Source organism: Helianthus annuus, chromosome 11, assembly GCF_002127325.2.
Source record: "Helianthus annuus cultivar XRQ/B chromosome 11, HanXRQr2.0-SUNRISE, whole genome shotgun sequence".
Lineage (NCBI taxonomy): Eukaryota > Viridiplantae > Streptophyta > Magnoliopsida > Asterales > Asteraceae > Helianthus > Helianthus annuus.
The window spans coordinates 43,084,986-43,157,074 of NC_035443.2; the positions used below are offsets into that span (position 1 = coordinate 43,084,986).

General features: G+C 39.2%; 1 protein-coding gene and 1 non-coding gene across 3 annotated transcripts; both read left to right on the top strand.

The window, feature by feature from the left end:
• The first annotated feature begins 2,091 nt into the window (after positions 1-2,091).
• Positions 2,092-9,614, top strand: LOC110889870 (protein PAT1 homolog). Of its 2 annotated transcripts, XR_002564014.2 has the most exons (6): positions 2,092-2,457; positions 2,885-3,027; positions 5,553-5,597; positions 6,278-6,338; positions 6,462-8,744; positions 9,330-9,614. XR_002564014.2 is itself a non-coding variant. In XM_022137445.2 (5 exons), exons 1-5 carry the CDS (start codon positions 2,400-2,402, stop codon positions 8,585-8,587), a joined length of 2,433 nt encoding a protein of 810 aa, XP_021993137.1. In that variant the 5' UTR covers positions 2,092-2,399; the 3' UTR covers positions 8,588-9,087. The 2 variants fall into 2 exon arrangements, 1 of the variants encoding a protein (XP_021993137.1); XM_022137445.2 differs by lacking the exon at positions 9,330-9,614 and having other exon boundaries at positions 6,462-9,087.
• A 20,531-nt stretch (positions 9,615-30,145) lies between these two features.
• On the top strand, positions 30,146-30,252 carry LOC118484555. Its single transcript, XR_004873664.1, has one exon. It is a non-coding gene; the product is annotated as a small nucleolar RNA R71 (small nucleolar RNA).
• Positions 30,253-72,089: the final 41,837 nt, after the last annotated feature.

Consider the following 72,089-nt stretch of genomic DNA (forward strand, 5'->3'; position numbering starts at 1 on the left):
TCAAATACCATACCTATGGTATAAAGGTGCAAAATGCAAATACAACCCCTTGGAGTACCAACTAGTTATGTTAAACTACAGATCAACCATTTATTAAAAGTATATAAATAATACCTTTTTTTCCTAAACAAGTTTTAAGGTTGACATATATTATTTTTTTTTCAAAACCTAAGGTGACATTAAAATCACCTTTAAAATGACTTATATACCATATCAAACTAGTGAGATTCCTTCGCGCTCCGCGGCGAGAATTTAATCGGTATTAGTTTGGTTTGTTGCGATACTAACAATCACTATTGTAATCAAAATTCAAAACCTTACATTGATCGAAAACAATAAGAATAAATCTCGATATCGGTACCGATGTTTTTAGTTGATATTGCATTCTAGCTAGGTACCGATGTTATTTCCTTGAATGAGTTCGGTTCGTTTGTGTTTTATGTTTATGTTTTTCATCATTGCGATATAAATTTTAATGCAAATAGATACTCTTCCTCTATCGTACCAAATTGAATCCAAACTTATTGAACAACATATGTGTCGATTTTTTTTTTGTTTTGGCTTCCAATAAACTAACACCCATCTCGCTACCATACTAAACGGAACAACATCGGTACTGGTATGTGGTCATTTTTATGATTTCCTATTTGTTAAAAATAGGATATCATACTGTACCATACCAAACAACATCGATACTTGTATTACTAAAAAAGCAAGTTAAGTAAGAAATAATTACCACTAAAAAAAGAAAGAATTAAAATTTTCCGGTTACTGTTCATGAAGAGTCTAAATTAATATATATAATTGAAAATCCTATATCTACACCGAAAAATTTAAGCATCCATCTTGACAAACATACAAATACTAAAAATTACAGCCCGATAAATAGGGTTGAGCAAGTCTCGGTTTCGAACCGTCAAAATCAGTGAACTAACACTGAACCGCTAGACTCGAACCGAAGTGGTGTTACAGGTTTGGTTTTCCGGTTCTCATTTTTTGGCAAAAACGGTTCTTGGTTCGGTTCCGGTTAAAACCGACATGCCAGATTGAAGAACCGTTGGAACCGGTTGGGATTAAAATATTTAAAACCCTATTTATAGCTGGATACTAATTGATAATTTTTAGGGTGCTACTTTTGAAAGTAAAGGCGTTACAATTGGTACCATAATTGGGACCAATAGGATATGTTTTCAAATAAAAAAATTAAAATACGATTAGGACTTTTGTGTAATTTGAGACTATATATTTTACAAATTACAATAAAACCAAGTAGAATGCGGTGGTTCTGCTTGTGTTGTATGCCATGATAAATTCTCATCTAATGCTGGATTTGTTCTAAACAGTTCATTCACTTCGTATTTATGTATGAATCCAACTTATATGTATACATGTATGCGTGAGCGTGAATGTTAAATAAAATTACCTTGAACCTCATATAATTAGACATCTGGTCTCTAGCTCGGAAACATCTAATATTTAATTGCTAATTCTAGGATTTAATGGATACTTGGTTCCGACCCAAAATCATTTTCGAACTATACTGACATGTTATTAGGGTGAAGGGGGTGCACACCTAATAGGTGAGTGCCCTCTCTTACGCCAAACCAATCCCCGTGTGCCACGTCAACTCCCCTCTTAAACTCCCCTAACACCCCCATTTGATGGCGCCACTCCCCTATTAGGTGAATTGGTTTAAAAAAAAAAAAAAAAAAAAATAAAGAAAAACTGTGATTGGTCCCCTCTCTCCTCTCTCCTCTCTCTCTCCTCCCCTCTCATCGGTGAGCCGCCACCTACCCTCCCTCCTCTCTCTTCCCCGATTTCACCCACCGCATGGTTGGCGGCACCTTCACCGGGTCGGCAAGGGGGTTACCGAAATGAATTCGGTGGGCACCCCGCCCACCCTTATAGGTTCCAGTTATCATATTTTGGTAAAAAGGGTCCCAATTTGGTTCTAAACTCGTGTACAACCCTACTAATAATTAAAATTTGTAGATCCATAACCTCCAACATTGACGAATTATAGTTATAGTTATAGAAAACATTAAAATATTATAACAAAATAATAATAATTGTTTAGGAGGCGATCGATCTACAATCGTTGAAAATCAAGGGTTTTCTTTCCCGTTGGACCTTTTTATTATGTCGTTCGCCGTCGTTTATCTACGAACCACTTATTATTATTTTCTTACTCTAATAATCCAACATATCTCCATTTCTTTTCCCCTAATTCTTCTTCTCAAACCCTAAATCGATCTAGGGTTTCCTACCTTAATCAATCATCTTCTTCCCTTTAGGGTTTATCGATTATTTATAGTTCAGAATCCTATTCTTCTTATCAATTTTCGTGTTTCGTTTCGTTTCGTTTCTTCTGGATTCACAGTGGAAGAAGAACTTGCAACATGGAGAGATTCGGAGGAGGTGGTGGTGATACTCTACAACTTGATTCGAATTCATCAGGTTTTATGCTATCTTGCTTGATTTTATCATAGCGTCTTTCGGATTTGTTGTTTAGGTTTTAGACTTCCTTCATGCTGTGCAGATCTTGTTTTCATGTGTTTGATTTCATAATTTCGTTGTTATTTTGATTCACATGTTCAAATTATGGAATAGTGACGTTGAATTGATTATGCTATGATGTTACGTACACTTAGATTCATTCTGAACTTGTTTAACTTGTATAGTTGTCGTAAAAAGGATTCTAGGTTGTAGTTTGTAAGGTTTGTTAAGAGTTGTATCTATTTGCAAAATTGCACAGTTTACCGGTTTTTATACGGTCCTAGTGTTCGTTTTTTTGTAGGTTCTAGCTCCAATTTGAATTCTTTAGGTATTTGATACTACGTATGCAGCCCGATTTGACCGTGGATGTATTAATTTTGTTATGCAGGTGGTGCTGTATTTGATGCGTCACAGTATGCGTTCTTTGGTAATGAAGTGCTTGAAGAAATTGAGTTGGGAGGGCTGGAGGATGACGGAGATCTTTTGGAAGCTAAGTTTGAGGATGATGAGCATCTGTTGGAACAGGAAGAGGTATACATTTTTGTGTATATATGTTTTTTTTTGTTAAAAGCTTTATGCCCGTGTCTTGAAGTCATTTTCATTTCTCATTTAACATGATTCAGTTAATACTTTTGTATATATATGTTAGGCTTCTCATTGTAACTCTATACCAGACAGTGGACATGAACTTAGACAAGCAGTGTACTCTTTTTAAGCCTTTTATATTCTTTGAATGTACCAAGTCATGCTACCTTTTTCAAAGCAGTGACATTATTGTAGAGCTGCATCAGCTGATAACACTGAGAAATAGCTTTTGCAGTCTCACTTTGGTCAAAACATCTGATAATCATATTTTTTGGGAGAATCAAGCTATGGTTCAGTATTCCCAATTGCCAAATATCAATGGCAGGCATATTAGGTTTTGTTCTTGTGCATTTTTACAAACCAAGTTTCTTTATTGTATAGTTGTATGTATACAAGTATCGCTCAGAAAATATGTATACAAGTTTCTTTTGCTAGCCTATATCCTCCAGACCTGTACCAGTAAAAACCCCATGAGACGCGCCTCAGACTCGTTTTTTGGCTGTTTCGCCTTGAGGCGCACGCCTCAAGCGTTTTTTAAAACCATGGTAACCGGAGAATTAGGGTTTTGTCCATTGGAGAAGACGGCTGTAACAACAAATGATGCTTACCAGGTGCGGCACTGAAGAAGAACCACAGCAGTTGGACATGTAGCGTGGACGATCCAGAAGAAACAAAGCATATGGAATGACGGCTGTATCAACTATTAGGGTTTTAAGATATTGACATGATAACTTAAAGCAACTCTACAAACCCCTCTTACCTCAGCGCTTTTACTTGTACATGCAACCTCAAGAACATCAATGTTTTGGAATTTTTGTTTGTGATCAGTTGCATGCAAGCAACTTGAGATTACTTCAAGAGAAACTGCAGCTGACCACTGTTGATATTCATGTTCATGCTGAAATAACCAACTAACCAGAAACTCGAAGGCACATGCTTTTGCCGCATGAGCTGACGAGGAACTTGGTTTCAAAAGCGCACCTAGGCGCAAGCTTCTGCGCCTGGTGCTGGTTATACATAAAGCGAGCGCCTATGGCGCTTTTCTGGTAAAATGTTGAAGCGAGAAGCGAGTGCTTCATGTACAGAGAGATAAAATCTAGCCGTTTTTGCTTTCTGTTCATATATGTTAGAACAAGAAAAAAATAAAGCTTACCTGTGATGAAGATGTGCAATAGAGATGACCAGATGTAGTGACAATGGGGAAAAGATGAGCAGATGGAAAGGATTTTGGATGGCGGCTGGATTTTAGGTTAGAAAGAAAGAATGCGATCGAGATAGAAGTAGGGTTACAACTTACGTATCTTCTTATTTTGTATTTTTATCTTTTTACTAAGTTACATTTTTCACCCTAAATGTTTAAGTCTTTATCAAATTTGATCTTAAACTTCTCCTAATATGTTTATTTGTTTCTTAAGTGTATCATGAAGATTTTTGCTACTTCAGGTTGTAAGTTTAGCTTTTTATGTTGTACAAAGAAGTCATTAATATATTAAACTGTATATATCTTTTAATTATCTAAATTTTAGGTTTAAAAAATGTAACATTATAGTAAATATTTTATGTAATTTATTAAAAATACTATATTAATACCTTGCATTGCGCTTCACGAACGAAAAGCCCTGTGCTTTTGCGCTCTGCGCCTCGGTTTTAGATCTTGTCGCTTTATTGCGCTTCTCACTTTTTAAAACCAAGATGAGGAATGACCAGACCAAGTGCCCAATATTCCCAGACTTAGGGATATATTTCTAGGCCCTTTGTTTCATACAAGTTTCTGTTTGGCTGTGACACCCAATATTATACAAGAATGTCAAAGTCGACCCCCACCTAAATATGGTTTTAATGGTTCTGACAAGGATTTCAAAAGTTTGTGGTATACATGCTGTTTTTGGTAGTAGTTAGTATAATTAAGAGGGTTATGTGGGGACAAATTTGGGTGATGGAAGTAACATAGATGTGTGATGTACTAATAGTTTGCGGGTTTAGCCGTTTAGGTCGTGTATGGCTCATTTTTTTTTTTGTTTTCTCATCTTGAAATTAATCGTTGATTGTAACAGTGTACTCAGCTCTGGTTGCACCTTTTTTCTCTGACTTCCTGGCAATGGAACCAATTTTATAAGAACACTAATTTAAAGAATTTTTGAAGAACAAATTGATATGGAAGAGAAAGGACATAATATATCGAATGATTAATAAGCAATCGGTTGATCACAATTATACATTTTTAGCATGTTCTTTATTGTTCACATACGTGCAATCTTTTCAAGTTATAGAGAGTCAGTAATTGTCTTTTAAGGCAGATTTGTTAACTAAAAGATCTGCATGATGCACTGGATCCTTGAATATTTCTGGTTTTATGCACAACATTTGTTTGTAACATGCCCTCCTTCCCCCATAAACACACATCTTTTTGCTTATTTCCGCAAATTTCTGTAGTATGTGAACATGTGACATGATATGGTTTTCTGTTGCAGGGTGTGTTTCCAGGAATTGACGATCTTTCGACAACATTTTTGAAGGTTAGCTTTACTGTTATAAGTAATTATTGATATAATTCTGTCATTTTAACTTCACCTCTAGCAGGGTTGGGTAACATATTTTCCGTGTTCCCAGACAATGACAGATTTTGTTTTAGGAACTCAAGTTTAGTTTTTTAATCAAAATTTTACTGAACAAAGTGTTTGGAAAATATTTACTAGTGATGAAATACAGATGCCCCTCAATATCCAAGGTGCAAAACTTGTTATTGTGTGTGCACTTTAGGAAGATATGAAAATAGGCAACTGAACCTTAAAAGCTTTCCAAACAGATACAGTTGCACCATGGCATGAAGGGAGCAAGCTCTGTTAATTTCTATACCCATCATGTTTATGTAGTTTTATGTACATGCTACTAAATACTGATTAAGTATCAAACCATTTATTCTTAGTTATAGAGTGATTGTATTAATGGAGTAATAAACTGGTCACCTTGAGAAGTAATTATACCAAAATAATGTAGCATAGAATTCTTCATTCCTATTTGTAAAGTAAATAGTTCCTTTTACTCGATTCTCTAAAAAGTCCACTTAATCTCTGCTTAGACAATTAATCTTTAGAAGATTCTTTTACCACCTAGCTAAGCTTAACATTATCTGAGACGGTAGGTGCTTAACATGATAAGTTATTCACGTACACTTACTTTCATATCTTCTCTGCAGCTCAACAAAGATGGCATGGGGCCAAGTGTTGGAGGTTTTGGTGACCGAGGATCCAGAGAAAGTGAGTGCACCACTGCAACTACTCTTAGTTATGGTCATTTATAATCAATTTGGGCTGTATTTTCTTTTCTCACGTGTTAACATGAACAGTTTATTTATTTGTTTACTTTTGTGATATTGCTAGCTTCATCTGCAGCTGACTGGGCACAGGGAGGAGACTACACTAACTGGGTGCTTGATCAAGATAATTTCGAAGCAGAAAGGGGTCAACAACAAACCAATAAATGGTCAAACGCTTCGTTTCCTCTTCAAGATCCATCAACGCTTCTTCACAGAACATCATCCTATGAATCAAACCAATATCTTCACAGAACATCATCGTACCCTGAGCAACATCAACAACACAACCTTAACCAGCACCTGATAGATGAATCAAAGAATCTTCATAGAACATCATCTTACCCTGAACAGCAGCAACACCACCACCTTGGTCAGCAGCATTTGCCTTTCTCTAGTGAACCGGTTCCTGTTCCTAAATCATCCTTCATTTCATACCCTCCTCCAGGTGGCGGTGGGTCCCCCCAATTTTCACCAAATCATCAAGCACGCTATCTTAACCCTCTCTATCACCCCACTGGACCCCAGACTGGACCCCAGACTGGACCATCGTTTTCCAGTATATCTCCGCAGCTTCAGATGGGTGGGGTGCCACATGGATCACCATTTGGCGGGAATTTTAATCTGCCTCAGTTTCGTCCTCCTGCTCCACCTGTCAATAACAGGCTACAAAACCAATTTGGCGGGAATTTGCCTGATCTTTCAAATGGTATGATGCAACAACATTTCACTCACAATAACAGTATACCGCCTCAACAACACAGGATGCACCAACAATTTCAGCCGCCTTTTGGTGGTCATTTATCCGGGATGCAGCCACTAATGAACCAGCATCCACCTTTAATGAATCATTTTGAACCCCTTGGGATTGGTTCAAGAGATTTGAGACCTAAGTCAATGGTCAAAGGTAGACCGGGTCAGGGCCCGAGGGGCTTTGACACCAGCGGATGGCCACAGTTCAAATCAAAATACATGACATCTGATGAGATTGAAAATATTCTCAGAATGCAACTTGCTGCTACACACAGTAATGATCCTTATGTAGACGATTACTATCACCAAGCATGTTTAGCAAACAAATCTAGCGGTGCAAAATTAAGACACCATTTTTGTCCCACCCAATTAAGGGACTGCCCATCCAGAGCCCGTGCTGCTAACGAACCACATGCATTTCTTCAAGTTGATGCTTTGGGCCGGATCTCTTTTTCCTCCATACGCCGTCCCCGCCCACTTCTTGAAGTTGACCCACCAAAGTCAACTACTAGTGGGATCACTGATCAGAAATTGTTGGACAAACCTTTGGAACAAGAACCTATGCTTGCAGCTAGAGTCACAATTGAAGACGGTATTTGTCTTCTTCTAGACGTTGATGATATTGACCGTTTTCTACAGTTCAATCAGCTCCAGGATGGTGGGGCCCAGTTACGGCAGAGGCGGCAAGTCCTTCTGGAAGGTTTAGCAACGTCGCTTCAACTTGTTGACCCGTTTAGCAAGAACGGTCAAACGGATGAGTCGGCTCAAAAGGACGATTTCATCTTTTTACGGCTGGTTTCTCTTTCAAAGGGACGGAAGCTGATTTCAAGTTATCTCAAACATCTTGACCCGGAAAGCGAGTTGACTCGTGTGGTTTGCATGACAATTTTCCGCCATTTAAGGTTTTTATTTGGAGTTGTTCCTGTTGATCCACAAGCAGCAGAAACTATTAATAATCTTGTAATTACCGTTTCGTCTTCGGTTCGTGGGATGGAGCTTAGATCACTCGGTACCTGTCTTGCATCTGTTGTTTGTTCTCCAGAGCAGCCCCCACTTCGTCCTCTTGGAAGTCCTGCGGGGGATGGGGCTTCTGTTGTGTTAAAATCTGTACTCGAAAGAGCAACCGAGCTTTTAACCGACCCAAATGCTGCCACTAGCTGCAGCCCAACAAATCGGGCTTTTTGGCAGGCATCTTTTGACGCTTTTTTTGGGCTTCTCACCAAATATTGTGTTAGTAAATATGAAAGTGTTGTCCAGTCGTTGCTGAGTCAGGGGTGTGGTCCATCTGAGATGGCGGTTATGGGGTCAGATGCTGCAAAAGCTATTAGTCGGGAAATGCCCATTGAACTCTTACGGGCCAGCCTTCCTCATACAAACGAAAACCAGAGGAAGGTGTTACTTGATTTTGCTCAACGGTCCATGCCTGTTCATAGCGCTTGATATAATCAGGTACTGCGAAACAAATGAAGATATGAAAAAATTACATGATGAACTGATTGATGAATAAGACAGAACAATGAAGCATGCTGTTGGTGATATAAGGTTGGCTTTGACTTTGGTCAAAGAACCGATGAGCATGCACAGTTGATAATAGAAAGTAAGTTTGGTTCTTTTATTACAATGTTTACATGTGTTTTATGATGAAACTTAGTTGTGTACTTGTTTAAATTTTGTTATTGGGGGGTGGTGGAAAAAGGAGCTTGTTTTGTTGCGCTCTTATGACATGTTGATCCATGCCTTGTAGTAGTAATGAGGATTTAGAAGGTTAGAAATGTGTATAGGGTTTGGAGCCATTGATATTCAAGGAGACGGGAAGCCTGTTAAGTTTTTCAAATGAATCCTCTTTTGACAATTTTTGAATTTTTGTTTTGTTTTGCATATGTTGTGATGTTCATTATGGAATTGAACTTCTAACCACAATCAGATGATTGGTTTTGGTTTCTTTGATTTTTGTACTGTTTTATTTTCTGAGTGTGTGTAAATATGGAACCTGAATAGGAACAGATATTGTATCGATCTTTAACGGTTTGGTCTTGTTTTAGTTGATTGTATCGATCTTGAACGGTTTGGTCTTGTTTTAGTTGATATTATTAGATCTACAAAAATCTGAATACTACGGTTTTGGTTATTGGTTTTCAGAAATTACACATGCTAGTTCTCATTGGTCACTCTGTCTTTACAGTTTATGAACAATGGGCTATTTTGAGTTTAACAAAATAATGGAAAGGGACGGCGTTTTTGATTTTCTCCTTGGTGGTCTTAGAAGTTTCAGCCATAAAAGCTTGGCTAATGGTGGTCTTAGAAGTTTCAGCCATAAAAGCTTGGCTAATAAAAGCTGCTTCACGATTATTGTTTGTATTCTTTTAGACTTAAAAGATAAATTGAACCTCACATATAAGTTATGATGTCAGTTAATGCAGAATGTTAATTCATGTTATAGAAAGCGATCATATCAGTTGGTGAAAAAGATAAGTACCATACTTGGGAGTAAATAATGGGAGGACTATCAAGTATACTTTCTATAAAGCGTATACTTTCTAAACGCTTAAAGCCAACACAAGTCACATATAGGGGTGAGCAAGCTAAGGTTCTAGACTCTTGGAACCATGAACCAGAATTGGAACAGCCAGGACCGTAACCTCAGGGTCGGCCCAACGTTTTTGGAGGCGCTAAGCAAACTACAAAGGCGCGGCCCCTTTGAATTGGTATAAAGAATACATCAATTTTGCTTCAAAGTATACATTAGGGATATATATAAAACAATGATTTAGTGAATCGGAATATGTAGACATTACTATAAAAAATAGCCGTTAACCAACCAGCATTATCCTTGCGGCACCACTAATTTATCCCCAATCTGTGACTCCAATGAGCGAGATGAGCATGTGCGACGTTACAGTTAGTGAGAATGATGATGTTGGCCTAAATTAAATATGAATTACATATTGCTTGGAATTGAAATTGGACTACTTTTATTTTAAAATCGGTTCTGCAGTTGGGTCTTGCAATAAACAATATTTTTGTTTTGTTCACTTGGGCCTAATACAGATTACACATATGCTATATAAAGATTTTTAAAAATTTTGAGGCCCTAGGCCATTGCCTAGATTTGAAAGCCTCAAGGTCCGCCATGCGGAACCTTCTATACATTAAGGCCGGTTTTGAAGACTAGTTACATATATGGGTGAGTAAGCTAAGGTTCTAGACCTTTAGAATCGTAAACCAGATCTGGAACAAGAAGGACCGAGCCTTGTATGTTTTAATGGTCAGTTTCCAGTTCTAGGTTAACAACTAAATTCGTTTCCGGGCCAGTTACGGGTTTGGAACCGCGGTTCCTAAAATAGAATCACAAGAAGCGATAATTCAAAAACCATCGCACTTCCGTTGGATTTTCACAGAGAAGCCATCGGACTTCACGAATTCAAAAACATACGCTGTTTCTTTTCCTGAGTAAACTACAATTTGAGTTCTTGAGGTTGACACCGGATTGCACATTAAGGCCTTTCTTTTCTAATTTGAACAATCAAGTCTCCAACGATGCTTAATTTGAACAATTGAGTACGAGCCGTTTATTCCCGTTTCAATTGATAACGAATTCAAGGGCATTTGGTAATTTCACCCCAAAGCAACGCTTCACTCCCTCCCAACCACTGTCGTCGTCCCTCTGAATCTCTGATAACCTTGGAATCTCTAATCATGTTGTAGCTTCAAGAGATTGTTGATAATGAGCATGTTGAAGGTAAGTCGATCACAATGGCGGTAGCACAAGTTGCTCTTGTAGGAGCTGGACAAGAATCAGCTGCACATAATTTGTGTTTTTCGTATGTCCCATGTGCAATGCGCTCCCGCTCCCCATCTATGTTTTTAATGTTGATGGCAGGTATGGAATCCCGATCATCGAGCAGGTATCTAAGCGGTCTGTAACACCCGTCTTATTTATTTATTATTTTATTGTAAAATAAGCACATTTCAAAACCAAAATGCATAATTATCAAAAACTTAGTTGGTAACTAAGTTCTACATCGTTATAATGTTTTTAACATAACCAACTAACTAGTTTAGAACATTCAAAAAGTAGTGTTTACATAACATTGTCTAAAACATGATTATATTAGCGCAGAAGCTTCAAAACTTGTGTTCGGTTCTTGATTCCTTGCTTGATCGAAATCCGAAATAGAATGAGCATTACCTAAGGTCAAAACCACAACATTGGCCAGTTTTGACAACATAACACTATGTAAATGTAAGTTCTATTGTCAAACAACGAAAACAAAACAAAAATGCAGCAATTAGGGTCTGTCGCGCCTCGCGACAGATCACGCCTCATCTTTCGCGGCCCGCGACAGACGTCGCATTGCGCGACGGTGTGCCATGTTTGGTGTCGCGACACCCTATTTTTCACAGACTGTTGCTCGTTTTGAGCTGCAGATTCCCAGCTCTTAAGTTTAGCACAATTCTAACTTCAAACATTCATAACTTTTGACCCGAAAGTCCGTTTTAGTTGATTCTTTTTCTTATGCGTATGTAATTAAATTACCGACGCGTCTATTATGATCATTGTGTCAAAAAAATGAATGTACGGGCTGAAAGTCTATAAATGTCATATGTATTTATTTGACTCGTATAACTTTTGCACTAATTTAACCACTAACAAATTTTACGACCGCAAGACGTAATTACCCAACATCCGGGGCTTATGATCACCGGCGTTTCATTACCAAATCTTTGGTTTCACGCTCTTGTAATCCGTCATCTTCAAATGCTATTCTAAACACATTTTTACTACTTACTAAACAATTATTTGACCCGCTTGGCTCATTTATGGAATTCTGCAGTTCTAATGACTACCAAACATTTGTTATTCAAGTTCACGAATCGACTAACTAATAGTGATCTACGTCACTTTTACTAATGCTACCTTTTTCTAATAAACACAATTCCAAATATTTCTAGGATTTAGGACTTTTCACCATATTTTTAATATTTTATGTTTTTGACTCAAGATTTTTAGTAGTTATGGGTTTTTCATATCATTTTGTGGTTTTAGTTGAATGTTTATTTGAATTTATGAAATGTATCATATCACTTTATTTGGATATTCGATAATAATTGGTATTAATATTATAGATTATATGTATTTTTAAATACTATGTAATATACTAATATATACAAATATGCAATTACTATTTATTCCATGTTAAAAAAAAATTAAGCTATTTTTAGCTAAGCTAAATACACGGTTAACCACCCATAACCGACCCGCTATAACCATTAAAACCGAATAACCATAACCACCATAACCGATCGGTTATGGTTATGGTTATCCAAAAACCGACATTGCGGTTATGGTTATGGTTTTTGGTCAAAACCGACCCAAACCGACCCATGCACACCCCTATATAACATAATGTAACGGGATCACGGTTACATACCTTCAAAGCACACCCTTTAAACGCGCGTCACCACCGGCTTGTCCTCTTGACGCTCCGGTTTCCTTTCCTATAGAGTTCAACCGCAAACCATTTAGAACTCTTTTCTTACTTATAACGCATAGTTCCCCATAATTTTACAAACATGCGTTTTAACTCAAATTTCCAGTTTTTAAGCCTTCTTTTAGGCATTTTTACAAACACCTTAAAAGCATAATTTCTAACCATTTATAATCAAGTTCAATTCTTGTTATTTGGCCAAGATTAACATCATTTAAGCAAATTCACATCAAATTTAACATCAATAAATCAGAAATTTCTTCATAGAATTCAGATTACACTAGAACAACAATCATAACCCTAGTGTTTATCATGTTTCTACAAAACCCATTAATCACCTACAATGGTGATTATGAATCTCACAAGCATTAAGCAAAATTTCAACAAGAAATCGGCTAGGGTTTATCCCTAGACACTATTTCATTCTTATTTCATCCAAGCAACTGTCATGCATCATAAATTTTGAGTTTCAAGTATTGATTCAGAATTTTAATTGAAATCATTCAACGAAATTTCACATACCTTATGATCCCTTTACTAAGGAGATCACCAATCTATGCTCGGATTTTGTTTTGGAACCGATTTGTGCCTTCAATTTGTGAATTTTGTGTGAGTTAGGGTTTGATGGGGGGTTTCCTTCGTCGCCCTGTGTTCTGATCGAACCAGACACACACTTAGGTGTGTGTTTGGTGTGTTATTTTGTTTTTTGTTTTTAACTAGTTTCTGCCCTGCCCGCGTTGCGGGGCAATAAGCCAAATATTTCTCTCACAACATGTATATCTATACAGAGGGCAAAATCGTTATTATATTATAAACTGGAGATGAAATCATAATTTTAAACTGAGAGCAAAATCACAATTTTGAGCTAGGGGGAAAACATAATTTTATTCTGAACTGTGGGCAAAAACGTAATTTTGAGCTAAGGGCATAATCGTAATTTTGAGCTAGAGGGAAAAACAACATTTTATTTTTAACTGGGGACAAAAACATAATTTTAAACGAAGGGCGAAACCGTAATTTTAAACTGGGAACAAAATTAAAAATGAGTTTTTGAACCGAGGGCAAAAGCGTAATTTTAAGCTAAGGCAAATTTATAATTTTATTTTGAGCTGTGGGCAAAAACGTAATTTTAAACAAAGGACGAAAGCGTAATTTTAAACTGGGAATAAAATTAAATTAAAAATGAGTTAGTCCAATAGGGAAGTGACAGGCAGCTCATAATTTTGAGCTGGGGGGAAAACATAATTTTATTTTGAACTGTGGACAAAAATGTAATTTTAAGCTGAGGGCAAAAGCGTAATTTTGAGCTAGAGGGAAAAACAACATTTTATTTTGAACTGGGGGTAAAAACGTAATTTTAAGCGGAAGGCGAAAACGTAATTTTAAACTGGGAACAAAATTAAATATGAGTTTTTGAACCGATGGCAAAAGCGTAATTTTGAGCTAAGGGAAAAATTATAATTTTGTTTTGAGCTGGGGGCAAAAACGTAATTTTATACGAAGGACGAAACCGTAATTTTAAGCTGGGAATAAAATTAAATTAAAAATGAGTTGGTCCAATGGGGAAGTGCCAGGCAGCTGCTGCCTGGCACTATTCCGCTTGGCATTATTCCCCTTAGCTTGTAATTGTATATGTAGGGAATAATTCAAGTTTCATTCTTAACAACTTTGGTCCCCCATCTATTATCAGGTTTTTATTTTAAGTGTTTTAACCCACTAGTATGTCACTACATGACTTTTTCTCTAACTAGCTTATTTTCATTCTTAGTTAGTTCGTTTTGGGTTTATTTACCAACATCTTATTTATAATAAAGGTTTATATTTGAGGGGTGTTACACGGTCCGAGATCCAAATACCTTCTACGGAGACCCTTGATTCTAAGATGGCTGATTCTGCGTCCCTCGATGAGTTTTATGTCAAACTAAAGCATTTCAAACAAGAGGTTATTTGAAAAGTCCATATGTTCCTCCGGTTTCGGATGCGGAAGTTATAGTTGATATGTTGGGTGTTGCATCAGAAGGCGAAGTTTCATGAATAAACCCTAATGGCATTAGGAACAAGGGCTGTGGAACCAATCGGCGTTTAGTCTGCCCATGTAAAAAGGCGGTGGTCAGGCAGAAGAAGAACCCTAGGCTGTGCAAGACCTATCTCCAGTACATTACAGAGCGTAATTCACTTAATTTCCCCATGAAGAATCAAGACCCGGAGGCGTAAAAAAAGTCCTCGTTATCTTTTTTTTGATGGCCAATTCCCCTTTTGGTTTTTGGGTAACTATGTGGGAGTGTGTAATAACACTTTAAAGTGTTTTTTTGTTGGTTTGGTCTTTTTTTATGGGTGGGAGGGGTTGTCCTGTTGGCTTGTTTTTAGTGCCGTTTGTGGTTGTGTGTTCTTTAATCCTAATACTATGCATTATGTGTTGGAAGACACCCCCTGGAACCTATATGTTTGGATTAGAAGCATGTTCGGCTAATCTTTTATTTTATATTGTATTGTATTCTCGTTCGCTATTTCCTTGGTTGTGTGGGCAACATTTAGTGCCTACACTTTTATATGGTCGCGAACGCTTATTTTTGGAAAAATGTCCATCCAAACCACCTCGTCCGTTGCAAGCCGTATATCAGTACCTTTTGTTGTAACATATTTATAGTAATGTTTCATATAGTAGCGTTTTGACGTTATGCTATGTTGTACATTCAAACCCATTCGGGAGTTATAAACATAACAATCGTGTTCTATTTATTAAAAAACACACCGTTTATTTTTTCTTACAACACCTTAAAAAGGTGATACAGAGTCGCACTTACATAGTACGACACAAACAACAAAACGTTGACTTAGATGGGCCATTTAGGAAAAACAAAACAACAAACTAAGGACTTGCATTGACACTTTAAAAACCCTTTTACCAACGCCCCTTAGGGCTCCACCTTGCATTAATGTCGGTTTCATCGTCGGACGGCCAACTAAAACCATTGGGCTGTCAGAGGGGTCCGTGTCAAGTGTTGGCCAGTCCTCATAGTCTGGCACATCTTCCTATTCACAATCTGGTGGTGGCGACGGGGCTTCCCACGGTTCCTTGTGCCTACTTATCTTCCGCATAGCAATGGAACCTTCTTGCTCATGGCTCAGACTAGGGCTTGCATAACGTGTCAACCCGATCTGTTAAGACACGAACACGATAAGACACAAACCCGAAACATGTAAACACGATCACGACACGAAATCATATCGTGTCAGATTTTCGAAACACGAACACGAACCTGTTAATAAACAGGTTACACGAAATGATCTATTAAGACACGAAAAAATTACCAACGTATCATACGACCTGTTTAAGACACAAACACGACCTGTTAAAACACGAACATGACCTGTTTAAGACACGAACATGACCTGTTAAAACACGAACACGACCTGTTTAAGACACGAACACGACCGAATTGGGAAGCTGTGAACCGAATGGGAATGGTGGTGTTTGTGAGAGAGATATAAAAATTAGGGTTTGGATTGTGGAAAAAGAACCACGTGTGTTTGTGTATAATTCATCCCAGGCCCCACAACTAATGATCCCATGTCCACACCCACATATAATATTTTTAGTTTTAATTATTAACATGTACTTAACGGGTCTTAACAGGTTAACGGGTTTTGACTTGTTTAGACACGAAACCTGATAAGGTCTTATCGCGTCAACCTGTTTTAGACACGAAACCTGTTAAGGTCAAACACGAAACATGATAACTTCGTGTAAGTTCGTGTCATGTTATTGTGTTCGTGTCAGAATTGCCAGCCCTAGCTCGGACCTGGCTTTTGCCCAGATGCAGGTTGGGTCTCCTTACTTATGTTGGTAACCCTGAAAGGTTGGTTGTTGTTGCCCCTGACCGAGTAAACGTATATTCCCCCGTCCTATATAGGCAAGTTGGGTCCTCTAGGATCCTGATGTGCGTAAGTGTGTATATATTTTAGATGTATATTTTAAGCCCTTTTTACACTTTTAGCCAGGTTTTAAATTTATAAAACACGATATTTACTAACACTAAACACACATATGGGCAAGTGCACCCATCGTGGACGTAGTATAGTGTTGGTAAGATAGACGCAAGAGCTTTTAGTACCGGTTTATCCTCAACGTCTAATCAAATCAAAATGTTAGAAAAGGTTTTTAAACTAAGAAAATAAACCTAACTAAAATGCTGAAAAATAAAATAAAAATAAAAACAGATAGACAAGATGAATCACTTGGATCCGACTCGTGTGTTAGTGTAACCTTTGATTATTTTCGCACTTTTGCACTTAGTTAAGAGATTATCTTAGTTATTGTAGCAGGCCCCTCTTTTGAAGGCGACGTTACCCTCAACCCAGTAGTTTGAGTCAGCAAGGATACAATCCTAAAGGGTCGGATTATAGAAAGATAATTAATTAAGTTATTAATGCATAATGTGGTAGGCCCCTCTTTTGAAGGTGACGTTACCCTTAGCTAAGTAGTCTGAGTCAGCAGGGATACAGTCCTAAGTAGCTGGGTTAAAGTTTTAATAGTAGTTTAACTTATGAGGGGATCAAAGAGTTTGGACCCCCGCCTTCCAATACCTTTGGGTATTGAAGGAGGTCCTACTAAATTTGACCCAGGTCCTTTGCAGGATCTATATACTGAACAATGGCAAGACTCTTACCAAACCGTTCCCTTAACCCCTGACTAGGTAGCCAACATACCTTCATATAGACCGTGGAGATATGAATGGTGAAAATCTTTTATTTTATATAGACAGTAAAATAATGCCAAGACACCACGGACAAACGATAAGGAAGAATCACCTTCAACATAAGAAACTAGTAATTAAAGTCATTAATACAAAACCAATTAAAAAGTGCAAAAGATTAAAAATAAAAAGCATTACACTAAACACTTGTCTTCACCAAGTGATGTAAGAGACTTAGGCAAACATGGCCTTTGATTGTCAAGAACTCTTACGATCAATCTTGGATCCCGAGACGACTCACACACTCTATGATGGACAATGGATGATGGTGGTGGATGATGGTGTTATGGTGGTGGTGGGTGGTGGGTGAAGTGTGAGAGAGGTGGTGTGCCAAGGGATGAGTTGAAATGGTTCCAAACACTCCTATTTATAGACTGAACAGAAGCTCGGGCACGGCCCCGTGTCCGCTGGGCACGACCCCGTGTCCATCCTCGTCTCTCTCTTCATTAATTGTAATTCGCAATTACAATAAATGCGCCTGCAGGAAGTTGACCACGCCCCCGTGTCCGCTGGGCACGGCCCCGTGGTGGGCAGTAGAAGCTTCTAAAGGTTTGTCTTTTCTGCTGCTACTTGGGCACGGCCCCGTGCTCGCTGAGCACGGGGCGTGTTCAGTCTTCTGCTTTCTTAGTTTTGCTTGGGAAGATGCTGTCGAGGGGTCGGGCATTCCACTTTTGTTCCTTTTCTTGTATTTATGTTAGATTTAGCTGTCTTTTTGCTTCTTTTATTAATTTGAGCTCATTTAATCCTGAAAATACAAAAGGAAGACAAAAGCACACTTTTTCCAACATTAGTACTAAAAAGGGTTAGTTTTATGCCACAATTGATATAATTTATATGTTGCATTTTGCGCATATCAAATACCCCCACACTTGAATCTTTGCTTGTCCTCAAGCAAAACTCTTCATAATGTGGCTTTATTCACTCCCAAATGGAATGGGTAGAAGAGAAGGTTTTTGGGCTTGTCATAGAGTGTCGGGATTTCCAAGATTCTTTATTGAGGTTTTATTTTTATTTATTTACAATCCTATTCGGCATGATTTATTAAGAACGTTTCTTAAGATAAATTACTTATTAGGGCATAACATACCTTTTTAAAATCTTATTTATATACAAGTTCACATACCTCACGGGGGATCACTCAACACTCGGCCGAAGGTGTAATTTTTAGTGAATCACTCGAGAGCGGCATGGAACTTACTCTTACCATAAGCTTGCCAAGCAATCAATTCTCCTCCTTTTTAACTATATACCTTTGTAAATATCAAGAGGACTTTATGGGTGAAGGGTTAGGCTTGGCCTAAAGGTGGGTGGTTGGGTTAGTGGTTAGTAAAAAGGGTGGAAGGCGTAACAAACGTGGGTTTGAAAGACTTTTATTTTTTTCATATTTTTATTTTATTTTGATGAATTGTTCAAACAAAGTCATTTTTGATAAACTTTGTTTGTTTGTTTGGTTTCATCAAGATAAAATAATAATTATATATATATATATATATATCTTGAAGTCATAAGAGAACCGAACGTTGTTACTAAAAAAAGGGTTAAAAATAAAAAAGGGTTTAGGTGGGTAAAAAGAGTTGTTTTGGGTTAAGAAATGAAAAAGTTTAGGCTCAAAGGGGTTAACTAGGGGGATTTTGGTAGGTGGTAAAAAAAAGTGAAAAACAATGGTGTGGAATGAAAAAGAGTTAGTCCTAATGCCTCCATCATTTACTTACTCGGGTTTAAGTTGGTAAGGACCGGGAATGTATTGTTGTGGCAAGTTCTAGAGCCGTACGAACCAAGCGGCTATTCACACAAGAAATGAAATGAGCATTTAGTGTAAAGATATATATATTTGTATGCTCGTTAAAGGCTAAAAACTCACTTTTGTGGGAAAAGGGTTTTTTTATGTGATCAAGTATATATAATCAAATTTTAACTAAGTTTGTCATGCCTTTTCATAATTTTCTTATGTTGGTTCTTTTTATCACGACGCCATCGGTTGTAAACTTGTAAAAATATAACCTTGTTAAGACTTGAATTCCCAACTTAAACTTAGACAAGTAAAAAAATGAATTTTTTTTGGAAAAAATTTGGGGTGATTAGCGGTTCCAATAGAGTTTTGTGTAAGGCTTGTTATTAGGACTTGCAAAATTCAAGGTTTTAGCATCCCCCCCCCACACACACACTTAAATTACACATTGTCCTCAATGTGTCCCAAAAATAAGTTTTTAGGTTGATTGAATGTGTAAAATGGTGTTGAAAGCAAAATTTTATGTTACTGGCAGTCTGGACACGGCCCCGTGGGGACCGGGCACGGGCCCGTGTTCAGGTGCCAGTAACAAAAATTAAAGAAAAGAAACAGAAGCCCGGGCACGGGGGCGTGTTCAGTGAAAACGACCCCGTGTCCAGTTACCTGAACTGGGCGAATTACTGCAGACTGTGCAGCACGGGGCCGTGTTGGGTGAACACGGCCCGTGCTGAGCTTACTGTAATGAAGAAATTGTTGTCGGATGGCCCTGTTTTCGTGCATGGAGCTATGTTTCTCATTTCCCTTGTTATCCTTGACCATCCCGAGTGTGTTTTATTTCTGCAAATTAAAACTAAAAGATTAAACTAAACTAAGGATAGTTCCGTGGAATGCCTCCGTGGTGCGCCACGTTTATAAGGGTCCTTGGCTAGACCCAAGGTGAGGTTATATGTTTTCCGAGCGGGATGTTTTGCATTTCATGTAGCACCGTCGAAGAGCATCATCCAAACTTGAATCAATAACCTTCATGTAATTGACCGGGTCATCGTCCTCTATTCTCTTCCCAACCCCGAACTTCACTTCCTTATCCCCATATTTTAAAGTGAGTGTTCCGTCATTCATGTCTACCACTGCTTGTGCGGTGGCTAGAAATGGCCTCCCTAGTATGAGGGGGACTTCGGTGTCTTCTTCCATATCAAGTATGACAAAGTCGGCCGGGTAGACGAAATTGTCGACTTTGACTAGTAGATTTTCAGCGACACCTTGCGGGAATTTGACGGATCGATCAGCAAGTTGTATACTCATCTTTGTAGGACTCGTTTTTCCTAAGCCGAGTCTTTTGAACATTGATGCGGGCATGAGGTTAATGCTAGCCCCAAGGTCGGCTAGTGCATTACGAATGGGGGAGTCCCTAATCGAGCAAGGAATTGTGAAGCTTCCGGGATCAATCTTCTTTTGGGGGAGTCTGTTGAGTACGAAGGCGGAGCATTCTTCGCCTAAGTTAACTAATTGCAATGATTCAATTTTCCTTTTATGAGTGAGGAAGTCCCTCATGAATTTTGAGTATTTAGGCATTTGAGTTAGGATGTCAATGAAAGGAATGTTGACATGCAATTGTTTTAGTAGACTTTCGAATTTTGCGAATTGCTCATTGGTCTTTTGACGGATTAACCTACCGGGGTACGGAACCCGAGGAGCTTTGGTGGGCTCTGGTGATAGAGGAGAAACCTTCTCTTGTTGGGGCGGTGTTGCAATCTCCTCAGTAGGCGGTGGGCCTTCCGCGGGACCCACGGTACGGTTCCGTAACGTTATGAGATGAACTTGTGCTTTTGGGTTTGTTTCGGTATTACTTTGTAACGCACATTGCGGTCTCTCGGAGAAATTTTGGGCTAGTTGATTTATTTGTTTTTCGCTGTTTTGTATACTAGCTTGTTGATTTCTAAAATTTGATTCTAATTGTAGAAACCTATCCGAGTTTTTCTTTTCAGTGTCGGAGATGAGGCGAGATATAGTATCTTCAAGCCTTTCTCGTCCACCTTGTTGTGGAGGGAAATTTTGTGACTCATTTCTTGGTTGTTGAAAGTTTGTTCGTTGGTTTAGGCTTTGTTGGTTACTACTATTGCCGGGCTCTCTCCAACCAAGGTTAGGGTGGTTACGCCATCCTTAGTTGTAGGTGCCCGTTGGAGGACCCGACGGCCTAGGTCTATTATCAATGTAGTTTACCGATTCTGGTTGATCATCTGTTTCTTTCATACAACTCCAATTTTCATGTGGCCCACCACACCCTTCACAAGCCATAACCGAGACTGTTTTTGTCATTTCCAACTTTTTAATTTTAGAAGAAAGGGCCTTGATTTGGGCTTGTAAAGAAGTGCTTTCATCAACCTTATGGGCGCTCGGGGCAATAGATTTATTGCCTCGGGGAGTGTGCCACTGGAAATTGGTTTGAGCAATTTCCTCAATTTGATTATATATTTCATGCGGGCGGCGATTACCTAAAAGTCCCCCGGAGCTAGAGTCAAGTGTTTGTCTAGTATGTGGCAACAATCCATTATAGAAAGTGGATACTTGTTGCCACACCGCAAGACCGTGATAGGGACACTTTCGTAATAGCTCCTTGAACCTTTCCCAAGTTTCATATAAGGATTCCCCCTCCTCTTGCGAGTATTTATTAATTTCAGTCATTAATTTAGCCGTTTTAGCGGGAGGGAAATACTTATATAGAAATTTTTGGGCTAGTTCATCCCAGGTGTTTACCGAACCAACTGGGAGGGCGTTAAGCCAAGCTTTTGCTCGGTCTTTTAGTGAAAATGGAAAAATTTGAAGGCGGATGGCGTCATTTGATGCTCCATTGATCCGAAAGGTATCACATATTTCTAAGAAATTAGTAATATGTAGATGGGGATCCTCATCTGCAAGCCCATGAAAGGTTGCAGAGTTTTGAAGCATCTGTATCAAATGTGGCCGAAGTTCGAAGTTGTTGGCTTCGACATTCGGTGCATTGATAGCGGCGCCGAGATTACCTACGGTGGGTCGTAGGTAATCCATGAGGGTACGTTGGTCCGCCATTGGAAGTGGGTCCCCCGAAACCTTCTCTTGGTTTTAGCTTTTAGTCTTTTTCTGAGAAAGCGTTCGGGTTCTTCTAGAGGTTCTTTTATGTCTTTATTAGAACTGGAGCTCATACACTACGTAGAGGTGGCGTCTAGTTCCAAGTCCTGCAACAAAAACAAAAAAGAATGTTGGTCAGAAAGTTCACCACGGCCCCGTGCTCAGTGTACACGGCCCGTGGTCGGAGTTACAGTGATTGTTTTCCGGATCCCTGTTACTGGAAAGTTGGACACGGCCCCGTGTTGCACCGACACGGCCCCGTTGTCAGCCTTCTGTAACTCGGAAAATTAAAAACTGCCAGTAACACTGCTGGGCACGGCCCGTGTCCGACCTGGCACGACCCGTGCTGAGCTCTGCAGAAGCTGAAAAATTAAGAAAATCCTAAAAAAAAATAAAAAGAAAATAAAAAAAATGATTAGGCCGTTGATTCCTAACTTTCTTAAAATCCTTGTGTCCCCGGCAGCGGCGCCAAAAACTTGATGTGCGTAAGTGTGTATATATTTTAAATGTATATTTTAAGCCCCTTTTACACTTTTAGCCAGGTTTTAAATTTATAAAACACGATATTTACTAACACTAAACACACATATGGGCAAGTGCACCCATCGTGGATGTAGTATAGTGTTGGTAAGATACCGAGGTCGTCCAAGGACACAAGAGCTTTTAGTACCGGTTTATCCTCAACGTCTAATCAAATCAAAATGTTAGAAAAGGTTTTTAAACTAAGAAAATAAAACTAACTAAAATGCTGAAAAATAAAATAAAAATAAAAAACAGATAGACAAGATGAATCACTTGGATCCGACTCGTGTGTTAGTGTAACCTTTGATTATTTTCGCACTTTTGCACTTAGTTAAGAGAGTATCTTAGTTATTGTAGTGGGCCCCTCTTTTGAAGGCGACGTTACCCTCAACCCAGTAGTTTGAGTCAGCAAGGATACAATCCTAAAGGGTCGGATTATTGAAAGATAATTAATTAAGTTATTAATGCATAATGTGGTAGCCCCTCTTTTGAAGGTGACGTTACCCTCAGCTAAGTAGTCTGAGTCAGCAGGGATACAGTCCTAAGTAGTTGGGTTAAAGTTTTAATAGTAGTTTAACTTATGAGGGGATCAAAGAGTTTGGACCCCCGCCATCCAATACCTTTGGGTATTGAAGGAGGTCCTACTAAATTTGACACAGGTCCTTTGCAGGATCTATACACTGAACAATGGAAAGACTCTTACCAAACCGTTCTCTTAACCCCCGACCAGGTAGCCAACATACCTCCATATAGACCGTGGAGATATGAATGGTGAAAATCTTTTATTTTATATAGACAGTAAAATAATGCCAAGACACCACGGACAAATGATAAGGAAGAATCACCTTCAACATAAGAAACTAGTAATTAAAGTCATTAATGCAAAACAAATTAAAAAGTGCAAAAGATTAAAAATAAAAAGTATTACACTAAACACTTGTCTTCACCAAGCGATGTAAGAGACTTAGGCAAACATGGCCTTTGATTGTCAAGAACTCTTACGATCAATCTTGGATCCTGAGACGACTCACACACTCTATGATGGACAATGGATGATGGTGGTGGATGATGGTGTTATGGTGGTGGTGGGTGGTGGGTGAAGTGTGAGAGAGGTGGTGTGCCAAGGGATGAGTTGAAATGGTTCCAAACACTCCTATTTGTAGGCTGAACAGAAGCTCGGGCATGGCCCCGTGTCCGCTGGGCACGGCCCCGTGTCCATCCTCGTCTCTCTCTTCATTAATTGTAATTCGCAATTACAATAAATTCGCCTGCAGGAAGTTGACCACGCCCCCGTGTCCGCTGGGCATGGCCCCGTGGTGGGCAGTAGAAGCTTCTAAAGGTTTGTCTTTTCTGCTGCTACTTGGGCACGGCCCCGTGCTCGCTGAGCACGGGGCGTGTTCAGTCTTCTGCTTTCTTAGTTTTGCTTGGGAAGATGCTGTCGAGGGGTCGGGCATTCCACTTTTGTTCCTTTTCTTGTATTTATGTTAGATTTAGCTGTCTTTTTGCTTCTTTTGTTAATTTGAGCTCATTTAATCCTGAAAATACAAAAGGAAGACAAAAGCACACTTTTTCCAACATTAGTACTAAAAAAGGGTTAGTTTTATGCCACAATTGATATAATTTATATGTTGCATTTTGCGCATATCAATCCCCAGCCCAAGTGCCCCCAACCATTCGGAATCCTCCACTGCCATGACCACTGTCACACCCCAACCGATGGCGGAAACATCGGGGTAAGGCACTGACGAAATAGATTGTCCAGTAGAATCCATAACAACTATCATTACCAAATATTTAACGTCATGTCCCATACCATAACATATAAAGTAAAACAGTTATTACAGACATAGTGTTCTCATAGACAAATCATTGTTCCGACAACTCAAATATTACTTAGTTTGTTTCTAGACTCCCCTAGCTCGATTCCACAGAGTTCAGCGAAACACAGCATCCTAAACAACTGTTACATACGTTAAAATAAGGTCAATACACATAGTGTAAAGGTGAGCATACAAGTTTAATAGCATATAGTAGCGAATAGCGATTTACGCATAACCAGCATGTAACACGTAGAAATGTGAAGCATGTAAGCTATCGACAATGAAGTATGCACAGACATGACTGTGAGACGTAGAATGTGCAACACATATCACCACTGTGACACGTGAAGTAATACCCTTAACAACCCCTGTTCACGACAGGTGCTGAGTCCAAACTATAGTACTATTGTTGCTAAGGTGTCCGGCAACAATCACTATGTAAACATAACGTACAAGCATTCATCGAATAACACGTATAACATGCAGAGCGGTTAGCATAAAAAAAGTGTTTGCGTTGTTGATGCGTGCGAAGTGTAGTATATTTTTTGATGTATATTTTAAGCCCTTTTTACACTTTTAGCCAAGTTTTAAATTTATAAAACACGATATTTACTAACACTAAACACACATATGGGCAAGTGCACCCATCGTGGACGTAGTATAGTGTTGGTAAGATACCGAGGTCGTCCAAGGACAGAAGAGCTTTTAGTACCGGTTTATCCTCAACGTCTAATCAAATCAAAATGTTAGAAAAGGTTTTTAAACTAAGAAAATAAAAACTAACTAAATGCTGAAAAATAAAAATAAAATAAAAACAGATAGACAAGATGAATCACTTGGATCCGACTCGTGTATTAGTATAACCTTTGATTATTTTCGCACTTTTGCACTTGTTTAAGAGATTATCTTAGTTATTGTAGTAGGCCCCTCTTTTGAAGGTGACGTTACCCTCAACCCAGTAGTTTGTGTCAGCAAGGATACAATCCTAAAGGGTTGGATTATTGGAAGATAATGAATTAAGTTATTAATGCAAATTATGGTAGGCCCCGCTTTTGGCGGTGACGTTACCCTCGACTAAGTAGTCTGAGTCAGCAGGGATACAGTCCTAAATAGCCGGGTTATAGTATTAATAGTAGTTAACTTATGAGGGGGTTAAAGAGTTTGGATCCCCGCCATTCAATACCTATGGGCATTGAAGGAGATCCTACTAAATTTAACCCAGGTCCCTTGCAGGACCTCTAAACGCTGAACAAGGGCAAGACCCTTACCAAACCGTTCCGTTAACCCCCGATCAGGTAGCCAACATACCTCCATATAGACCGTGGAGATATGAATGGTGAAAATCTTTTATTTTATATAGACAGTAAAATAATGCCAAGACACCATGGACAAACGATAAGGAAAGATTAAAAAGTCATTAATACAAAACCAAATAAAAAGTGCAAAAGATTAAAAATAAAAAGTATTATACTAAACACTTGTCTTCACCAAGTGATGTAAGAGACTTAGGCAAACATGGCCTTGATTGTCAAGAACTCTTACGATCAATCTTGGATCCCGAGACGACTCACACACTCTATGATGGATAATGGATGATGGTAGTGGATGATGGTGTTGTGATGGTGGTGGGTGGTGGATGAAGTGTGAGAGAGGTGGTGTGACAAGGGATGAGTTGCAATGAAGCCAAGCACTCCTATTTATAGGCTGAACAGAAGGCTGGGCACGGCCCCGTGTCCGCTGGACACGCCCCCGTGCCTGTCTGACACTCTCTCTCTTCATTAATTGTAATTCGCAATTACAATTAATGCGCCTGCTGTACTTTCGCCACGCCCCCGTGTCCGCTGGGCACGGCCCCGTGGTGGGCAATAGAAGCTTCTATAGGTTTGTCTTTTCTGCTACTTCTTGGGCACGGCCCCGTGCTGGCTGAGCACGGGGCGTGTTCAGTCTTCTGCCTTCTCTATTTTGCTTGGGAGGATGCTGTTGAGGGGTCGGGCAATCCACTTATGTTCCTTTTCTTGTATTTATGTTAGATTTAGCTGTCTTTTTGCTTCTTTTGTGAATTTGAGCTCATTTAATCCTGAAAATACAAAAGGAAGACAAAAACACTCTTTTTCCAACATTAGTACTAAAAAAGGGTTAGTTTTATGCCTCATTTGATGTAATTTATATGCTGCATTTTACACACATCAAATACCCCCACACTTGAACTTTTGCTTGTCCTCAAGCAAAACTCTTTAATACGTGGCTTACACTCCCAAAGAGAAGGTTTTTGCTTGTCATAGAGTGTCGGGAATCCAAGATCTTTTTGGTTTTATTTTCATTTATTTAAAATCCTATTCGTTATGATTTATTTAGAACGTTTCATAGGATAAATTACTTATTTGGCATAGCATGCCTTTTTAAAATTCCATTTATATACAAGTTCACATACCTCACGGGGGAAATCACTCACACTCGGCCGAAGATGTATTTTTAGTGAATCACTCGAGAGCGGCGTGGAACTTATTCCTACCATAGGCTTGCCAAGCAATCAATCCTCCTCCTTTTTAACTTGTTACCTTTGTACAATATCAAGAGGACTTTTTTGGGTAAAGGCTTGGGCTAAAGGTGGGTAGTTGGGTTAGTGGTTAGAAAAGGGCGAAAAGCGTAAAAAGCGTCGGTTTTCGTAAAACATTTTGTTTTAGTGACTTTTTATTATTTTTTTATGAATTATTTCTTCAAAAAAGCTTTTGTTTTAAGAGCTTTGTTTGTTTATTTCTAACTTCATCTTCATCATATTTTTTTTGTAGTCACACGAAAACCGAGCTTGTTACTAAAATAAAGGGTAAAAATAAAAAGGGTTTTGGTGGGTAAAAGGGTTTTTAGGGTAAAGAAATGAAAGGTTTAGGCTCAAATGGGTTAACTAGGGGGAGTTTTTAGGTGGGTGAAAAGAAAAATGAAAATAATGGTTTTGAAAGAAAAAGGGTTAGTCCTAATGCCTCCATCATTTACTTACTTGGGTTTAAGTTGGTAAGGACGGGGAATGAATCGTCGTGGCAAGTTCTAGAGTCGTAAGAACCAAGCGGCTATTCACACAAGAAACGAAAAATGAGCATTTAGTCTAAAGGTGTGTATTTGTATGCTCAATAAAAGCTCAAAACTCACTTTTTGTGGGAATGGGTTTTTCTATGTGATCAAGTATATATAATCGAATTTTAACCAAGCTTGTTATGCCGTTTCGTAATTTTCGTATGTTAGTTCTTTTTATCACGACGCTATTGGTTGTAAACTTGTAAAAATATCACCTTATTAATCTTAGAATTCCCAACTTAAACTTTAGACAAGTGAAGAAAAATTGAAAATTTTTGAAAAAAATTTGGGGTGAATAGTGGTTCCAATAGACTTTTGTGTAAGGCTTGTTTTTAGGACTTGCAAAATTTCAAGGTTTTAGCATCTTCCCACACTTAAATTACACATTGTCCTCAATGTGTCCCAAAAATAAATTTTTAGGTTGATTAGATGTGTAATATGGTGTTAAAAGCAAAGATTTTATGTTACTGGCAGTCTGGACACAGCCCCGTGGGGACCGGACACGGCCCCGTGTTCAGGTGCCAGTAACGAAAATTAAAGAAAAGAAACAGAAGCCTGGACACGGGGGCGTGTGTGGTGAACACGTCCCGTGTCCAGTTACCTGAACTGGGCATTTTTCTGCAGGGGGTGCAGCACGGGGCCGTGTTGGTTGGACACGACCCGTGTTGAACCTTCTGTATCGGAGAAATCAATGTCGGGTTGCCTTGTTCTTGTGCATGGGGCCATGTTTCTCGTTTCCCTTTTCATCCTTGACCACCATGAGCGTGTTTTATTCCTGCAAACTAAAAGATTAAACTAAACTAAGGATAGTTCCGCGGAATGCCTCCGTGGTGCGCCACGTTTATAAGGGTCCTTGGCTAGACCCAATGTGAGGTTATATATTTTCTGAGTGGGATGTTTGGCATCCCATGTTGCACCGTCGGAGAGCAGCATCCAAACTCGAATCAATAACCTTCATGTAGTTGACCGGGTCGTCGTCCTCTATTTTCTTCCCAACCCCGAATTTTACTTCATCATCTCCGTACCTTAGGGTTAGCGTTCCGTCATTCATGTCTACCACTGCTTGCGTGGTGGCGAGAAATGGTCTCCCTAATATGAGGGGGACTTCGGTGTCTTCTTCCACGTCGAGTATGACAAAATCGGCCGGATAGACAAATTTGTTTACCTTTACTAGGACATTTTCGATGACACCTTGCGGGAATTTGACGGATCGATCAGCAAGTTGTATGCTCATTTTTGTAGGACTCGTTGTTCCTAGGCCAAGCCTTTTAAACATTGATGAAGGCATGAGGTTAATGCTGGCCCCAAGGTCGGCTAGTGCATTACAAACGGGGGAGTCCCCGATCGAGCAGGGAATCGTGAAGCTTCCAGGATCGATTTTCTTTTGGGGAAGTTTGTTGAGTACGAGGGCAGAGCATTCTTCGCCTAAGTTAACTAATTGCAAAGTTTCAATTTTCTTTTTATGAGTGAGGAAGTCCCTCATGAACTTAGAGTATTTGGGCATTTGGGTTAGGACATCAATAAAAGGAATATTGACATGCAATTGTTTTAATAGACTTTCGAATTTTGCGAATTGCTCATTGGTCTTTTGACGAATTAACCTACCGGGGTACGGAACTCGAGGAGCCTTGGTAGGCTCTGATGATGGAGGAGAGTTCTTCTCCTGCAGAGGCGGGGGTATAGTCACTTCTGTCGGTGGTGGTGCTTCCGCAGGCCCCACGGTGCGGTTTCGTAACGTGATGAGATGAACTTGCGCTTTTCGGTTTGTTTCGGTATTGCTTAGTAATGCACCTTGTGGTCTCTCGGAAAAATTTTGAGCTAGTTGATTTAATTGTTTTTCTATGTTTTGAATACTAGCTTGTTGATTTCTAAAATTTGATTCTAATTGTAGAAACCTTTCCGAGTTTTTCTTTTCAGTGTCGGAGATGAGGCGAGATATAGTATCTTCAAGCCTTTCTCGTCCACCTTGTTGTTGAGTGAAATTTTGTGACTCATTTCTTGGTTGTTGAAAGTTTGTTCATTGGGTTTGTTGGTTACTACTATTGTCGGGCTCTCGCCAACCAAGGTTAGGGTGGTTTCGCCATCCTTGGTTGTAAGTGCCCATTGGAGGACCCGACGGCCTAGGTCTATTGTCAATGTAGCTTACCGACTCTTGTTGATCTTCTGTTTCTTTCATACAACTCCAATTTTCATGTGGCCCACCACACCCTTCACAAGCCATAACCGAGACTGTTTTTGTCATTTCCAATTTTTTTATTTTTGAAGAAAGAGCCTCGCTTTGGGCTTGTAAAGAAGTGCTTTCATCAACCTTATGGGCGCCCGGGGCAATAGATTTATTGCCTCTGGGAGTGTGCCACTGAAAATAGGTTTGAGCAATTTCCTCAATTTGGTTATATATTTCATGCGGGCGGCGATTACCTAAAAGTCCCCCGGAGCTAGAGTCAAGTGTCTGCCTTGTGTGTGGCAACAACCCATTATAGAAAGTGGATACTTGTTGCCATATCGCAAGGCCGTGATGTGGACACTTTCGCAATAGCTCCTTGAACCTTTCCCAAGTTTCATATAAGGATTCCCCGTCCTCTTGCGAATATGTATTAATTTCAGTCATTAATTTAGCCGTTTTAGCTGGAGGGAAATACTTATATAGAAATTTTTGGGCTAGTTCATCCCAGGTGTTTACCGATCCAGCTGGGAGGGCATTGAGCCAAGCTTTTGCTCGGTCTTTTAGCGAGAAAGGAAACATTCGAAGGCGGATGGCATCATTTGATGCCCCATTGATCCGAAAGGTATCACATATTTCTAAGAAATTAGTAATATGTAGATGGGGATCCTCGTCCGCAAGCCCATGGAAGGTTGCGGAGTTTTGGAGCATTTGTATCAAATGCGGCCGAAGTTCGAAGTTATTGGCTTCAACATTCGGTGCATTGATAGCGGCGCCTAGGTTACCTACGGTGGGTCGTAGATAATCCATGAGGGTACGTTGGTCCGCCATTCGAAGTGGATTCCCCGAAACTTTCTCTTGGTTCTTGGCTTTTAGTCTTTTTCTGAGAAAGCGTTCGGGTTCTTCTAGAGGTTCTTTTATGTCCTTATTAGAACTGGAGCTCATACACTGCGTAGGGCTGGTCAGAAGGTTCACCACGGCCCCGTGCTCAGTGAACACGGCCCCTGGTCGGAGTTACAGTGATTGTTTTCTAGATCCCAGTTACTGGAGAGTTGGACACGGCCCCGTGTTGCACCGACACGGCCCCGTGGTCAGCCTTCTGTAACTTGAAAAACTAAAAACTGCCAGTAACAATGCTGGGCACGGCCCGTGTCCGACCAGGCACGGCCCGTGCTGAGCTCTGGAGAAGCTGAAAAACTAAGAAAATCCTAAAAATTAAAAAGAAAAAATAAAAAGATGATTAGGCCGTTGATTCCTAACTTTCTTAAAATCCTTGTGTCCCCGACAACGGCGCCAAAAACTTGATGCGTGCGAAGTGTAGTATATTTTTTTGATGTATATTTTAAGCCCTTTTTACACTTTTAGCCAAGTTTTAAATTTATAAAACACGATATTTACTAAAACTAAACACACATATGGGCAAGTGCACCCATCGTGGACGTAGTATAGTGTTGGTAAGATACCGAGGTCGTCCAAGGACACAAGAGCTTTTAGTACCGGTTTATCCTCAACGTCTAATCAAATCAAAATGTTAGAAAAGGTTTTTAAACTAAGAAAATAAAAACTAACTAAATGCTGAAATAAAAATAAAATAAAAACAGATAGACAAGATGAATCACTTGGATCCGACTCGTGTATTAGTATAACCTTTGATTATTTTCGCACTTTTGCACTTGTTTAAGAGATTGTCTTAGTTATTGTAGTAGGCCCCTCTTTTGAAGGCGACGTTACCCTCAACCCAGTAGTTTGAGTCAGCAAGGATACAATCCTAAAGGGTTGGATTATTGGAAGATAATGAATTAAGTTATTAATGTAAATTATGGTTGGCCCCGCTTTTGGCGGTGACGTTACCCTCGACTAAGTAGTCTGAGTCAGCAGGGATACAGTCCTAAATAGCCGGGTTATAGTATTAATAGTAGTTAACTTATGAGGGGGTCAAAGAGTTTGGATCCCCGCCATCCAATACCTATGGGCATTGAAGGAGATCCTACTAAATTTGACCCAGGTCCCTTGCAGGACCTCTAAACGCTGAACAAGGGCAAGACCCTTACCAAACCGTACCCTTAACCCCTGACCAGGTAGCCGACATACCTCCATATAGACCGTGGAGATATGAATAGTGAAAATCTTTTATTTTATATAGACAGTAAAATAATGCCAAGACACCACGGACAAACGATAAGGAAAGATCACCTTCAATATAAGCAACTATTTATTAAAGTCAATAATACAAAACCAAATAAAAAGTGCAAAAGATTAAAAATAAAAAGTATTATACTAAACACTTGTCTTCACCAAGTGATGTAGGAGACTTAGGCAAACATGGCCTTGATTGTCAAGAACTCTTACGATCAATCTTGGATCCCGAGACGACTCACACACTCTATGATGGACAATGGATGATGGTGGTGGATGATGGTGTTGTGATGGTGGTGGGTGGTGGATGAAGTATGAGAGTGGTGGTGTGCCAAGGGATGAGTTGCAATGAAGCCAAGCACTCCTATTTATAGGCTGAACAAAAGGCTGGGCACGGCCCCGTGTCCGCTGGACACGCCCCCGTGCCTGTCTGACACACTCTCTCTTCATTAATTGTAATTCGAAATTACAATTAATGCGCCTGCTGTACTTTCACCACGCCCCCGTGTCCGCTGGGCACGACCCCGTGGTGGGCAATAGAAGCTTCTATAGGTTTGTCTTTTCTGCTGCTTCTTGGGCACGGCCCCATGCTGGCTGAGCACGGGGCGTGTTCAGTCTTCTGCCTTCTCTATTTTGCTTGGGAGGATGCTGTTGAGGGGTCCGGCAATCCACTTATGTTCCTTTTCTTGTATTTATGTTAGATTTAGCTGTCTTTTTGCTTCTTTTGTGAATTTGAGCTCATTTAATCCTAAAAATACAAAAGGAAGACAAAAACACTATTTTTCCAACATTAGTACTAAAAAAGGGTTAGTTTTATGCCTCATTTGATGTAATTTATATGCTGCATTTTACACACATCAGTTGTGTGTCGATGTGATTTGATATAGGTAACGTATGTAACACCCAAATGTGCGTTAAGCAAAAAGGGATCGAGTATACTCACAGTTCGTGTTAAATAAATAACACAAGCTTGGATTGAAGGGAGCGCTGGAGAGATTAGCCTGATCACAGTACGACTGTATAAGCATTGAACAATGCGTAAAACAGTGTCGAGGGAGATGAGGGACGGATGGTGGTTCGGTCGGATGACCATTCGGTCGGAGGGTCATTCGTTCGTTTGGGTGGGATGTGTTTGTTATTTGTTTGAACTTTGAAGTTTTCGTTGTAGCATTTGTAAAAGTGTGAAGTATTTCTATATGTCTAGTCATCCGGACGGATGACCATTCGGTCGGATGACTATTCGTTTAAAATTGATACTCTTTGAAGTTTTGTAAATTGTTTAAGTATTGAAATCACCAACCACCTGGTCCAATAGCCATTCGATCGGATGGTCGTCCGATCGGATGGCCATTTGTTCGAGTGGCAAGTTCGTTTGAAGACTTGTAAAATCTGTTAAGTTGTAAACTTTGCGGTTTGAAGGAGACGGTATGACGACATTTTAAACAACGGAAACCTCATCAAGTCCAACTCGTGCGTTCAGACGGGAATCACCCCGTTAGGTCCGAACCAACTGTTCCTAATGGTGTTTCATGTTCAACCCATGAATCGGTCGTCTCTTCGATAGAAATCCGTTCTCAGACTGTCACTTCACTAGAGAATGAGTAGAAGGCCCGAACGAGCTCAGATTCTAACGGTTTTGAGTTGAAAGGTTAAGAATGTTGAAGAAAAGTTTCAAATCAGTGAAAAGTGTTTAAATCTTGCTGAAATCAGTGTAAAAACATGTAGAAATATGTTAGATCCGAACCGTTCTTGCTGAGATGAGGTCATACTCCGGTGTTCATGTGAATCCGTGATGACATCACCCTAGAACAGGCCATAATCAGGCGACTTCATGGTTAAAATGTAAGATTTGATGGTGAAGATGATGAGAAAGTGTGTGCTGATTGTGAAAGTACAAGATTTGAGGTGAAAACTTACAAGAATCGCGAGGAATCTAGAGAAAATGGCCTAAGAGTGCGTGGGTCGGAGGGAGCTGTCACATCAAGTGAACAGTGATGTGACGGGAGGGGTATTTATAGTGAGAGGAGTGAAAGGCGGTGTGGAGTTGACGTGTCGGATGGCCTTTTGATCGGACGGTCATCTGGTCGGATGACCATTCGATCAAACGATCGTTCGATCGGACGGCGCGTGCGAGTTAGTTTCCGAATTCCGTCTCGTGCGTTGAGCGTTGCGATGCGTTTAATCGAGTTGCGAGTAAGTGATACGATAGTTTTAAACAATAGTTACACAAATAACATAACTAACATATAACAACATACAAATACGTAACTCGGCGTTTAGCGTTTGCGATTAGATTGCGTTACGGTAGAGTTGCATTTGCGTTGCGACTATCACCTTTAAACATATATAAACATGCAAAACTAAACACATAATAGCACACACACATAGAACAATTCCAATAACTGCGATTCGAGTTGCGATGCGATAGCGGTGAGATAGCGCTAAGTAGATTAGTGTTTAATTGTGTTTATCGCATTGTACTTCACCTATTACAAATCGTAAATCAAAATAGCGTAAACTAAAGTATCGGTTATCGGGGTTCGAGAGTACAAGCAATAATTAAGTTAGAAATGACAGATCTGATTAGCAATCTTTTCTTCCTTTGACTTTGACTTGTACTTTGACTTTAAAAAGTCGGGTTGTTACAACCACCAGGCCCCCTGGGCTTCCCACCATCCAAGGTGGTGTCCCCACCGATGTTTGACCACTCGCTGGTGATTGCGATCCCCCATAGCCAGAACCGGAAAATCCTTAGTGGCGTAAAAGCACATGTAGGAGCCCCATGTACTTGCGAGGGGCATATCAAGTCGTGCCTTGTCTGGATACCAAGTTGCGCCCGATCCCACACTTGTATCAATATCCCTTCTCTTTGTGTCTTCGGCCATGGCCTCCACCCCTTTCCTTCATCAGACATTGTTGTAAGTTCCGGGAAACCCTGCCATAATTTATGCAAAACCTGGTGTAAATAGCTACAAACGCATGTATTTTTATGTGTCTTAATGCAGTAAAGAAAAAATAAACATTTTTGTAAAATAAAATCCAAGTATCACGATAACTAACAAACCAGAAATGATGCTGATCTTCAAGGAAAATTTCAAACCCCACACATATTACCCCTCCCTCATGCGCCCTTTAAATAAGGGTTTTCTAATGGCACACCCCTTCTATCCGCACACCTTTTCAATTCAATACGCATCGTATAGGCCTATACGATGCGTATTGAAATAAAGTAAAAGACATGGCAGACTGAAAGGTGCAGGTTATGTCTGGCGGCCGGGTTGATACACATCTTATAGGCCTATACGATGCATATCAAGGCACTGATTTTTTGAAGTTTATTTTTTGTTGTGTTGTGTCGAATGCGAACCCGAGAAACGAAAGGGATTTCGAGCAGTTGGTCGATGACATGATAGATAGGCCTACCCGAGACCGACCTTTGAATCACACGTGGGAGATTCGTTTGAGTGGCTAGTTCGTTTGAAGACTTGTAAAATTTGTTAAGTTGTAAAGTTTGCGGTTTGAAGGAGACGGTATGACGACGTTTTAAACAACGGAAACCTCATCAAGTCCAACTCGTCCGTTCGGACGGGAATCACCCCGTTCGGTCTGAACCAACTGTTCCTGATGGTGTTTTATGTTCAACCCGTGAATCGGTCGTCTCTTCGATAGAAATCCGTTCTCAGCCCGGCACTTCACTAGAGAATGAGTAGAAGGCCCGAACGAGCTCAGATTCTAACGGTTTTGAGTTGAAAGGTTAAGAATGTTGAAGAAAAGTTTGAAATCAGTGAAAAGTGTTTAAATCTTGCTGAAATCAGTGTAAAACATGTAGAAATCTGTTAGATCCGAACCGTTCTTGCTGAGATGAGGTCATACTACGGTGTTCATGTGAATCCGTGATGACGTCACCCTAGAACAGGCCTAAATCAGGCGATTTCATGGTTAAAATGTAAGATTTGATGGTGAAGATGATGAGAAAGTGTGTGCTGATTGTGAAAGTACAAGATTTGAGGTGAAAACTTACAAGAATCGCGAGGAATCAAAAGAAAACGGCCTAAGAGTGCGTGGGTCGGAGGGAGCTGTCACATCAAGTGAACAGTGATGTGACAGGAGGGGTATTTATAGTGAGAGGAGAGAAAGGTGGTGTGGAGTTGACGGGTCGGATGGCCTTTCGATCGGACGGCCATCCGATCGGATGGTAATCTAGTCGGATGACCATTCGATCGAACGGTCGTTCGATCAGACGGCGTGTGCGAGTTAGTTTCCGACTTCCGTCTCGTGTGTTGAGCATTGCGATGCGTTTAATCGAGTTGCGAGTAAGCGATGTGATAGTTTTAAACAATAGTTACACAAATAACATAACTAACACATAACAACATACAAGTACGTAACTCGGCGTTTAGCGTTTGCAATTAGATTGCGTTGCAATAGAGTTGCGTTTGCGTTGCGAATATCACCTTTAAACATATATAAACATGCACAACTAAACACATAATAGCACACACACATAGAACAATTCCAATAACTACAATTTGAGTTGTGATGTGATATTGGTGAGATAGCGTTAAGTAGATTAGCGTTTAATTGTGTTTATCGCATTGTTACTTCACCTATTACAAATCGTAAATCAAAATAGCGTAAACTAAAGTATTGATTATCGAGGTTCAAGAGTACAAGCAATAATTAAGTCAGAAATGACAGGTCTGATTAGCAATCTTTTCTTCCTTTGACTTTGACTTTGAGTTGTACTTTGACTCTAAAAAGTCGGGTTGTTACAACCACCAGGCCCCCTGGGCTTCCCACCATCCAAGGAGGTGTCCCCGGTACCGATGTTTGACCACTCGCTAGTGATTGCGATCCCCCATAGCCAGAACTGGACAATCCTTAGTGGCGTAAAAGCACATGTAGGTGCCCCATGTACTTGCGAGGGGCATATCAAGTCGTGCCTTGTCTGGATACCAAGTTGCGCCCGATCCCAAACTTGTATCAATATCCCTTCTCTTTGTGTCTTTGGCCATGGCCTCCACCCCTTTCCTTCATCAGACATTGTTTTAAGTTCCGGGAAACCCTGCCATAATTTATACAAAACCTGGTGTAAATAGCTACAAACGCATGTATTTTTACGTGTCTTAATGCAATAAAGAAAAAATAAACATTTTTGTAAAATAAAATCCATGTATCACAATAACTAACAAACCAATGATGCTGATCTTCGAGGAAAATTTCAAACCCCACACATATTACCCCTCCCTCATGCCCCCCTTTAAATAGGGGTTTTCTAATGGCACACCCCCTTCTATCCGCACACTTTTTCAATTCAATATGCATCATATAGGCCTATACGATGCGTATTGAAATAAAGAAAAAGACATGGCAGACTGACAGGTACAGGTTATGTCTGGCGGCGAGGTTGATACGCATCGTATAGGCCTATACGATGCGTATCAAGGCACTGATTTTTTGAAGTTTATTTTTTGTTGTGTTGTGTCGAATGCGAACCCGAGAAACGAAAGGGATTTCGAGCAGTTGGTCGATGACATGATAGATAGGCCTACCCGAGACCGACCTCTGGATCACACGTGGGAGAAAAGACCAGCACCCTTGTCGTTCCGTATTTTCTCCTTTTCTAATTCTCGAAGAATCTCGTAACGTATTCTCTGTTTCTCTAAATCGTTTGTGGTTGTGTGTTCTTTAATCCTAATACTTTGCATTATGTGTTGGAAGATACCCCCTGGAAACTATATGTTTGGATTAGAAGCATGTTCAGCTAATCTTTTATTTTATATTGTATTCTCGTTCGCTATTTCCTTGGCTGTGTGGGCAAAATTTAGTGCCTACACTTTTATATGGTCGCGAACGCTTATTTCTGGAAAAATGTCCATCCAGACCACCTCGTCCGTTGCAAGCCGTATATCAGTAGTGTAACAACTCTCATTCAAACTACTATTTCTTATCTTATTTTGTCCAATAGGAAACCCTAATTGGGACCCCCAAGTAGTATTGCATGACCCCTAAAATTTTCAGAATAATCAGGACTAGGATCAAGGCCCCTAAAACTCAGGGGGCCAACCCTAATTGATATTATCTAAACAGTTTTCGATAGAATTCGAAATTGAACAAATCGTCGACTCACCCAAGCTACTGAGACACGGGGCTACCCTATGCTAGGGGGTACCCCTCGCGCCACGCGAGGGAGCTGTTTTTCCAGTATATATAGAAGGGTGTGGCACTTGAAGTTTGGCGTTGGTTCGACGTAAAAACTCGTTTCGTACACTGAGATAGCTTATGTTTACTCCAAAAACACACACATAACACGAAACGCTGCCGCGACAACAGGGTAATAACTCGATCGCTGTTACGATTCAATGTCTGATCGATTGAAACTATCTGATGGATGTTTATGTGCCGCCCACATTAGGGCTATACTTTGTCATTCGTCGTGAATTTGATGGATGTTTAAGTGTTGCACTTTGTCATTCGTTGTGAGGGTTTTAATCTCGTGAGTTATCGTAAATGTTGTATTAGTTACTAACCTAGTTCGTGTGCATTGTTGTTTAAATTAGGTTATCAGGCTTATCAGTAGGCTAAACTCTGCCAGTTTAAACTTGCAATGTGAGTCATTCTCTTTTTATTAAAGTTGTTTTACAATACCTCAAACTATTTTCAAAAGTTATAATTACAGGGATTAAGTCGTGATTATCTTGAATCACTGGCAAGTGGGGTATTGTGCACATTACTAATTTCTCACGATTAGGTTCATTAACCTAACAGTGATAATCATCACTACTTGGGTGAAATGACCCAATAGTGGTATGACCATCGTCACCAGGATGTGACACGGTGCCAGATAAAAATAAGATAGAAGCCATTGTAATCGCTCTTATGCTGTAATTGATAGCTATATGTCATTTTATCAAATTGAGTGACCCACCAGTATTTCCCCGCTGACAAAATATTTTAAAACATGTTTCAGGTGACCTACTGTGAATCAAGGAGAAGTGCTACGGAGCACTAATCAAGCTTGAAGTAGTGGCTCGGCTAAAAAAATAAACATGTTTTGTAAATTAGGGAATTTCCTCGTGAAATTCCTCTATTGTAAATTACGGGGTTCGTCCCTAAATTATGAAATAAAATAATCGGGCATTTTCAAGTTTAAAAGATCATGTTAAAACTTCCGCTGTCAAATCAGATAATAAATACCACGGGTTTCTGTCTCGCGGCTCCTGGATCGGGTAAAACCAGGACGGGGGCCATGACAGAAAAAAGTGGTATCAGAGCCACTGATTTAAGCCAATTAAGTATTTAAAAATACTTAATTTTTCTGATTGCCCTTCTGTGATTCTGTGAAATTTTAGTTTACAAAATTTTAAATTAGAATTTTGTGTGTTTCTTCAAGTATGCTAACAGCATGAATGAACTATCAGAAGCCCTTCAAAACTTTACTATCCATACCACAGACATGGATACTACCGACATTCTCACAGGCTACCAGGCTGATATGGAAGAGCCAATGGTATTCCAGGCTCAACCCCAGAATAAACCAAAGGTGAAAAAGAGGAGAAGGTTTGTAGGCTGGAGGCGTGTGCGTAGGAAAAGACCAACGGTACAGAAAGCAAAAGTTAAAAAGGTTGAGGATCCCAAGGATAAGGGAAAAGGAATAGAGATTGGGGAAAGTTTGGGCAAGCCCAGGAAATGCCATCCTAGGAGGAGCTAGATCGTAAACTGGCACTTAGTGACCTCATCGGACCTGCCGATGAAGACTTTTTCTATTACCCAGTTGAATCACAACTCCAGGTAGATTTAGAGCCTGCTATCCCAGATCCCATTGTTAACCTCCAACCTCTACCAGGAGAATTGGAAGAATGGTGGACCACTGACCGGCATTTTCAGAACCTCTTGAATAACCCTAACACCTTTTTCCCTCAATTCGACCCGGAGCCTGCGCCAAACCCACCAATGAGCAATGAGAACTTGGCTGAACTTCGCCACTATGGCGAGGAGCTGATAGATGCAGGAAATGGAATCTGGGAAGTGGGAGAACAGATCTCCTGGAAATACGACGAGAGGGAACGTCGTTTCTGAAGTGCCAGCTAACGGGGATTGTATGTGGTTGTGGTGTGTTTAATAATAATAAAATAATAAATAATATAATCTTGTAAAATAACTTAAAATAAAACTTTTGTAAGATAATCAGTGTGTACGGATGCATACTACTAAAATATATAAAATCTGATAATCGCAAGGTCGACAATTTTGATTATACGTGTTAGTGTGATTATGTGTTTTTTTGTGTTAATTGACTATTTGTTAATTTACAGTATGGGTAAGCAAAGAATTTCGAACATCTATCGTCAACTAGATAATTCACCAAAAGATAAGGGAACCTCATCTCAATCAAATTCCTCAAGATACTCAGCAGATACTAAGGAAGAAATATTTATTCGTAAGGCACAGTTTGAGAAACCACTTACCGCTAAGAAAAGACGTTGGATTATTAGAAAAATTCAAGAGAAAGTAGAGAAGTCACAATCAAAAGAACGGATAACTTATAAGGAAACTCAGGAAATAGGCAATAACCCACCATGGGAAGATGAATTGGATGAAAAGTGGGCAAATCTCTATATGTTAGCCACTACAGCAGTAAATGCCAACTTTTAATTAAGTTAAACTGCCAAACTCGGACCAACCAATAAAATTTGATCTCAACATCCTGACCCAGTACTAACACCCATATCATCTATGAGCCAGAAACTTTGCCCATTAGATAAAACCACTTAGTAAGAAGAGATAGAATAAATCTTATATAAAAGTATGCTGAGCATAATATCCCTAGCTAGACTAAAATAAGAAATGCACAAGCCTTGTATATTTTGAATTTCAGTTGTAACTTGTAATAGACATGTATATATATAAAAGTCGGCAATTTTAGCTATACATGTTTGGTGTGATTTCGTGCGATTACTTTATTTGCATGTGATTGTATATATTCGTACCAATAACTTATCTATATATTGTTAGTTACCAGATGGAACACGCTGTGAATGAACCAGTTAATGAAGTTAACCAATTGGAAAACAATAATGAGGATCACTTTCTAAATCGGCAAGATATAGAAAACATCGTCACTCAGGGAATAGCCAATGCTATTTCGGAAATCATCGCTGCTGTTAAAAGCCCTGTTGAGCCTTCACAAGCTCACCCCAGTAAACGCATGCGCGACGATAATTTCAGTAATAGTGTTAACAGAGGAGGCAATAACGACAACTTAATTCAAGCCCCAATACTCAAAAGAATGAAAGCTGCAACACCTGGTTGCACTTACAAGGAATTTCTTGCCTGTAAACCAGCTGAATTTGCAGGCAATGAAGGGGCGACAGCCACACTGCATTGGTTAGAGAAAACTAAAGCAGTAATTAAAATAAGTAAATGCACGGAGGAAGACAAAGTTATGTATGCTTCACACCTTTTCAAGGAAGAGGCATTAGAATGGTGGAATACGGTATTGCAAGCCAAAGGGAGTGACTTGGCTGATGCTATGAGTTGGGAAGAATTTAGACAATTGGTGGAAAGAAAATTTTGTCCCGAATATGAGAAGGAACAAATGGCAAACAAGTTCCTGAGCCACCTAATGGTGGATGTTGACTGTCGAGGTTATACTTCGAAATTTTTCGAGTATGCCAGAATTGTACCAACTCTGGCTTTGCTAGAGCCAGTACTTATTTCTCGCTAGATTTGAGGTTTGATTAGCGAAATCCGTGATATTGTCAAAGCTGCGAGACCCCGCACAATTGACGATAGCGGTGGAGTTAGCCAATACCTTGACCGATGGACTGGTACGCACGCGAGAAGAAAATAGAAAGAAGGAATTTGCTCAGAAAATTACCAAAGGATTCTGAAAGGGTAATGCTAGTAACCACTTCAGGAAAAGAGGAACTGGGCAATCCTCCACGGTTCCATTTTGTAGTACCTGCAAAAGAAAACATTTTGGAAAATGCAAAGGATATTGCAATTTCTGCAAGATTCCAGGGCATCAAGAAGAAGATTGCAGAAGGAAGAAATCAACAATCTGCTTCAACTGTGGAGAAGCTGGACATTTTAGACCAGACTGCCCTAAACTGGTCAAACCACCTGATAACAAGGCTAAACCTGCAGAGGGAACTACCAAGAAAAATGCAAGAGCCTTCCAGTTGACTACACAAGAAGCAAATCTGATTCCGGATGTAATAGCGGGTACGTTTCTAGTTCACAACGTTTATGCGAAAGTATTATTTGACTCTGTTGCAAACCAAAGTTTTATAAATACTTCGTTCTGCCAAGCTCTTAAGTTACCTTTAACCAAACTTAGGCATATTTATACAGTAGAAACAGCCGACAGTAACTCTGTTAGCATAGATCGAGTCTTGCAGGAAGGTAAAATAGAACTCTCAGGTCATAAATTTTCTGCAAACCTGTTACCCATGAACTTAGCTGGATTCGATGTTGTGTTAGGAATGGATTGGTTAGTAGCCAACCATGCTCGAATCCTTTGTGATAAGAATTCCCTAGAAATTCATACACCCACAGGAGAAATAATCGTGGTTGCAGGGGATAAGTCGTGAAAGCCAATGAAATTCATTTCGGTCATGAAAGTGGCCAGTTATTCAAGAAAACAGGGAATAACATATATGATTTCGGTAGTTGTTAATACCAAAAGTAAAGAACTTAAGGACATTCCAGTAGTATCAGAATACTTGGATATATTCCCAGAAGAACTACCTGGATTACCACCTGATAGGGAAGTAGAATTTAGAATTCATCTAATTCCTGGAACTACACCGATAGCCAAGGCACCTTATCGGTTAGCACCCACCAAAATGTTAGAATTGAAAAAGTAGTTAGATGAATTACTAAGCAAAGGGTTTATACAACCTAGTTCATCCCCTTGGGGAGCACCAGTGTTGTTTGTGAAAAAGAAAGTTAGTTCGATGCGAATGTGTATCGATTATAGGGAATTGAATAAACTTACAATTAAGAATCGATACCCACTACCTAGGATTGATGATCTTTTTGATCAGCTTCAGGGAGCTAGATATTTCTCTAAGATAGATTTACGCTCCTGATACCATCAATTGAAGGTACAAGAAGAAGACATACCTAAAACCGCTTTCAGAACTAGGTATGGTCATTACGAGTTTATAGTCATGCCCTTTGGATTAACCAATGCTCCTGCAGCATTTATGGACATGATGAACAGGATCTGTAAACCGTATTTGGATAAATTTATAATTGTCTTCATCGACGATATACTTATTTATTCCAAAAGCCAGGACGAGCACTGTGAACATCTACATGCACTCTTAACTTTGTTAAGAAAAGAGAAGCTTTACGCCAAATTCTCCAAGTGTGAATTTTGGCTCCAGGAGGTGAAATTTTTAGGGCACATGGTGAATGACGAAGGCATTCACGTAGATCCCTCCAAAATAGAAGCAATCACCAAATGGAAAGTCCCGCAATCAGCTATGGAAGTTAGAAGTTTTCTAGGATTGGCCGGATACTATAGGCGATTCATTAAGGATTTTTCTAAGATAGCCGTACCATTAACTAAGCTAACCTGTAAAGCAATGAAGTTTGAATGGGGACCTAGGCAAGAAAAGGCTTTTAAGATTTTAAAGCAAAAGTTAACAAACGCCCCAATTCTTGCCTTATCAGAAGGAACAAAAGATTTTGAAGTTTATTGTGATGCTTATAAATTAGGATTAGGATGTGTTCTATTGCAACGCAAAAAGGTAATTGCGTATGCCTCAAGGCAATTGAAGAAGCACGAGGAAAACTATACAACACATGACTTAGAATTAGGATCGATAATTTTGCCCTTAAAATTTGGAGACATTATCTGTATGGAAGTAAGTTTACTGTTTATACAGATCATAAGAGTTTACGGTACATATTTGGGCAAAAAGAATTAAACATGAGGCAAAGAAGATGGATGGAAATTCTAAGTGACTACGACTGTGATATCCAATATCACGAAGGAAAAGCAAATGTAGTCGCAGATGCTCTAAGTCGTAAGTATCATGAAAAGCAAAAGCGAGTTCGTGCTCTTAGATTAAATCTTCAAGTAGATTTAATGGAACAATTGAAGAATGTTCAAGAAACAGCAATCAAGGATGATACTGAAGGAATGAAAGGAAGTATAAAGGAATTAGAACAAGGAACTGATGGAATTTGGAGGTTTCACAAGAAAAGGATTTGGGTACCTAAAAAAGGAAACTTAAGAGATAAGATTTTAGAGGAAGCCCATAAATCTAGGTAAACCATGCACCCAGGAAACAATAAGATGTACCAAGATTTAAGAAATAATTTCTGGTGGATAGGAATGAAAAAGGACATAGCAAGATATGTATCTAAGTGTCTGACTTGTTCGCAAGTTAAGGCAGAACACCAGAAACCTTCAGGATTACTCCAACAATTAGAAATGTCTGTTTGGAAATGGGAACTAATAACAATGGATTTTGTTACTAAACTGCCTAGGACCAGAAAAGGTAACGACGCGATTTGGGTGATTGCGGATCGATTAACCAAATCCGCTCACTTTTTGCCAATGAAAGAAACCTTTAGCATGGAAAGGTTAGCCAAATTATACGTAGACGAAGTAGTATCCTTACATGGAGTCCCACTCTCCATTGTATCGGATAGGGATAGTCGTTTCACCTCACATTTCTGGAGAAGTTTTCAAGAGGCAATGGGGACCCGATTAAATTTAAGTACTGCCTACCATCCCCAAACAGATGGACAAAGTGAAAGGACGATCCAAACCCTGGAAGACATGCTCAGGGCATGTGTGATCGATTTTGGTGGTAACTGGGATAACCACCTACCCTTAATTGAATTCTCCTATAACAATAGTTATCATTCAAGCATCGAAGCTGCCCCGTTCGAAGCACTGTGTGGACGCAAGTGTAGAACTCCAGTTTGCTGGGCAGAAATAGGAGAAAGCCAGTTATCAGGTCCTGAGATTGTGCAAGAAACCACTGACAAGATAACTCAAATCAAGGAAAGACTAAAGACGGCTCGAGATCACCAGAAAAGTTATGCAGACAACCGACGTAAGCAGCTAGAATTTCAAGTCGGAGACAAGGTACTCTTGAAAGTCTCTCCTTGGAAAGGAGTAGTTCGGTTCGGAAAGAAAGGAAAGCTAAGTCCAAGGTACATAGGACCCTTTCCGATAATCCAACGCATAGGACCAGTTGCCTATCGTTTACAGCTACCAGAAGAGCTAGCTAGAGTACATGACATATTTCATGTATCCAACCTTAAGAAATGCCTATCTGACGAATCCCTGGTAGTACCTCTTCAAGATGTAGAGGTAAATGAAAAGTTGAAATTTGTTGAGAAGCCACTACAGATAGAAGACAGAAAGGTCAAGTTTCTCAAACACAAAAGACTAGTATTGGTCAAAGTCAAGTGGGATTCTAAAAGAGGACCGGAATACACTTGGGAGCTAGAATCAGAAATGAAGCAGAAATATCCTCATTTATTCCAGTAAATCTCGAGGACGAGATTTTTATTAAGGTGGGGAGGATGTAACAACTCTCATTCAAACTACTATTTCTTATCTTATTTTGTTCAATAGTAAACCCTAATTGGGACCCCCAAGTAGTATTGCATGACCCCTAAAATTTTCAGAACAATCAGGACTAGGATCAGGGCCCCTAAAACTCAGGGGGGGGGGGTAAACCCTAATTGATATTATCTAAACAGTTTTCGATAGAGTTCGAAATTGAAAGAACCGTCGACTCACCCAAGCTACTGAGACACTGGGCTACCCTATGCTAGGAGGGGTACCCCTCGCGCCACGCGATAGTCCCTCACGCTACGCACATAGCACGTAAAAACTCGTTTCGTACACTGAGATAGCTTCTGTTTACTCCAAAAACACACACATAGCACGAAACGCTGCCACGACACCAGGGTAATAACTCGATCGCTGTTACGATTCAATGTCCGATCGATTGAAACTATCCGATGGATGTTTAAGTGCCGCCCACATTAGGGCTATCTTTGTCATTTGCCGTGAATTCGATGGATGTTTAAGTGTTGCTCCTTGTCATTCGTTGTGAGGGTTTTAATATCGTGAGTTATCGTAAATGCTGTATTAGTTACTAACCTAGTTCGTGTGCATTGTTGTTTAAATTAGGTTATCAGGCTTACCAGTAGGCTAAACTCTGCCCGTTTAAACTTGCAATGTGAGTCATTCTCTTTTTATTAAAGTTGTTTTACAATACCTCAAACTATTTTCAAAAGTTATAATTACAGGGACTAAGTCGTGGTTATCTTAAATCACTGGCAAGTGGGGTATTGTGCCCATTACTAATTTCTCACGATTAGGTTCATTAACCTAACAGTGATAATTGTAGGTCCTGGATTTGACACTGAATCGATTGCGAAACGACCGTGCGACGTGCGGAATCCGTGCACGAACGAAACCGAAACACAAACCGTACTAATGACGTGATTCTATTGATAATTTGACGAGTACAAGCTCCGAGAATCACGTTTTGCCACTTTCTCTCTCTAGTTTCTCTCTCTAACCTCTAAGCTCTCCAAGTCTCTAATGTGGCAAAAGTCCTAAATCTAAACCCTAAGGCTCCTATTTATAGGCCAAGGCTTATAAGAGATTCCCTCTTATTTACAATAATGCCACCTTGCCTATTTCTTACAAATTACAATATAAAGCCTATTTTACTTCTATTTCAGCTACGGTTGTGATTAACGAAGGCGATAGACATTCTGCACTAACAGACTCCCCCTTGGATATTGACGCAGTCAATCTGTAGTCAAACTCGTAGCAACTTGACTTTCTCTCTCTCTCTGAGTCTTCTTGAAGGTTTGATATTATCAGCAACCATAGACTCCCTCTTTCTCGAACAGAATCCCCGTGGATCTGTTTACGAACTTCCGTTGCTCCCCCTCTCGCTTAGACTCTTTTTCTTCAGGCTCCCCCTTTCCTCAAGCTTCCGTGCTTTTGGGATCGACACCTGGCTTTCCGGATACAAGCTCCTCCAAGATAGTTATCTGGCTCTTTGAATCCACGCTTACATTTGCGTTGAGCTTGTCTTCAGACTCCCCCTTAGACTCAGCTGTCGGGATCGTAGTCTGGCTTTCACTGATTCACAAGTTCAAGATCAATTCCTGGCTTTGTTCTGCATCTGCTCAGGATTTGAAACCTGATTAATCTGCACATCCTCTACCTCAACATAAGTTTCACAAATTTATAACAGTTGGATTTAAGAAACTTACTGGTAGAAATCATTCATTCATCAATCTGTATAGTTACATCAAGTTCAAATGAATGACCTTGATTAACTAACCACACAATCTTGCAAAACTATTGTATATAACATTCAAAGTTTTTAACATATTCTCCCAATCCAATGTAGTTCATCATGTTTAGCACTTCGAACTTTGAATATCAGCTCTTCAACATCAGTTGTCAAAAATCTTTTTGTATTTTTCAAAATTTTATGCCAAAACACTCCGAAAATCTTTTCGGATTTTTGTTTTTATAGAAATACAGTAAAGAAATATTTACAAACAATATTTTTGTGAGTTTGTGTAAGAGGATCATATCAGTTTATGAGACAAATCACTAGCACCGTTAAGCTTTAATCATTTTAAGTTCTAAACGATTCACATAGATTGACGATATAGTTGTCCTCTTAAACTCAATCTAAAAACTTTCCAAATGCTTACCGATACGTTTAAGGTATATTAATTTTACACTAAGTTCTATGGACCCCACAATCTCAGCATATCCCCTCATCATGCAATACACTAACTCAAATAATGCCTTTAAACTTTCATCAACTGTGATATGTGCGAAAATAACGCAGAATGTTTAAACATTAACAATCAGGTCGATACTTCCGTATACGCAGAGAAAGTCCAATGTTTAAACAAAATAAGAAAATAAAACAAGTTGAAGTTGTTTAGGCTTTAACCACCAGGTCGATACTCCCGTATACGCAGAGGTGATCCAAAGCTTAAACGAAACACCAAAGAAAATAAAGCAGAACGTTTAGGCAATAACATCCAGGTCGATACTCACGTATACGCAGAGGATGTCCAATGCTTAAACAAAATAAAGAAATAAAACAAGTTTAAATCTTTGCAAAATGAAATGCACAATCACAGTGACTTTTCAGCAAGTTGTGAAAGTTCACAAACTGACCGGTTTTTATGCTCTTTTAGCATTCAACGATTACTGAGTAGGTACACAATCACGAAGGACAAAACTAAGTACTATGCTTCCAACCATGTTTCCCACTTGAACTAGGCTTTTTCATTTAGTTTGTATCGTTATCGCAAATCTACTAGTCTAGCTGAGCCTATCGTCACATCATTAGTGAGATCGTTTATCACATTTGACATTTCATTTCTTTAGCATGCTGTGATAGTCCACTGATTTACTATCATTTCCTCTTTTCTCAACAAAACTCATTTTGAATTTTTTCAATGTTTTTGGCATTTTCTGGTTTTATCATGTTTTTGAATTTTTCAAATTTTCAAAATTTCTAAAAATTTTCTTACTCCCCCTAAAATCAAAATCTGTTTCAATTTTGATTTTCCAGGAAAATTTGAAAACAATAGACTGTACAAATAACATGACAAACTGATATCGAATCGCTTCAATTTCCATTCACTCAGCTTAAACAATCAAAACTCCCCCTGACAACAAACTATTTTCCCATTTAGATTTCAAAACACTTAAGTTTGTTTTAATCAAAATGGTTTTTCCGGAAAATAAGTTTTGTTTGTCTTTTCACAAACTTGGGTTCTTTCATCACATTGTTCTCATACCACTATTTGAAAATTTAACATTTTTAGGTTCTTTCAACAACACCACTTGGTAAGAAAGTTAAATCAAGTACAACTTAATGTCCTTGATTAACTTCTTGAAAGATCCAAATATCACAGTTACCGACCTGTGAATTTCTCAAGAAAGATGCCGATTCCTACTTCACACTTACCAACCTGGGAGTTCCGGCAAGTCAGGTTTTTCATTTAAACAGATTCACCCAAGCCTGACCAGCCTTGGGTTTGACAGTTTTTACCTCAACAAATGGCTCTTCTGGTTTTGACGAACCAGAATCATTGCCTGAATGTGGCTTGTCTGACTTTAATGAGTCAGATTCATCGCCAACATGTGGCTCCTTTGCTTCCGAAGAAACAAATTCATCGCCAGGAACTTTTTCTTTCCTTTTTAACCTGTCTGTCCTCAGATTTGTTTCTGATGAACTCAGTTTGCTTGATTTGTCAGTCTTTGATGAGCAAACTGGATTATCAGAACTCTTTTCTGATTTTCTTGTTGTATCCGAGGACAAGATCTTCTCCAGATACTCTCTGGCCTTCTTCCTTTTCTTTCTCAGTTTGTCTTTCTGCCCTTGTGAAAGCTTCACTTTCTTTTCTTGAATTTTAGGTTCTTGAACCTTCTGTTCTTTGGGCTTGACATTGACTGGTTTCTTTGCCATTCTTTGAGATTCAACCCTCAATCTTCCCATCGATATCCTTGGGCAATCTCTGGCAATATTACCTTTGATTTGACATTCAAAGCATCTTCTCGTTTCAAATCTTTGACTTTGGCAGTTAACAGCAATGTGTCCTTGATAGCCACAAGTGTAACACACTCTGTTATCATACCTCTTCTCACTTTCATATCGTACACCATTTTCATACCACACACTTAGATCATAGCATTGAGTTGCCTTGTGGTAGTCATTTCTCTTCTTGTATCCTTGATTTGGCATTTGAGCACTGTGGTCAAACCTGCACCACTGATTACCAACTATTTTTGAGTTTTGATTTTTAAATTGTTGTGATTTTTTATTGTGATTGGATGATTGATCTGATGAGCTTTTATTTTCTTTTTTAAAATTTTTCAAATTTTTATCTTTTTGTTTCTGTTCCACATTCTTCTTTACAGGTTTTTGCGTTGAGCATTCACCTTTCTCAGTAGAATGTAAAACAGTATTTTTAAACATTTCATTTAATTTCAAAAAAGTTTTTCTTTTTTCTTCTTTTTCTTTTTCATCATCAGATTTGTCATCACAATCTTCAATTTTGACTTTGTCAAAATTTGTGACATTGTCACTTATTGGAACTGAATTGATCGGTTTTGGACAAGGATAATTCAATAATTCTGAAGAAATCACAAAACCTTTCAATTTCTTTTCAAGCTCGTCAATTTTATTTCGAGCACATTCAGCTTCCTTTTCAAGTCGAATAATCGTCTGACGATGGGAATTTATTACCTTTTACTTTTCAATATTGTTCTTGCTAAAAACAGATCTCCCATCTTCAAGAATCTTTATTTGACTTTGAAATTCTTTTTCAATTTTTAATTTTTCATTTTCAAAACTTTCAATTTTTTCTTTCAAAATTTTGTTTTCTGATGTCAAACTGTTCAAACCACTCAACAGTTTGACATTTTCAGACTTCAATTTCTCACACATTTCTCGCATTTCAAGAATCTGTTTATTATCAGATTCTTTCTCATCCTTCAAGCTTTTGATTTCCAATGTTAAACTCTTCACATCCTTCAAGAATTTAACATTGTCTGCTGCAGATTTTTCGCATTTTGAGCATACAACTTCACATTTTGACACTTTCACTTTCTAGCTACCTTTTGTAAGTCTGAGTTCTTTCTGGTTCCTGTACACTTTCACATCATTCAATAGAATATCAGACGGTGATTCAGAGTAGAATGTTGTCTTTGTATATTTGCTATGTGATTACATGAATTCCGCGCATTAATCACTTACGATTCAACTACGTTTTCGAACAAGACCGTGCGACGTGCGGAATCCGTGCACGAACGAGACCGAAACACAAACCGTACCTTTTGTAAGTTGTATATCTGCTCTGATACCACTTGTAGGTCCCGGATTTGACACCGAATCGATTGCGAAACGACCGTGCGACGTGCGGAATCCGTGCGCGAACGAGACCGAAACACAAACCGTACTAATGACATGATTCTATTGATAATCTGACGAGTACAAGCTCCGAGAATCACGTTTTGCCACTTTCTCTCTCTAGTTTCTCTCTCTAACCTCTAAGCTCTCCAAGTCTCTAATGTGGCAAAAGTCCTAAATCTAAACTCTAAGGCTCCTATTTATAGGCCAAGGCTTATAAGAGATTCCCTCTTATTTACAATAATGCCACCTTGCCTATTTCTTACAAATTACAATATAAAGCCTATTTTACTTCTATTTCAGCTACGGTTGTGATTAACGAAGGCGATAGACATTCTGCACTAACAATAATCATCACTACTTGGGTGAAAGGACCCAATAGTGGTATGACCATCGTCACCAGGATGTGACATGGCGCCAGATAAAAATAAGATAGAAGCCATTGTAATCGCTCTTATGCTGTAATTGATAGCTATGTGTCATTTTATCAAATTGAGTGACCCACCAGTATTTCCCCGCTGACAAAAATATTTTAAAACATGTTTCAGGTAACCTACTGTGAATCAAGGAGAAGTGCTACGGAGCACTAATCAAGCTTGAAGTAGTGGCTCGGTTAAATAAATAAACATGTTTTGTAAATCAGGGAATTTCCTCGTGAAATTCCTCTATTGTAAATTACGGGGTTCGTCCCCAAATTATGAAATAAAATAATTGGGCATTTTCATGTTTAAAAGATCATGTTAAAACTTCCGCTGTCAAATCAGATAATAAATACCACGGGTTTCTGTCTCGCGGCTCCTAGACCGGGTAAAACCGGGACGGGGGCCGTGACAAGTACCTTTTGTTGCAACATATTTATAGTAATGTTTCATATAGTAGCGTTTTGACGTTAGGCTATGTTGTACATTCAAACCCTTTCGGGTGTAATAAACATAACAATCATATTCTATACTTTTTATTAAAAAACACACCGTTTATCTTTTCTTACAACACCTTAAAAAGGTGATACGGAGTCGAACTTACACAATACGACACATACAACAAAACGTTGACTTAGATGGACCACTTAGGAAAAACAAAACAACAAACTAAGGACTTGCATTGACTCTTTAAAAATCCTTTTTTACCAGCGCCCCTTAGGGCTCCACCTTGCATTAATGTCGGTTTCATAATCGGACGGCCAATTAAAACCCCTTGGGCTGTCAGTGGGGTCCGTCTTAAGCGTTGGCCAGTCCTTGTAGTCGGCCATATCTTCCCATTCACAATCTGGTGGTGGCGACAGGGCTTCCCATGGTTCCTTGTGCCTACTTATCTTTCGCGTAGCAATGGACCCTCTTGCTTATGGCTCAGACCTGGCTTTTGCCCAGATGCAGGTTGGGTCTCCTTACTTGTGTTGGTATGTCACAACCCCCAATCCCTGCCCCAGGAGGCGGACGGGCGCGAGCTCGCAGAGCTGGTGGTATCGGTGTTTATTAATTTGGCAGTGGAAATTTCATCAGGACCGTAGTTAGGAAATAGTTTATCAGAGTAAAACACCACACTTTTATAATTAATAAATATATGGGAAAAATCCAAGTTTCCATTACAATCATGTTTATAGGGATAAACCCTAATTTATTGAAATAAAACTTCTTCTTTATTTAGGTAACTTTTATAACCACTTTTCCAAGCCTTCAGTGCTCTCCAGCTGGCTTCTAATTGGCTTTCATATTTTGTTACCTGAAACGCGTTTAAAAACATTTTATCAGCAAGAAATACTGGCGAGTGAATCCCAGTTTAATCAAAACAAGTTTTATCATTTTACAGCATTGAGGGCAACCCGCAATTACATTTGTTTACATCTAATTTAATTACCACCCACGGTACTGTCAATCCTGACTTGTGGTCATGCTACTACTCACAGTGTAGTAACAAGTTATATATACAAAACCCCAACATACCGACGATAATTGTAGATTTACAAATACTCAATCACTGTGAATTGTAATTTAAATAATTGAGGTTTTGTAAAAGTAGTTTATCAAAAAGGTTTCATAAAAAGAGGATTACTCACTTTGCTAATTTAGGTATTTCCTTGTGACTTCCAGGTTATAATCTATTAAATTAAACAATGCACACGCGTTAGTATAATAACCCAAATTTACATTAGCTATACCCTCTCCCCGAGACAAAACTCCAACGACTGAGTCGGGCAGAGCCTAGACATGTGTTACGGAGCTATTGATCAATCGGGCAGAGTAACTAATACGTAATCGGGGTTATAATACTTACAACGAGGCAGAGCTTCGTTAATTTAGTGGGTATTATGCCCGAGTATTACTTTAGCTATTCAGAGAATTTAGAGATTGAGAGAGAGTTTCGCTTCTGAACGATTTGAAAACTGAAGCCAATGGCCCCTATTTATAGTTCTGATCGACCAGCGGGTCACGGCCCGCGACGGCCGCTTCTGCCTTTCTCGCGGTCCGTGAGGCCTGCTAGGGTAGGCCCTAGCTTAGCTGATTCGACCACTAGACTTGACACGGCTAGGACACGTGGCGGCCTCGGGGCTTGCTTGGCATCTAGCTTGTCACGCCCCGCGAAGCACACACCCATCAGGGTAGCGGCCCACGAGCGCCCACCATAATTTGTTTTATTTGATTTTTGTTAAATTATAGGTATTTCGGGCCTATTTTTCGCATACGGGGTGTATTTTAGGACATATAGGGATGTTTTAAGGATTTTAGGAGAGTTGTTATATCTTCCCCATGTTGTTTTAGAACTCGTCCTCGAGGTCTACTGGAACAGGTGTGGTATTTCCTTTACATCTCGGATTCAAGCTCCCAAGTGTATTCTGGTCCTCTCTTGGAATTCCATTTTACTTTAACTAGAACCAATCTCTTGTGTTTGAGATTCTTGATCTTTCCGTCTTCAATCTGTAGGGGTTTCTTTACAAACTTAAGTTTCTCATTTACCTATATATCCTGAAGAGGTACCACTAATGATTCATCTACTAAGCACTTTTTGAGATTACATACATGAAATACATCATGTATTCCTGCCATTTCCTCTGGCAGTTGTAGCTGATAAGCTACGGATCCTATTCTTCTAATAATCTCAAAAGGTCCAACATACCTGGGACTTAGCTTTCCCCTTTTGATGAATCTAACTATTCCTTTCCATGGCGAAACCTTTAATAATACTTTATCTCCTACTTGAAATTCTAATGGTTTTCGCCTGTTATCAGCATAACTCTTTTGACGATCGCGTGCTGCTTTTAGTCTTTCCTTGACTTGAATAATCTTGTCCATTGTTTCTTGTACTATCTCTGGTCCCGACAGTTGCTTTTCTCCAATTTCTGCCCAATGGACGGGAGTTCGGCACTTTCGTCCATAAAGTGCTTCGAATGGTGCAGCATTGATACTGGTATGGTAGCTGTTATTGTAGGAAAATTCTATTAATAGTAAATGATCATCCCAATTTCCTCCGAAATCAATTACACAAGCTCTAAGCATATCTTCCATTTTCTGAATTGTCCTTTCGCTTTGTCCATCCGTTTGAGGATGATAAGCATTGCTTAGATTTAGCTTGGTTCCCATTGCTTTTTGGAAACTAGTCCAAAAATGAGAAGTAAAACGGCTATCTCTATCAGAAACAATAGATAAAGGAATTCCATGTAATGAAACTATTTCATTTACATACAACTTTGCTAATTGTTCCATACTGAAAGTTTCTTTCATCGGTAAGAAACGAGCAGACTTGGTTAGTCTGTCTACAATCACCCAGATTGTATAATTACCTTTTCGTGTCTTGGGTAATTTGGTAACAAAATCCATTGTTATCAATTCTCATTTCCATATTGGAATTTCTAATTGCTGCAATAGACCTGAGGGTTTCTGATGTTCAGCTTTAACTTGTGAACAGGTTAGACACTTGGCAACATAAGTTGCTTTATCCTTTTTCATTCCTATCCACCAGAAATTCTTTCTTAAGTCTTGATACATCTTATCGCTTCCAGGATGTATCGTATACTTAGATTTATGGGCTTCTTCTAATATTCGGTGGCGTATGTTTCCTTGTTTAGGTATCCAAATTCTTTTCTTATGTAATCTCCAAATTCCATCTGTTCCTTGTTCTAATTCCTTAATCATTCCTTTCAATTTTTCAGTATCGTCCTTGATTACTGATTCTTGTATTTCTCTAATCTGTTCATTTAAATCTATTTGCAGATTTAATTTAAGAGAACGTACTCTTCTTGGCTTTTCATGATACTTTCAACTTAAAGCATCAGCTACTTCATTAGCCTTTCCTGCATGGTACTGGATACTACAATCATAATCACTAAGAATTTCCATCCAGCGTCTCTGTCTCATATTTAATTCTTTTTGCCCAAAAACATATCTTAAACTCTTATGATCGGTGAAAATGGTAAACTTACTACCGTAAAGATAGTTTCTCCAAATTTTAAGGGCAAAAATTATGGCTCCTAACTCTAGATCATGGGTTGTATAATTCTATTCATGATTCTTAAGTTTTCTAGAGGCATAGGCTATAACCTTTTGATGTTGCATCAATACACATCCATAACCTAACTTAGAAGCGTCACAATAGACTACAAAGTCTTCAGTTCCTTCTGGTAACGCTAATATGGGTGCGTTGGTTAATCTTTGCTTAAGAATTCTAAAGGCTTCTTCCTATTTTGGTCCCCATTCAAACTTAACAGATTTACAAGTCAGTTTTGTTATGGGAATGGCTATTCTAGAAAAATCTCGGATAAACCGTCTATAATAACCTGCCAGTCCTAGAAAACTTCTCACCTCCGTTGGTGATTCAGGGACTTTCCATTTGGTAATCGCCTCGATCTTTGTGGGATCCACATGAATTCCTTCATGATTAACCAAATGTCCAAGGAATTGTACTTCTTGTAACCAAAATTCACATTTCGAAAACTTAGCATAAAACTTTTCTTTTCTTAGCAAATTTAGGAGTGTATGCAAACGCGCCGCATGTTCCTCTTTACTCTTAGAGTAAATGAGAATATCATCTCTAAAGACAATTATGAATTTATCCAGATATGGTTTACATATTTTGTTCATCATGTCCATAAATGCGGCTGGGGCATTGGTTAAACTAAATGGCATGACTGTAAATTCATAATGGCCATACCTTGTCGTAAAAGCAGTTTTAGGAATGTCCTCTTCCTGTACATTCAATTGATGATATCCTGAGCGTAAGTCGATCTTGGAGAAGAATCGATCTCCTTCCAATTGATCGAACAGGTCATCGATTCTCGGTAATGGGTACCGATTTTTAATCGTGACTTTATTCAATTCCTGTTAATTAATGGACATACGCATTGATCTGTCTTTCTTCTTGAGAAACAGGATTGGTGCTCCCCATGGTGATGAACTAGGCTGTATGAATCCTTTCTTCAGAAGTTCATCCAACTGTTTCTTTAATTCTTGAATTTCTTCTGGTGCTAAACGGTAAGGTGCTTTGGCAATCGGTGCTGTCCCTGGTAGCAGGTGAATTCTGAATTCAACCTCTCTATCTGGCGGTAGTCCAGGTAGCTCTTCTGGAAACACATCTGAGAATTGAGATACTACAGGAATATCTTTCAATTCTTTTCCTTTAGTGTTAATGATTATGGAAATCATATACACTAATGATCCTTTTCTTGCATAACTCGTTGTTTTCATCACAGAGATGAATTTCATGGATCGAGATGGCTTATCACCTGTAATTATGATCTTTTCACCCTTTGGTGAATTTACTTGTATTGACTTTTGATCACATAGAATGTTGGCTTTATTGGCTACTAACCAATCCATTCCTAATACAATATCAAATTCAGCCAGATTTATTGGGTAAAGGTGAGCAGTAAAATTATGGTTTAAAATTTATATTCTTGCTCCCTGCAAGATTTTAGTGATCTTAATAGATTCTCCATTTGCCATTTCTACCAGACATTCTTGTTGAAGTTTAGTTAATGGTTGATTGAGAAGTTTTCAAAATGAAGTATTAATGAAACTTTGGTTCGCACCAGAGTCAAATAGTACTTTAGCAAAAACATCATTAACTAAAAAATGTACTGGCAATCACGTCCGGAATCATCTTAGCTTCTTCCGCAGTTAGAACAAATGCTCTAGCATTCTTAGTAGTCTTGTTATTCATGGCTGGAGCTAGTTTCAGACAGTTCGGTTTCTTTCTGCAGTCTTCTTCCTAATGTCCCGATATTTTGCAGAAGTTGCAGTATGTAGAACATCTTCCCGAATGCTTTTTCTTGCAGGACTTACAGTAAGGTGCAGAAGTAGAACCTATGTTTTTTCCCACAATTGGAATTACCGTAGCGAAATTCCTGGTTAAGCTTTTGGACTAGGTTCTTCCTCTGGTTTTCTTCTTGCGTACGTACTAGTTCATCAGTCAAGGTATTTGCTAACTCTACAGCTTCTTCTATGGTTTGTGGTCTAGCTGCCGTGACTACGTGTCTAATCTCACTGATTAATCCTCAGATATAACGGGAGATTAATATGGTTCTAGTGAAGCTAGGGTTGGCACTATTCTAGCATATTCGAAGGATACGGTAGTGCAACCCTTACAATCTACTCCATTCATTCTAAGGTTTAAGAACTTATTAGCTATTTGTTCTTTTTCATTGGGAGGACAGAATTTGCTTTCAACCATATTCTTAAACTCAGTCCATTCCATATTATAGGCTCTGTCACTTCCCCTAGACTCGAGAATAGTATTCCACCATTCTAGAGCGGCATTCTTAAAAAGATTGGAAGCAAACATGATTCTATCCTCTTCTGCACATTTGCTTATTTTTAAGATTGCCTCAGTCTTTTCTATCCAACGTAGAGCTGCAATGGCCCCTTCATTGCCAGAGAATTCCATTGGTTTGCAAGATCAGAATTCTTTGTAAGAACAACCATATGATATGGTTCTTCTTCTTTTTGGAATAGGCAATTGAAGTAATGGTCCATTGTTTACGCTGTGACTGGGTTCAGTAGGTGCTTGTTTACTTCCACTGTTAGTTTTATTATTTTCAGCTTCCTTAACCGTTTTGATAATATATGGCATAGCGTCTATAATCCCTTGTGCCACTATGTGTTGGATGGCACTATTATCTAATTGATTCCCGTTATTATCGTTATTTGGGTTTTCCTGATTCACTTCGTTGTCCATCTGGATTATAAACATTTACCAAGTATTAATATCACATAACAAGATTAATGTCAACAATCACACAAGCAAACACATTGATCAAAACCGTCGTGCATTGCGACATTTACTCTATTTCATATATATATATATATATATATATATATATATATATATATATATATTACAAGCTACAACTGGAATTTAAAATACACTACTAGTTATGCATCAGTAAGTATCAGGTTATCTATTTTTTTCTACTAAACACACACACACACACACACACACACACATATATATATATATATATATATATTATTACTATTATTATTAGGGGTTCATCTAGTACTGCATATTTCGCTCGTCGTATTTCCAAACGAGCCTTTCACCAAATGTGCGGAGTTCCTGCATGTTTTCAGTACTCATGGGTGGTAGTGGTGGTGCTGGTATTGGGTCAGGGTACTGGGGTATCGATTCTCCATATGGGTATTGGTTTTCTAGTATTTCCCGAACATACTGATCGGCATGCCAATATGGATCAAGAGGGTCAAGGTTAGGGTATGGTGCTAATGGGTTCGGTATGGGATCTTCCTGTGGGTAGAGTTCTCGATAATCCCTATGTTCATCCTCCCATGGGTCATAAGCTAGAGGATTTGGTGCTGGGACTCTAGGGATTTCGTTTGGGTCGAAGGCGAGTGTCGGAACCTGGTCTCCTGAGTTAGGTTCTATTTCCATGGGTTGGGTTGGAAACAATGGTAGTGGCTGTGGTGCAATGATTAGGTCTAAGTTTGGGTCTGCGGTAGTGGTAGCTAGTATGTGAAAGTTGGCCAATCGCCTATTAACTATGTCTTGGGTCTGGGCATTCATCTCCCTATTTGCTGCTGCTAAAGCCCTTTGTTGCTGTAACTTCCTCATTCGCTTCCTACGCCTCATGTGCTCCCCGACTGAACCATCCTCTCTTTTTCGTGGGGAATGGTTCTTCGGATTGCGCCTTAAATATGAAGATCCCCTCTTCTGTATCAGCTGAATACCCCGAAGGAGTAGGGTAGGAGGAAGTTCCTTCATCTCTAGGAGAACTAGACAGGTGACGGTAGGCGTCTGATGGACCTTGATCACTCATACTGTAAACTAACAAATTGTCAAATAACACAAAACAATAATATACAGATATGCACGTAATCACGTAGATTATTTCCTAACATAATGGATAAAATTTTGGTGTCAGCAGAACACTTATGTGGCTGAAATCAGTGTCTGTAACTCTGATACCACCTTCTATCGCAACCCCTGACCCCTGCCGGGGAGGCAGGCGGCCGCGAGCTCGCAGAGCTAGTGGTATCGGTGTTTATTAATTTGGCAGCGGAAATTTCATCAGGACCGTAGTTAGTAAATAGTTTATCAGAGTAAAACACCACACTTTTATAATTAATAAATATATGGGAAAAACCCAAGTTTCCATTACAAACATGTTTATATGGATAAACCCTAATTTATTGAAATAAAACTTCTTCTTTATTTAGGTAACTTTTATAGCCACTTTTCCAAGCCTTCAGTGCTCTCCAGCTGGCTTCTAATTGGCTTTCACATTTTGTTACCTGAAACGCGTTTAAAAACATTTTATCAGCAAGAAATACTGGCGAGTGAATCCCAATTTAATCAAAACAAGTTTTCTCATTTTACAGCATTGAGGGCAACCCGCAATTACATTTGTTTACATCTAATTTAATTACCACCCACGGTACTGTCAATCCTGACTTGTGGTCATGCTACTACTCACAGTGTAGTAACAAGTTATGTATACAAAACCTCAACATACCGATGATAATTATAGATTTACAAATACTCAATCACTATGAATTGTAATTTAAATAATTGAGGTTTTGTAAAAACAGTTTATCAAAAAGGTTTCACAAAAAGAGGATTACTCACTTTGCTAATTTAGGTATTTCCTTGTGACTTCCAGGTTATAATCTATTAAATTAAGCAATGCACACGCGTTAGTATAATAACCTAAATTTACATTAGCTATAACCTCTCCCCGAGACAGAACTCCAACGACTGGGTATGGCAGAGCCTAGACATGCGTTACGGAGCTCTAGATCAATCGGACAGAGTAACTAATACGTAACCGGGGTTATAATACTTACAACGAGGCAGAGCTTCATTAATTTAGTGGGTAATATAACCGAGTATTACTTTAGCTATTCAGAGAATTTAGAGATTGAGAGAGAGTTTCGCTTCTGAACGATTTGAAATCTGAAGCCAATGGCCCCTATTTATAGTTCTGATCGACCAGCGGGTCGCGGCCCGCGACGGCCGCTTCTGTCTTTCTCGCGGCCCGCGAGGCCTGCTAGGGTAGGCCATAGCTTAGCTGATTCAACCACTAGACTTGACACGGCTGGGGCACGTGGCGACCTCGGGGCTTGCCTGGTGTCTAGCTTGTCGCGCCCCGTGAAGCACACACCCATCAGGGTCGCGGCCCGCGAGCGCCCACCATAAATTATTTTATTTGTTTTTTGCTAAATTATAGGTATTTCAGGCCTATTTGTCGCATACGGGGTGTATTTTAGGACATACAGAGATGTTTTAAGGATTTTAGGAGAGTTGTTATATGGTAGCCCTGAAAGGTTGGTTGTTGCCCTTGACCGAGTAAACGTATATTCCCCCATCCTATATAGGCAAGTTGGGTCCTCTAGGATCCCCAGCCCTAATGCCCCTAACCATTCGGACTCCTCCAGTGCCATGACCACCAGGCCCCCTGGGCTTCCCACCATCCAAGGTGGTGTCCCCGGGGACCGATGTTTGACCACTCGCTGGTGACTGTGATCCCCATAGCCAGAACCGGACAATCCTCGGTGGCATAAAAGGACGTGTAGGCGCCCCATGTACTTGCGAGGGGCATATCAAGTCGTGCCTTGTCTGGATACCAAGTTGCGCCCGATCCCAAACTTGTATCAATATCCCTTCTCTTTGTATCTTCGGCCATGGCCTCCACCCCTTTCCTTCATCAGACATTATTGTAAGTTCCGGGAAACCCTACCATAATTTCTACAAAACCTAGGGTAAACGCATGTATTTTTATGTGTCTTAATGCAGTGAAGAAAAAATAAACATTTTTGTAAAATAAAATCCATGTATCATAATAACTAACAAACCAGAAATGATGCTGATCTTCGGGGAAAATTTCAAACCCCACAGATATTACCCCTCCCTCATGCCCCATTTAAATAAGGTAAGTAGTACTTAAATATTTAGGACAACTTGTTTAACAAGTCAAACTAGTAATCACAACTATCTTTGAAGGTCTACAACATGTCCCTTTTTTCATCATTAGGTGAATAGCCACCCATGTGACAATGCAATTTTTCATTATTCACATGCCCTTTGCCATATGTGTGTGGTGTTCACGTAAAAAGTGGTATATCTTTAGTTGTTTTGTCTACATAAATTATGATAAAGTACCATTTCACTACATTTCACGTTCGGAAAGTGCACCCATCGTTGGCATAATTGTCACACCCCGAATTTCCACGTGTCACCGGTGGGCCCGGTGGGGGTAACGTGACGTAGTTAATAACATCATAGTCAAACAACACAATATATGAATGCACAGCGGAAGCAGAAATAGATTCATTTCAACTTTACATAAACGTAATATTTAATATCACAAGTAGTTGAAACGGATCCACAGGCGGATCAAATAAAATAAGATAAATGTTCAACAGACTTTAGACGTCTAGAACTTGCAAGATTCCTTACTAACGCCCTGAGCAGCTTCCAGCCTATTACGTACTTGTACCTGTCACTTAGACTTTGGAAAATACGTCAGTTTTCACTGGTAAATACACTCAACTGACTCATTTGAAAAGAGTTTATGAAAATTGGTTTAGGCGCACAAGGCAAAAAACTATTTTGACACTTGATTAAGATGCACAAGGCAATATTAATCTTTTATACTTGGGACAAACTATATCTCATGTTATCAGTTTTACATAACTTGCTCTACATACAGGGCCCGGTCCTATGCCGGTTCAAGATTAACCGACACACCACTATTCCCTTATTGGGAATCCCATATTGGGTATAATCAAGTAATAAGCATAAAGCATCTGTCAGGTGTATGCCTACACCCCGTGCTTAGGTCGTGGCCATTTGCAATTAATGAGTCAAGGATATCCAGGACACGGTCGCATTAACCCCCAATGTTTCAGTCAAGCAATACGAATTAAAACAGGTTATTTGAATTTCCCGACACATTGGTCTTCGAATCCCATACCTGACCATGCGGTATTTATATTACCGTATCCCAAGCCCGTAATAGGGAAAATAAGTTAAGAGTATTTACCTGAGCTAGCTCCTGTCTTAAATTGCAAGAATTATAATAACTCAGCCGTATTCACTTAAGTAAGCGTAGGTACAATTTACCGGAAGGCTCTAGTCTGGAACGATGGTATAAATAACCAATTAGAATACTAACGGGTCTTTAATTAAGCATAAGCTTAGACCGGTTAGTTTTAAGGAAATATACGGTTCAAGCGCACGATTAAGCGAAGACCGGATAGAGTGTGATTAAGACCCGACAAGTTTGAATACTTGTATAATATGGGTATACTAAATACATTCTGGATTTTGAGACAAAAATGATAACGTTTGACCCGTTTCGGTCAATTTATGCAAACTAGTTACATAAACTGAACCGAGCGCTAAAAGAGCGTTACGGGTAGACAAATGATTCAAATGCAAGTTCCCTGATATAATATGCTTTAAATATGATATAATATCAGTAAGTTATGTTCTATATTGCCCGGAATAATTTTAAACTCAATTTATGCCTTAGAAGGGCATTTTGGTCTTTTTAAAAGATAATAAAAGAGTAAAATTAGAAATCTGAGTTTCGGGTCTGGTTCATACAGTAAATATACTTAATATAACATATTATATCAGTAGGGTATGACCCATATACCAAATTTATCATTTAAAACCAAACTATGCACCGTAGGGGTATTTTAGTAATTTCACAAGGGCTAAAAGTGCCAAAACTGGAAGTCTGAGTTCGTATACTTATACTTACTGTTTTTATATGAAAATATGCTAAACACATCAGTAGGTATAGGTCTTATATGTTTAAAACAAGTATAACGCTTACTATGCGCTTAAAACGCTAAATATGCGATTTAAGGGCGTTTTCGGGTTTTCAAATTAAATCTGAGATTTTTATATTTCCAGAATACTTAAAATAATTTATTCATCGTATAAAATTAGTAGAAATAGGTTTCGGGTCAAAAGGATGTGTAAAACTCATTTTATGGCTAAAACGGTCAAAACCGACATAAGCCGAAATGACTAGGCGATCTAGGATCCGTTCAGCCAAAAATTAATTAAAAATCATCAAAATTCCCAGAATATTATATTACTTCTGTTGGTAAAGAGTTTCGTATCAAAACGTGGCCAGAAACGGGTTCTACGCGAAAAGGACCGTTTATGTAAATTTATAATATAGTTTTACGCTAATGGCCATAATTCACAATCTGGACCACCAACTGATCCGAAATTTTCGGTGCAAGTTTATATATTAGAAATAAAGATTTCTACTCTTTCACTTTTCCAAAAATCACGTTTTATATCAAAAAGGGCAAAATAGTCAACTTTATGCATAAATCGGAAACATGCATTCGAATCGGCTAAGCATAGACTTATGACATAAAATTTCCAGAAAGTTTAACTAAAATGCCAATGGTCAAAAATGCTCTACAATACAGATCTCACACATGCATGTGCGGATCCGAACCGATAGTTTACGAAAAAGTCGTTTATTAAGACTTTCGGTTCCAATCCGGGTTTACACTAAAGATCGTCGAGTTGATCGTGGTAAAATACATTCTTATATTCATAATAAAGCTTCCTATGAAGATCAACCAGATTGCATGTCATCTATATCATTATTCATGTCATTTTTCACAAAAATTGCTTCTGTTGACTTTTTAGAAATAGGTTTGACTCGACATTTAGCATGCATGTAGTGGGAATCAAAGAGTACCCTTTAGAGGGTTTGTTTCCCATAATATTACCAACATAAATCAGGTTTCACTTCGAGAAATGACTGATTGAAATCCGTTTAATCAGAAAGTCAAAGCTTATGAACACACGGTTTGACTTTTAGCAATAATCAAAGTAATAACGGATTAGAGAACGAATTGAAAGCTTACAAAGGTCCTAAAGATGTTTAGTGAGCACTAGAATTCGTCCTTGATGATCAGATTAACTCCAAAAAGCCTGCCTTGAAAGTTCTTGAGAGCTCTTGAGAGAAATGAGTTCTTGATCAAATGTAGATGTCCAAAATTTGGCCTTGTAATCTGATTTAAAGATGTAATTTTGAGGGTACTGTTTGCCTAGCCATGCATGGCTTTTAATTGGTGCAAAAAGAGGCAAGAAACAGCTGTAAACAACTCAAATTCGGACCCAATTCGACCCAAAACGAATTTTCTGTCGCTGGCAGCCCCACGCGGCCCGCTTGGGCTTTACCAGGCGGGTCGCCTGACCCCTGGTTCAGCCAAACAAGTTTCAGTTTTGGCAGAAATGGTCCCTGAGCTTGTACGCGATGTTTCGGCTACTTTTCTTGACCCGTAAACCCCCAAATTTGGTTTCTAAGAACCTTAGGACTTTTACCAACATGGAAATGTCCTCGGAACATTTTGCGCTCAACCGAAAAGCCCTGAAATTCGACGTTGACGCTTTTAGTCCTTCAAGTACGGTTTTGGCCATAACTTTCTCATACGTTGACGAAACTTCATGAAATTTTTACCACATATTCTAGTGAGTATATTTTAGCTTTACAAAGCTTCGGGTCTGCCAAAAAGTTCACTCAGAGGTATAAATTAAACATGTTGACACTTTTGGCCCCTATAGTTTGCAATACTTCACTTTTGTGCAATTTCCGCGTCGTATGATCCATGAACCATCCGTTTAAGGTTATAAACATTATGTAGGGTTATCATAGAGTCTATTTATCCATTGTTGACACTTTGGACCCTTACGTTCCATAGTTTTCACTGTTTGTCACTTTTAGTCCCTCTAAAGTACGTTTTCACATAACGGAACCTTATGACACGTGTCAAGACATTATTGGACGAAATTTTTTCGAGGTGTTACATCCTCACCCCCTTAAAAGAAATCTCGTCCCCGAGATTTTACTGAAACAAATGAGGATATTTCTCTCCATCGTGGATTCCACTTTCCACGTATATTCGGGACCTCTACGGGCATCCCATTTGACCTAGAAAATAGGTACATGCTTCCTTCGAAGCTTCTTTACCTGTCGATCCTCAATCGACAAGGGTTTTTTTCCACGAACTTCAAGCTCTCATCTATGTGTATATCTGTATGCGGTATAACCAGTGATTCGTCAGCGAAACACTTCTTCAAATTACAGATGCGGAACACATTATGTATAGCGCTAAGTTCTTCAGGCAAGTTTAACTTATAAGCGACTGCTCCGACACGTTCGATTATCTCGAAAGGTCCTATGTATTTCGGGCTTAGCTTGCCTTTCTTTCCAATTCGCATTACACCTTTCCAAGGTGATCCCTTAAGCAACACTTTTTCACCCACATCGAAGTGAAAATCCTTGCGCTTAGGATCCGCATAACTTTTCTGCCTATCCCTGGCAGCTTTCAAACGATCGCGAATCTGCACGATCTTGTCCGTCGTCTCAAAGACGATATCTGGTCCTGACAATTGGACATCTCTAACTTCTGCCCAACAAATGGGCGATCTACACTTTCTACCGTATAAGGCCTCCAAAGGCGCGGCCCTAATACTAGTATGGTAGCTATTTTTATAGGAGAATTCTATCAAGGGTAGGCGGTTATCCAAACTGCCACCTAAATTAATCACACATGCTCGAAGCATGTCTTCCAATGTTTGGATGGTACGCTCACTCTGTCCGTCTGTCAGCCAACCGTTATGTGATAGTGCTTCTTGACTTATTGGCGGAACATATCCTTTAATCCTTAGGGTGCAATACATCGCGAGCTCCACCAAGCTCCTTCAATAGGTTTTAGCTCATAAGTTATTTGATCTTGATATATTCGATTACTTCGAATGATTTCATATATTCAGAGCTTACTAGCCTGACAATCAACAGATTGGCACACCTTTCCAGGGTGATATCTTTTGTTGAACCTTATTTCTTAACAAGAACTTAGGAGGTTTGCTATTTCCATGAATCCTTGATTCTCTGCCGAATACTGGCAACTTATAGATGGTTATGGATTTGCTCGATCTTATTCGTTGTTTCCAAGGCAACTTTCAAACGCCTATAATTGGACTTACCAATTCTTCTGTCTAGCAATAGATGTTTAACATCTTATCTATACAAGGTCTCCCAAGGAGCAACCTTGATACTTATATAACAACTATTATAGAAAAGTTGATCTTAAGGTGAGATGGTTATTCCAATCACCGCTTAAACTAATCTTAGGGGATAGTTAATTCTCACACTTAGTCGAATAATCGACGATCCTGGGCAGCTGATGGAAATTCTTAATTGTTGCCTATTTTGGGTTGCGGTATTTCATGCATAAGCAAAATGAACCGTCTTTCTTATTTACGAAGAAGAAATCGGAGTTCTTAGAACCTTGAATTTTAGCTTTTCGAAACCTTATCCAAAACTTATGGATTTGGCTCTTAGTTCTTCCTATTTCGCTGGTAATAACAGATATAAGATTCTTACAATAACTGCAGCCCTAAGCGGGATGTTTGTCCTAACATCCTCTTGCATTTCAGAAGGTAACCATGGTAATTCTTATAAGGAAGCTAATTATGACACATAGAGATGTCAGAGATTTCCGTATTCTCAGACTTTGGCTCATCTATCGCTGTCGGTGTCAGATAAATGACACATTCCTCTTACCATTGCAAGGATGCCCTAAGTAGAGACACTTATAAGGACAATTTTTATATTGGATATCTTCTTTGAATACTACTAGTCGACTTTAGTACAATATGATCATTGGGATATCTTCGGGGATCCCATGCATTAAACCTCCATACTGATCAGGCATGGAAGCAATCTATGGGACACACTAGGATACGCAAATCCTCATATGGTACTCTTATCAAACATAGTTTGGCATTCGCAGACGATAGAAAACAATGAGAAAAAAAATAAAAAAAAAATAAAATAATTAATATATATTGTCGTACTCTTTCTGGGGAAGAGTACTCCAGATTCTTATGAAAGGATTATCTCCGAGGATGGGATAGAGGTCATTAAAGATTCCACTGGTAAGTTATACCTCATATTTAATATATGAAGTCCTTATGAATGTAATCCAGAGTTTGCTAAGCTTATGGTTTGCTAAAGGTTTATTATCCCTTGCATCAATGCAAAAATACTTGGCAGTCATTATCAATGCTAAATGGTATAGGACGTACCTAATGCTATTATCGATGTGCACCGTCTCAGGTATTCAACCGGTAGTCCAGGTGGTTCCTTTCTTATCCTTTCCAGACCTAGCTGCTCCTTTCTTGGCAGCCATAGGGCAATTAGTACTGATGTGCCCCTTTTCACCACAGCTGAAACAGTTTGCATCCTTCATGTCCCTACATTCGTGGGACTGGTGGCCAGTTCTTTTACAGATGCCACATTGCTTTATCTTTTGGCTTAATCGACACTGCCCCCAATGTCTTCTTTTACAGGTTTTGCATGTAGGCTTTTTGTTGGAATCCTGTTGGTTATTGTTGAGCTTGGATTTGCTCTTCTTAGGATTCTGAGAGTTATCCTCCTCCCTTTGTCTTTTGTCATTAGTTTCATTCATGAACGACTTTTGTCTCACTACATCTAGAGTGAGAGACAAGGATAGATCTACAGCTGATCTGTAGTTGGTTGGCCTTGAAGCCTTAACATCCCCTTTTATTTCTGGTGCCAAACCACCGATGAAACGCGCAATGCGTTTTGGTTCCGGGGTGATTAAATAGGGTACTAGTCTAGATAGGGAGTTGAAGTCGGTAACATATTGCTGACAATTTAGGTTTTTCATTGTGAGATTCAGAAAATCTGTCTCCACCTTTTCCACTTCGTGCTGTGGACAGTAGTTCTCTTTGATAAGGTCCGCAAACTTGGACCATCCCATAAGGTATAGGGGAATTTTCCCCGTGGACTGCATCATGGCCTTCCACCATACAAGAGCCTCTCCTCTAAAAGATTGTGAAACAAATTTTATTACGTCCTTATCAGCACAATCGCTGATGTCCACAACCGTTTCCATTTCCTCAAGCCATTCCATAGCATCAATTGCTCCTTTTTCGCCATTGAAATCTCTGGGTTTGCATGAGACGAAATATTTGTAGGTGCACCCGCCCTCAGTTGAACGGGGCTTATCATAGAGTACTAACTCCTGAGGTTCGCTCTTTTCATCTGAAGAGTGAACGAAGCTCTCCTTTCGAGCTGATGTATGCGTTTCCGTATGGATCTTTGAGTGAGTGACACTCGGTTCCTTTTTGTTCTCAAGCACCTTATCCACAACTTCACTAATTGCTGCGCTAATCAAGGCCTGAAGAGTAGTGCCATTAACATTTATATTTATACTTGCATTCTTGTTTTTAGCCACCGTATTGCTGTGTGCTTCGTCGGAAACCTCCATTCGAGAGCTTTGGTACTAGCACCAAAAATAACGTATGCTTAGATGCAAGTTATTATGAGATCATCGTAATGGATGATTTATAAAGTCATGGTATTACTAAACCATAATAGCTGTTTGGTTTATAACTTCCTTATAGTATGCTACTAGAAAGTATGTCAATTATATTTAGCCTAGGTCAAAAAGGACCATCAGTTGTGTTTATGGTTTGGACCGAGTCCATTACCTATTGACTGGGGATCACAATGTCACAACTGTCCTTGTCATAACGACAATCTTTAGATAGTTGGAAGGCTTGCCATGAAGGGCATTAATAATCATAGGCCCGAAGGCCTTGTCACAAAGGACATATAAAATATGGCACTTAAGGCATCAATATATAAGCTGCAATCCTATTGGATCAGAGATCTTAAGGTTCGAACATAGTTCTTCACCTTTGGACAGAGAGTCAAAGACTACAACCGTCATCTTGTGGAAGATAATTTATTTGCCACAAAGGCTAGTCAATGTACATCATTCTGACTAACTAGATGATTGTGAGCCCCAGAGGAGTCAGCCATGGTGAAGCCTTGAAGGCCAACTAACCATGAAGTAATAGCTTACTAAATTATAGGGAATTGTCGAACTTGATAATTTAAATAGCCATGGTGCAAACAGACCATATAGGCTAATAGATAGTATTTAGTTTATTTGATCATGTTTTGCCTAGATTTTTAAATAAACCATCTTTGGCGTTTAAATGGAATAAATCCTTTATACTTACTAGACAGGGGACATAAGTCACGACTGTCAATGTCATAGCGACATCTTATATAGCACAACGGCTTGTCCCATAGGACTTTTCGATGGCACAGAAGCCTTGTCACTAGGGAAATTTTTTATACATAATCAATGATTCCTCTGGATCGGAAAATTTCATAATTCATTGTCTTGACAAGAAGTTATGAAATAATACTATCGTTTTCATGTATGCATCTTTGCCCGTAGGTATACATCCCAGTGGATGTTTAGATGTGTACATCATGTTCGACGTTTATTAGCCATGATTCCTATCGATCATATAGGCTAATTAAGGGGTTTGGAAGTTCCTAATATAAAGGTGACCATCGTGATTTTATCGCATCACTGTTGTCGGGAGTGTTAACACGTTTTCAGGTGTTTAACAAGGACCTGAGTCTCTTTAAGCAGGTCTTACCATCGTAGCCAGGTCCCTAACGACATTCAAGCGAGGTTGTACCTTTTGAGACTCTTTTTAATATACTTACAGGTAGGAAAGGAATGATATTTATTTTATTCAGGATTATAATTATCCCAAATTTATTGAAAATATAACGTTGGCATAAAAGCCTAGTCGCGTAGACAAGTTTAATTTATAACCCATGATCGTCTGGGATCGAGGCATTTAGTAATAGCACAAAAGGCTTAGTCACGTGGACAAGTTTAATTTATAAACCATGATCGTCTGGGATCAAGGCATTTAGTAATAGTACAAAAGGCTTAGTCACGAGGACATTTATAAATTATAAGCTAGGATTTCAGAGAATCGAAGCCTTGAGGTTTGAACCTAGTTCATTACCTTTTTCTTGACAGGGAGTCATAGACCACCACTGCCTTTTGTCTTATATGACAATTATTATGGCCCGTAGGCGCTACATCACTATTGGATGTTTAATAAGTTTGGCCCGTAGGCACTACATCACTAATGGATGTTTAATAAGTTTGGCCCGTAGGCACTACATCACTAATGGATGTTTAGTAAGTTTGGCCCGTAGGCACTACATCACTAATGGATGTTTAATAAGTTTGGCCCGTAGGCACTACATCACTAATGGATGGCTATTTTACTTGCAGGGAATTTTAAATAAATCCCAATTTTCAAATTTATTACCCGTAGGCATCAAGTCATTATCAGACTTGTATACAGATATAATCTGTAGATAATTTATAAAAAGAGTGGCTTGTGTGATTTTACGGTCACGCTTAGCCAGGAGTGTTAACATGTTTACATATGTTAACAGAGATTTGAATCTTTTCAACCAGGTTTTACCATATTGGCCAGGCCTTTTATTAAGACATTCAAGCTAGGTTTTGCCTTACTAAGATTCTTGTTAAATGGCAAATCAAATAAAAATTGATATTTTCCATTTATTTAATATTCTTATTTAGAATGAAAGTCCAAACGTAATCATTCCATTATATAAAAGTAAAAGTATAAAGTTGCCCTAAGCGGGACTTGAAAGGAATAATGTTGTCCTCGTAGGGACTGAAAGATAAATATGTCCTTATAAGGACTAATAAGGAAACGATCTTCAGTAAAAGGAGTTTCTTCTTCAGTTTATTTCTGAATGCTTTCTCCTTGGATGTTCATTTCACTTTAGTTGTGGTACGAAGCTCAGCATCTCGGGACTCCGGGTGTGGAGAACTCCTATTACGGCTCCTTCGCTTGGCGACGTATCCAATATATAAAATAATTGGAAGCAGTAAATTCCAGATTAGAATCGGGAGCATTCCTATGTTAAGTCTAGACTCAAGTATGTGCAATTGTGTCACTGAGATTAAACACATTGGGATAGTGTTTAATTCACTCAGTGTTGGCTCTGATACCAACCTGTCACACCCCGAATTTCCACGTGTCACCGGTGGGCCCGGTGGGGGTAACGTGACGTAGTTAATAACATCATAGTCAAACAACACAATATATGAATGCACAGCGGAAGCAGAAATAGATTCATTTCAACTTTACATAAACGTAATATTTAATATCACAAGTAGTTGAAACGGATCCACAGGCGGATCAAATAAAATAAGATAAATGTTCAACAGACTTTAGACGTCTAGAACTTGCAAGATTCCTTACTAACGCCCTGAGCAGCTTCCAGCCTATTACGTACTTGTACCTGTCACTTAGACTTTGGAAAATACGTCAGTTTTCACTGGTAAATACACTCAACTGACTCATTTGAAAAGAGTTTATGAAAATTGGTTTAGGCGCACAAGGCACAAAACTATTTTGACACTTGATTAAGATGCACAAGGCAATATTAATCTTTTATACTTGGGACAAACTATATCTCATGTTATCAGTTTTACATAACTTGCTCTACATACGGGGCCCGGTCCTATGCCGGTTCAAGATTAACCGACACACCACTATTCCCTTATTGGGAATCCCATATTGGGTATAATCAAGTAATAAGCATAAAGCATCTGTCAGGTGTATGCCTACACCCCGTGCTTAGGTCGTGGCCATTTGCAATTAATGAGTCAAGGATATCCAGGACACGGTCGCATTAACCCCCAATGTTTCAGTCAAGCAATACGAATTAAAACAGGTTATTTGAATTTCCCGACACATTGGTCTTCGAATCCCATACCTGACCATGCGGTATTTATATTACCGTATCCCAAGCCCGTAATAGGGAAA

What these genes read in the sequence shown, in the direction of transcription:
- LOC110889870 (XM_022137445.2), top strand. Translation starts at nt 2,400, where the DNA reads ATGGAGAGATTCGGAGGAGGTGGTGGTGATACTCTACAACTTGATTCG. An exon ending in TTTCGACAACATTTTTGAAG is followed by an intron (nt 5,598 to 6,277) that starts GTTAGCTTTACT and finishes TCTTCTCTGCAG; the next exon opens with CTCAACAAAGATGGCATGGG. An exon ending in TGACCGAGGATCCAGAGAAA is followed by an intron (nt 6,339 to 6,461) that starts GTGAGTGCACCA and finishes TGATATTGCTAG; the next exon opens with CTTCATCTGCAGCTGACTGG.